The sequence below is a fragment of the Ambystoma mexicanum genome, chromosome 3p (genome assembly GCF_040938575.1).
Source record: "Ambystoma mexicanum isolate Mex_15411 chromosome 3p, UKY_AmexF1_1, whole genome shotgun sequence".
Lineage (NCBI taxonomy): Eukaryota > Metazoa > Chordata > Amphibia > Caudata > Ambystomatidae > Ambystoma > Ambystoma mexicanum.
The window spans coordinates 384,158,768-384,230,856 of NC_090925.1; the positions used below are offsets into that span (position 1 = coordinate 384,158,768).

The 72,089-nt window shown below is 46.0% G+C and overlaps 1 protein-coding gene across 1 annotated transcript; it reads left to right on the top strand.

Annotated features, from left to right (window-relative positions):
- Positions 1-6,790: 6,790 nt before the first annotated feature.
- On the top strand, positions 6,791-25,870 carry PRELID3B (PRELI domain containing 3B). Its single transcript, XM_069651051.1, has 6 exons — positions 6,791-6,945; positions 10,360-10,528; positions 12,794-12,883; positions 19,980-20,050; positions 20,745-20,847; positions 22,378-25,870. The coding sequence occupies exons 1-6, from the start codon at positions 6,914-6,916 to the stop codon at positions 22,495-22,497; spliced, it is 585 nt and encodes a 194-aa protein (XP_069507152.1). The 5' UTR covers positions 6,791-6,913; the 3' UTR covers positions 22,498-25,870.
- The last annotated feature ends 46,219 nt before the right edge of the window (positions 25,871-72,089 follow it).

The following is a 72,089-nucleotide window of genomic DNA, read 5'->3' on the forward strand; positions in this document are numbered from 1 at the left end:
GGTAAGACAATATCCACTAGTGAGGGAGGCAGGGGAGGGTATTAGAAAGACAATACAGGCCCTGCTGGACTAGGGGATCATTGTACCATCTATGTCCCCATGTGATACAGCAATATACCCTGTCAAAGAATCAACAGGGGGCAACTGGAGAATGATCAGGACTTGCGGCCCCTAAATGATGTGGTTCAGAAAGAATTTAATTTCCAGTTCTGAATCCTGCGACAATTTTATGTAGCATCCCCAAAGAAGCCACCTATTTTACTGTAGTAGACTTAAAAATGCATTTTTCTTGATTCCACTCCATTCGGAGTCGACGTATCTCACGGCATTTACACAGGGCCAGATGCGGTTCTAACACACTAGATTACCTCAGGGATATTGCGAGAGCATGAGCATATTCAGGTGCCTAGCACGACTATCCAGTATGTGGACAATCTTCTAGTGTGTAGCGACAATGAACAGCAATGTCGAAGGGACTCCATTGCACTCCTACAGTTGCTGGCCTGTAAGGGTTACAAAGTTGACATGGCCAAATTACAATATTGCCAATAGGAAGTGCTCTATTTGGGGCAGTTCATATTAGCGAACGGTAAAAGAATACATCCAGACAGGGCAGTGTCAGTATGCGCCACCCCCAGACTCACCTCAGTTAATTAAATGCAGAAGTCCCTGGGCCTATGTAATTACAGTAGGGCCTGGATTCTAGATTACACGGCATACACAAGGACACTTTTACAGGCTCTTAGGTGAGCACAAAAGACAAAGGACCATAAATTACAGTGGACGTCAGAAATGATCAAACTGTTTTATTACGACTTAAAAGAAGTAATTAGTTTGGCACCCATACTGGCCACCCCAGATTATACGCAGGAATTCTATTTGTTTTCACATTCGAATGCCAGCTCATGACAGCGGTGTTGACACAGAAAAGCACAATGGGCCATAAGCCCTTGGACTACTATAGTGGTATGTTGGAGACAGTGATGCAAGGGCAGTTTGCGTGCGAACAAGCTTTAGCAGCAGCTGCTTTTGCAATAGAGAAAAGTTGCACAATTGTAATTGGGTGTTCAGTCATGTTGTATGTGGAACATTCTTTGTTTGCCATTCTAGAAAGGTCAAAATATACCCTGACTACGCAAAGGTCATTGGCATACAAGATCATAATTTCTAAACCACATATTCATGTGCTTAGGTGTAAAACAGTGAACCCTACCACATTTTTGTCAGACATGCCTACTACAGACGGCGCTCGAATGTGCCACATACAAGGGGGTGGAGGACGACATTCCCAAAGCAAGGGAATGTGCATTGACAGAGGGTGAGATACTTTTCGTTGAAGGGTCTTCCATAATTGATCACATGGTTGGGCAAAGATGGGCAGGGGCAGCGGTGGTACAACTTGAAGAAGGGGAGTACAAGACGGTGGTCATGAAAAGGCTGCCTATGCATTATTCTGCACAGGCGGTGGAACTCGTGGCGTTCATCGAAGCACTGAGAGCATCTCCAGGGTGCCATGTCACAATATATTCTGACTCGGCGTACGTCACAACAACTGTGCATGACGGTCTATCCCGCTGGAAGAGGAGGGGATTTCGGAGGGTGGATAGATCCCCAGTGAGGAATGCAGCACGGTTATACTGATAGAAGCGTTATCACAGCCATCTGTTGTGGCGGTCGCTAAGTGCGCCGCCCACACTAACAGGACCGACAAAATATTAATGGGGAATGGAGCCGCTGATGCTGCAGCCAAAATGGCAGCGTATCTGCCAAATGAAGTACCTGCTTAGTATGTTGTGACTGCCCCACCCGCAAGCGAGCATCCAGCACCTATACAGCATTGCCCATCTCCCAGATTATCAAACTAGAAGGAAGGGCACCTGAAAGGGAGAAAGAGTTGTGGTCACGGAAAGGTTGTAAAAAATCTCTGACAGATCTGTTATGCAGACAGGAGAGCTCTGGGAAGACAGTTATGCCCCAGGAACTACTAGCTTTAGCTTTTGAACAATTACACTACCTGTCATATCCCACAGAAGGAGATGGTCATTGTGGCGCCGTTGGTCCCAATCACGGCTGGCGGCCATTGTTTCTCCCAAGATGGCGGCGTCATCCGATTGCAGTATTCCATCCTTGCAAGGGATGCTTGCAACTATGGCTCCACCCCCTCAGCAAGGATCCGGTTATCTTGCGGCAGGCACAACGCTCGAGTGCGTTGCTACTCTCCCCAGTCAGCGCTTCGTAAGTTCGCCCCTAGGCTTATACTCTTACTAAATTTCTCATTGCACCTTGCTAATACCTTCCACTGTTTCTGTCTTCTAGAAGCTTTCTTGTCGTACTCCAAGGGCAGAGATTCCGCCTCCTAACCTCTGTTTTCGAGTGCCAGACCGGCTCGAAACAGATCCTTTTCATTTCACCTGTAACCGCTTCCAATCGCACCGGTCTGAACACTTCGTATACATTGACTCGATTCAGCCTCTTCACTCATTTCCCGACAGTGTAATTCAGAAGGCTTTTTCTTTGCATCACAATCCGAATCTGCTGTCAGGTACCCTTCTCTCCTTCTCATTTGTTCCTATGGCATTTCAGAAAGGTCAGCCTGTTCTAAATTCAGGTCTTTCATGTTTCCCTTACATATCATATTAGATTCCCGAAGTTACATCACGATATCCACGAGTTCTCACTCTATGTGTCTCACAGAAGGAATTCATACACATGCAATCCTGAGACATTATAGGGCACAATCTCCTTTATAATGGGTAACTATTTGGCAACTGATATTCTGCTTCCACTCTGTCCTTCAGTGCAAACTTACCATTCTCTAATCTTTACTTTCGTTATTTTCTTTGTGGTATTTGCATTCAGTCACCTGGAACTGAGACTCGACCCAACCTGCTTAACAGAGAAGATGTCCAACAGCTGAGGCGGTCAGGGTTTTCTTCCCCAGAGGGTTTCCCTGGGGAGTTCCTTCCTTCCTGGTGCAATTTATCACGGGATAGGAAGAGATTCCCCCGGGGGGGCTTCTCATATTCAACACATTCGAGCTACTGGATCAGGTCAGTGGGTGCATGTTTACAGGGAACCATTAATATTCCTGGAGATTTTAAATGCAAGAACAATAGATTACACTACCCATCTCACAGTTCAAAACAGCACATAGTAGCAGATATACAAGAGGACTGATTTATACCAAATATTCAGGAAAGTATCACAGAAATGGTTGTACATTGCACCATATGTCAAGGTTTTAGTACAGGGATGACACTATAGATGTTATGGGACAACTTGTCCCACCCTACTGGGCCGTTCTGTGAATTACACATAGAATATGCTGATGGGGAGGCACTGTTATACTTTGTCTACGTACTCAGACCATATGGCAGCATGGCGTGTTTAATCTGCCTTGTCTACACAAAAGGTTGAGAGCCAGTGGCGTCACTAGAAATCAGTATTGGCGGGGGGCAAACCAGGGGGCACAAGTACAACAAAGTGGGGTGGGGAGGTGGCACATCAAATAAGTATCAACGGGCCAAACTAGTTTAGGTATACCTATATTTTACCAAGCTAGTTAGAAAAACTTGAAATTAAGCATGTTCAGAGTAAGTTTAATGCACAAAAAGTTTTGCATTAAGTTAATATGCATCCTAAAAAGTCAACTTATGTTCAACAGTTGTAATAGCCAGTCAAAAGAGTCTGTTTAACAGAAGAGATATCACTCACCTCAGTTTCAAATGATAGTCAAGGACAGTCTGTTCAACAGATGAAATGTCACATAAAGACGCTGAGTACAGGGGGAAAGGAGGCAACTGCCACCTTGGTTCTTTATCAACGATTGCAGGAATATCACTTTGCCCCTGTAGAATTGTTTTCAGTTTCTGGTTGTACATCCCAGTCTCAGCTGGTGATTTTTTTTAATTGGAAGGGCGTAAATATTTCCCTCAAATATGCCAGTGCGATGGAGTGTAACGAGGCAGCCCGTATCAAGAGGTTTTAGGGGCCTCCACCCCCTCAGAACTTTTTTTAAATAATGGCTTAAAATTATGCATTTTACAGCACACTTATTTGAAAAATTGGGTAAAATGCCAAACAACTTTTGCAAATTTTTTTGTAGGGAAACTCAGGAAATAAAATCCAATAGATGCAAGTCACCAACAGTGCAGAGGAGCATTTCTCCAACACATATTCATGATGCCGTTGCCCACAATATATGCCATTAAAAAAACATTTTCACGTTGGCTGTGCTCAATAATGTCCATGCTGGCTGCACCAATAACTGCCAGTATTTCAATATAAGCACATATTCATGTTTGTTTTGTGCATAATGCAAGTAATGATGATAAGAAAACATGTCCACGCTTGTTCTGCAAAAATATAGCAGTATACCCATGTAAGAATAAACTCCAGTTGGCTTTACCATTAAAAATACCATGGCTGCATCAAAATGCCAATCTAGCCATGTAAACACTTGTAATGATTGCTTTATCAAAGATGTCCAACATAAAATGTCATGCCAGAATAAGAAATGGCTAGACTGGGTGCATTAAAATGCCAGTTTAGCTACGTAATAACACTTATCATGCTTGCTTTCTCATAGGTGCCCAGTAAAAAATTACATGCCTGCCCTTTGAGCCCCCCAGCACCTCACACACAGACAAAATGGATGTGTGCCAGAGAGTCACTGGGGCAGGAGGCCAAGGGGCAGGCATGGTATTGTTTACTAGGCATCTATCATAGAAGTCCAGAAAACAAATGCCATGCTTGCCCCTGCCCCAACCCCCACCTCCAGCGCCTCAGACGGGGTGATGATTTCGACAGGTGATATGGGGAGGTTGTGCAACAACCCCCCTCCCACCAAAATCAGCTTCACGGCCCAGTACAAACACACTCACACACACATTCACACACAACCTTCACCATAGCTCTCAACTCACACGCTTTTGGCAGGTGTCACCCATCTTGCAAGCAACTGAATCACACACCAAGTATCATAAGCCCATTCACTTCAATGGCCTCTCACATGCCAAAAAGAAAATCAGGTGTTTTCACCCGCCTTGGTGGCACAAAAGGTTGGGAGCTATGCCTTCACACCGAGCATACACTTGCTCATTCACACGCACACCAATCATAATATGCTCACTCACTACACACAAAACAAGCATACACATTTTAAATTAATGTACCTTCTGCCCCTGTCCCGTTTCCTTTCAGCGCGAACAGGAACCAAAGAGCGCTTCCTGGTTCGTGCACGTAAGAGTCAGAGCTCTAATGACGAAGTGCACTGCTCCATTTATATTCGGGAGGAGGTGCAGGAGCGCCTCCATCGCACACACAAACATGTAGTTTCTCAGCCAGCATCCCCAATGCACCATGCAAGTTTGGGGAAGAAAAACATCCCTGGCTTTGCATGGCTCATTGGATATGTGAGGCTGAGGAACATAACTATCTAACGGATACCATGTTTCCCTTTGACAGTTCAAGCCAGCCGAGGAGCATTCCCTCAGCTGCAAAAGGCAGCTGAGTGAGTGCTCAGTGTTTACACTGTGCTGGCTCCTCCATTATGGACAAGGGTGCCCATGGGTCGGCGCCCCCTCGTCCATTATGGAGAAGCCGCAACTGGTACACCATCAATGAATGTATGCGCAGGGTCAGTGTGGCTGGAGATGAAATAATGTTGCCTTTTAAGTCATGTACACAAACTGCACTGTTGGGACTGCAGTGATAATTAACACATTAAGGGATCCATAGACATGCCCTATAGTAGGATGCCAGGGTAGCTCAGCAGGTTGAGTGACTGTTAAGATGTCATATGTTTCAAACTGGCTGTAAATCTGATGACTTTTTGAAATTCCTTATAAAAAACAAGTGCTATAAAATGTGTTCAGCCAGATGGTGGGTTGGGCTGGTTGCTTGGTTATGTTCAAGGTGAGGGAATGTCTGCCCCCTTATTGAAAATCAAAAGTTGGCACCCATGAACCCACGGTATAGGTTGTCAGCGTAATAGAAGCATGTCTTTCTGATTAAACAGTTTGACAAGCATATTTCTGCTTTAGAAATATATTCTGTGATAAAGCACAAAGGAAGGGGCACAGAAATCACAGGGCACTTGTGTGGCAGCCAACAAAAAATAAGCACATTTTAAAGACTAGTGAATGTAAGTTTAAGAAGCATGTTTAAGTTTAAGAAGCATGTTTGAGTTTTTCTAGACAAGCATAAGCTGCACATTTGTAACAAAAAATAGTGTGCCCTGCATATAGGTAGCTTGCTTTTAACAGTGATGGACCCCACCCCAGTGATATTCATGGCCCATTGGTTCCCGTGGTGTCCCCCTTTCAGACAAGAAGAACGAACACAGGCTAAGCAAATAAGACCAGCAGAATGGCAGCTTGGAAAAGGAGCACCTTTACGGCCCCTGGAAAGAGTCCTTGCCAGAAGGGTGGCAGGCCACCAGTTAGGGGCTGGGGGGAGCAGCCAGTATGGGGCAATTGGCCCACCCCCTTTCTCCCCGCTAGGGACGCCTATGTGAGTTATACCTACGCCAATGCATTGACTTCATATTTCAAAGTGATAGATTATTAAATGGGAAGCCCGTGACTGGAAACAGTGTGACTCGGGGGGGAGGAAGCATGTGGTAAATCGATCCATGCCCACCAGGGGTAAAGTAGGCCCTCACACTGTCCTCATCCGGCTCAAGGACACAGTTAAGTCTGTTCCAGCGGCAATTCCTAGCCCTGTGAGTACGTCTATGCATCTTTAAGGGGCTGGAACGCGCGCTGACGCACGGCCGGCGCAGCGACGTCACCAGAACATTCCATTCTGTCTCCGGGTGACGCTTGCTGCCGGTCTTTCGCTTCTTGACGGTCGAGTCTGCGGTGACATCGAGGCAGCAGTAGCAACAGCAACGACACACAGTCTCTACACTATGAAGATCTGGGCGTCCGAGCACATCTTCGAGTGAGTGGTAGTAGGTGGGGTGGGAGGCTGGCGAGGGGATTTAACGTTTTCGTTGGGCGCCTCGCTTCACTCATCCAGCTCAACATGGCCGCCGCTCTCATGCCACAAGGGCAAAGGCGAATCTGTGGGCTGCTAGCTTCCCAGCACAGTAGAACAGGGACGAACAACAGTTACCCCCCTAACCCCCCAGTCAATGCCTCGCGGTCAGTAGATCGGGGGCGGGCAGGTGGCCAGTGCTCCCATTACATTATAGACTTTTGGAGGCAACCGGTGCATCCCTCGTCGTCAAGGTTCTGGTTATTTTTCAGCGCAGATCGTTGGTCTCCTGTCGCGTGTCCAACTACCTCGCGCCTACAACTGCCTGCCACTAATGCAAATTGATGGTGGAAACATAAACGTACCCTCTTCGTGGTGCAAAATCACTCCACTGCAACATGAGATAGAATTGGAAGCATCTAGTTGTGGAGCAGGAAAGTTGTATAAGATCCGATGTCTTCTGGCATTTAAGCTATTGCCCACTCCCCAAGTTTTTTTTTAAACTGCTGCACATTTTTAGCTGCCACCTATGACATAACATGCTTGCTCTAGACATATCATTCTTTTAGTGATGATCGGTAACTCCTAATTCCTAGTACTTAAGGTGCCGGAGCCCCACCATTACAACAGGCGGGTATGAGTGTTTTCTGGTCGTTCTCATGCACACTTGCATTTCAGTGGCCCACACGCCGCGTATGCTGCATGTGTCACAATGTTAAAAGAAAAAAATACTTGGCTTTTTGAGATACAGATGCGGGATTGTGGAGGTGAAGTGGGCTCTACTAGTTTGTAGTGTGATGAGATTGTGTGAACGACCTCCTACAAAGGCGTACCTGTGTCTTCAATGGGCAGGCACGTAAGAACAGGAGGTAAAGTAACATGGATTGGGGCGCTAACCTTTTGGCTTTTCTTTTGTAGTTGGGCCAATGTGCGTTTTTATTCATACACTGCATGTATCGTAATGAACAATGTGATGGCGGATTTGTGCCGTTCCCTTCCATATTGTTGTACAGAAAAGTGCATGTGTAGTGGATGATTGGTCATTCTAGCCCCCGCCACAAACAGATTGCAGGGTTTTCAGCATTAGATATTTGGGAGTGTAGGTCTTGGTGTTGCTTATGCGTGCAGACCAGTGCCTACCATTCTAATGAATGGGACGCCAATGGGGGTCTCCTTGCTTTGAGTGGTGGTCTGTTCTGTGTGAGGTTGTCGTGGTACATGTGTCTGAATGCAATCTCCTGGTTCCAGTGGGCTTCATTAAAACGTTATTCTCTGATGTGACGCTAGGTGGAGCAGTCCATGTTCCTCTCCTGTTCTGCCTTATCCTGCGCTCTGCCCCCACACTAGCGTGGCCTTTCAGATCTGATTAGTGACATTGGACGGACTGCTTATAAAGGCGACATGTCATATTAATGCAATGGTCGTACTCGTGATCGGCATTCTCCAGGAGCGCCTGTATTTACTTTCGTATACATTGTTTGTAAAGAAACCAACCCTTACAGGGGCTACCATCCCTTTCCTCTTCTCCACCTACATCAAAATCCGAGTGTTAGAAGGGAATTTAATGTCTCCCGATTTGAAATCGAGTCGCACCCCTCCCACCAAATGCCTAGGGCAATGCTACTACCCTTGCATGTTTCTATAAAGGGCCGTTGTAGAACACCCGTCGGTAGGCGGGTGCAACTGCAAGTCCCTCGCTTTCTTCTTGCTGACTGATTTGTATCCATCAGTGGTCGTTGGATACCAAGGCTTGAGCTTCATTAGCCCCCAGGTGACTAGGAAGGCAGACTGACATTATCAGTGAAAGCCTGCGTTCTATAGTCCAGCAGATACTGCTGCTGCCGTCGTCCCCGCTCTGGCTACCATGGAAGAGGGCCCCGAACCCCGCTTTCCTATTCCATTATGGTGGGGTATTTTTCTCGTCGTGAACGGGGCGCCGCGATGTAACTCCCTCTTTGTCTGGACTTGTGTAACCACGCAGAAGGTGACCTTGCAGCATCGAGTCTTTCCGGTTTGCCAACGTGCCGCTAGCCATTGCCCCATGAGCGAAGTTTGAAAAAGCCTTTTTGGTAATATTCCACTAATACCCAGGGGTATAAAAATAAATGTAGGCATTTATTAAAAATGGAGAACCTGAAAAGCACAACCCGGTTTTAACTGCTAATCAGGCTCGGGCTGGCCAATAGGGCAATGCCCGAACCAAAAACGCTAAACTTTGTTTTTTTTGTTTTGGGGTCCATGCGGGCCAGTTTAAGTTACTTCACTGTGTGGCTAGTAGTTTTGACCAGTGTTGGTGAGTACACATTCCTTATTTGTATAACATTTTATCAACCTCCTTCTTGGGTACTACTCAAACAATTTGTCACCAAAGTAATGCATTCTCATGTGCAACTGTGGGCCACTTTTTCGTTCACGAGCCACTTTATGCCTCAGTCCGACCCTGCTGCTGATTGATGTTTCGTGGTCTTGCACCACATGGCCCCACGGTCACAAACCCATAAATACAATATACTGGTTTGTCTCGCTCACATTAAATGGTCATGCGTGTAGATACGCCTGCTTTTCCCCACATCGCTGCTGTAATTGATACTGTTAGTCTCGATAGCTTGAATGTGTTTCTAAGAATGCAACATTTTAAAATACGCAACTTCTGTCTACCCTCCCCCGTTCGCGGCACTTATAATTACAGAGTATTGTGCATGCGAGGGGTTGCCTACAACGCGGGTTTAATTGGTTTGGCGGGGGCGCGGGTTCGCTTGGTAATCGGCCATGTTTCACGCCATCCCTTTAGTGTTCCTTCCGCTGTTTACCGTTGCTTTGATGCCATTGCCGTCAAAAGGGCATCACCCAGATGAAGTATGATGTGATTGTGCAAAAGTGTGAGATGTGTATGTAGTACTCATTGACGCACCGAGTGAATAGTCGGTTAGCTAAATGCTTCTTTTAAATTGTCTATATAATGTTGGGAAAACCTGCGCTAGTGGATTTTATTCTGGGAATTTAAAGCCGACCATTGCCCAATTCTATGAGGCAACTCTGCCTTTTCTTAGTAAAATGGATTAATGTAAGGAAACGTTGGAACGAACATCTATTAGTAAAAGGGGGATTAATAAAGAGGACGTGTCACACCTGGATCCTTTCAAAAAGTTGTGTATGCTGTTTGAGCACTAAGAAGACAAGCCAATGGGATGAACGCACACTTTATCGCATTTGTAACCTGCAGGTTACGGGTGTGAATTAGTGGTTCCCCCTTGAGCCTCGAGACATGCGCCAGTCAGTGGGTGCTATGTAGTAGTTTGTTCAATTGAGAAGGTTTATGAAGTAATGGTAAAAACAGTTTGTCTGGTTATTGCTAACGTTTGTTTGGTCATCTCACAGCCACCCATGGGAGACGGTTACCACAGCAGCCATGCAAAAATATCCCAACCCTATGAATACAAGTGTGGTGGGAGTTGATGTACTCGAGCGGAAAGTGGACTCCACAGGAAAGCTGCACAGTGATCGGCTGCTCAGCACAGAGTGGGGCATGCCCTCTGTGGTGAAGACGGTAAGCACATTTAGGATTGGCTGCTTTTTGCCGAAAGAGCCTTCTTGTTTCAGTTAATTCAAAGTACAGTTTAGGAAAAACGCGAAATTAGTAAGTTGTGTGACGAAATGTCTTTGTTATTAAATTAATCCCAACTTTAAAACACTGCGACACTTGATATAACCTGCTACTTCACCCTTCTCCTGACCATGTGCCCGTGCCCTAATCGGCTGTGTATTCTGGCATTTGAGGAGGGGGCAGTTACCACTCATTGTCCTTTGTGACAATCCTTTCTTTCCCCATCCATAGAAAGACACATTTAATGTATTACATAAACATCACACATTGTTTTGTTTTGCTGTACTGCTGCAAGTGGATACATTGGTGCAATATGGGTTACTTTCTATTCTTAAAATAAATATTCATTATTATGGCCCTCTTTAGAGTGGACATTTGGCACATGACATTTGCCATTTGGTGATTTACTTTATATGATATGGCATTTATAACACGCCTCTACAGTGTTTCAAGGCGTGTATATTGGTTTTTAGTTCCATTTTTGTCCAAAAACATGAAGCAGAACCATGTTGGGGCACAATTTGTTGTGGCGAAAGCTTGTTACTTGCTTCTGACTCGCAAGTCTGTCCAGTGCCTCTCTTACTACTTGTTTGTATTTATAAAGTGCACTAGCTGCCCACAGGCATATAGGCGCTGTTACATGAGATTGTCTTAGTTACACGAAAATGTCTTAGTTACATTGGGATACCTGGCTCTTGATTACAGAGAGCATGATATAATTCCAGTGAAAGGTACAGAAAGTCAGACTGGAGAATGCAGCATTTATAGGACAATGGTAGAACGGTGATTGGTTAGATGAACACTTCCTGAAGGCTAAATGAGATTCAACATTTCTAACCTGGGGGGACGGGTGGGGGTCGTAAGGCTTTCCAATGTGTTGGTTTTAAAACTGGGACACTAGAACCTCCTGCACTCTCCGTTTTAGGAACAGAGCTCCTATTAATATAGGCCACTCTAGTAGGAACCGGCTTAACAACTCTTTGAGCCAGGTATAGAGGTGCCCGGTTGTGAACACATTTGTGTTAGGGCGAGAGCTTTGAAGACTATCCTCTCTTTAATGGGGGAGCCAGTGAACCTGCTTACTAGTTTCCGATGTGTTCCCTTTTGGAGATACCAGTGGCATCCCTCGGGGCATTATTCTGGTCCGTCTGGAGTTTGGTAAGGTTCTTCATGGACATCCCCAAAAAGAGAGCATTGCAATAATCAAGCGTAGATCCAATTATTGCTCTAGCAATGGTAAGACACTTTTGTTCAAAAAGAAAAGGTCTGGGTTCGTTTATCAATTTAGAGTGGTAGGCTGAGGTCGATGCAATGGCATTGACCAGTCTATTCATAGAGAGGTCTGAGTCCAGGTAGACCCCCAGGGTCTTTACAGCTTGTAATGCAGGGATTTGCAAATGGTCAATTGTGAAAGAGCTGTATTGTTTGTCCAGTTTCTTGAGGGTGGCAGGAGATCCAATTAGCAGAAGCTCGGTTTTGTCAATGTTCAGGCATAACCGTTTTTCTGCCATCCATGTTTGTATTGTGGGAGTATATGGACTTGAGGGTAGCCATATCGGCTTCATAGTCACCCGTGAGGTGGATGAGGACCTGTGTATACTCAACAAAACTTGTATGTGATGCCCAAGGCCTCCAGGATGTGGAACAGTGGGTTGGTGAACAGGTTATACAAGGTGGGTGAGATGCAGGATCCTTGTGGGACACCACATTTAATGAAGCTTTGGTGAGCACAGGCTGAGTCGGAAGACTTCCATGACACTTTCCTTTAGAAACGAGGTGATCCAAGCAATGGAGTCACTTGTGTCGTCTATGCCGCCATAGTTTACAATTATTTTCTATGTGCTGGACATGCATAGACAATACGCCTCAAAATAGTACTGCTAAAGAGGCAGCCGACTAATCTGTTTTGCACGTTTTGACATTGATCTGCCTCCACAGACATCCAATGGGTTTGGTAAATTGTATTATTCTATTTATGTGCTGAACTGGTCACCCTTTCACGTATTTGCTACTTGGAATCCGATGGTCTGAATTCCAGTTGCAGTCCTGTATGTTTTCTGTTCAAAAGCCCCATTGTCAGTTAGGTTTCTTTCTGTTTTAAAGTACAAACTGAATATAAATGGTATTAACGTGGATTTGCGTTGGTGGTGGCGCATGATTCAGAACATTTTACTTTCATTTGACCTGTAGTATTTCTTTGCCCCCCAGCTCATTGGTGCTACCAGGACAAAGACCTACATTCAGGAGCATTCCGTCGTTGATCCTGTGGAAAAAACAATGGAGCTCAAATCTTCTAATGTAAGTGTTGTACTTGAGAGACGGGCTGAGTGTCGTGTACTTACTCCTACAGTATGGCAATCAAAACCTTTTCGTGTGGGGGCATTAAAAGCAAATTATACATATTTAAGAGACCGTAAGACAATGAAAGCAGTTAAGCAAGGGCTAATTATTTGGACTTTTAGATATCTTGTATAATTTGCTTTCAATCCCTGCACCCGTCACACATTTACTGTGACTCTGTTTCAGCACACAACTCATACATGAGCCAATTAACACTTTAGGCAACACATTTGAGTAAATGAACCTATACACATCCACACCATTCACTTACATTGTCACTCGCTCGGACTATTATTTTACCACAAAAGTAACTAATAAATTAAGCCCTATGTTGCTTGAGGGGTGCAATTGGTGATAGTTTTTGTATGTGTGCTAGTTTTACTTGTTGATAAACGCACATGCTCCCTTTAATATGGTGAATATTTGCAATTTTACTGGGGAAGAGATGTAATCTAGTAGATCCATTGCTGGTTCTCGTGTAAAGGCTTTTTTTGGTTTAACTAGATTGTTCGACTCTAGAGCACATTTTTTAATTCCCTGCACCTCGCCTAAGATTAGTAATTGTTATGGGGATTTTTAATATTTAAGCTAGCCTCATCCACTGTGTTGGCGATTGAGCTTTTTTTTTTTCTTCTTTCTATGCAGGGATTGTGTGTGCTTCGAACATCAATCGGTTAATTTGCAGGAGCAGAGGGGAGGCCATGTCTCATGGTCTGTACATTCAATATCAAATCTATTAGGCGTAGGACGGAAAGCTTTAATGCCGGTAGATGCTCGGTGTGCTTTGATGGTATGGCGGTCTCCTTGCTATTCTTATTGAACATTTTTCCTTTTTCTCCAGTAGGAATTTTGTGAGTCTTTGTGAGATTTTTTGGGCTGTGTTGTTAATCTGAACTACTTTTAGAATGTTCTGTCCGATTGTCTCTTTCAGTAATGAATTTACAACACCCATTTGGGTTATATCTGCGTGGCACTTAATCCAGGCCCTTCTGCTGTAAGATTTTAGAACGGTCAAACAAGAGAATGGTCTTTTGCACACATTGCTGCAAGGTGGGAGACTGGGGCTGGGCTCCAGATCTATTGGCATTATGCAAGTGCCCTAACTACTGGGGTATACCGGCAACTTCGCACTTGATTGAAGAGTACTATCTTGTTCATTCTATGATCTGTGCACCGCTGGCGTTACTCCCTAGCTTTGTGAGAAATATTGCATATCTAAGGACCGTTGCACTCCCGTTGTGGTGATTTGTAAGCTGCTACACGTTTTCAGCCGGCGCGCTTGCCATGAGTGCTCTGAACATAATGTTTGTTTAGTAGCTGGTCACTTAGACATGTAGGGCTACCATTGCAACATAATGCAGGTGAGTACAGGCTACCCCCACCCTTTGACACAGTTTGGTACTGGTAGTGAGCCACAGTTTGATAAAACGTATTAATTAATCTGTTCTTGTATGGCGGGTAATAGTCACAATCTGGTCAAACACAAGTTTATTCATAGTATAACAAACACTGAATTAAAAAAATCTAACAATAGTTCTGATGTATTCAACTTGTTTTTTCAACCTCAAAGTGTTTAAACAAGTATCAATTTGGTGATCTTAGTACAATTACTGTTGTATAATTCCAATACACTTCTATAAGCCAACACATTTGGTGTTTCCAGGAAGGGGGATATCGGAAGGGAATTGGAGGTGTTTTATTTTTTGGGTTTTTTTTTTTTATTTTTTTAAATGTATAGGCTATCCTCCGTGCTTTCCTCAGGACTGAAAAAGTAAAACGCACTCTGACCAAGCAGGTAGTATCTACATTAAAAGAAAAGGAATAACACGGTGTTGGAATTGGAATGTGGTATACCTGTCTGTGTAGTCTCGATACATAGATGTGGTGCCTTGTAACTGGATATCTAGGATTCATTCATTAGCTACCTGTGGTAGCTGTCTTTTTTTGGGTGGTTTTCCTTGGTTAGACTGTCGTGAATACAGTGCTAATTCTTGTTATAGGCTGGTTGATGCTGCATAGAGGAACAAGAGAGGACAGGAGTTCCTCTTTACTATGTTGCTCGCATAACACAACTAGTGTAGTATTCATTGAAGAAATATGAATACCTGTTTATGCGTTAGCTGAGTAAATCGGTTGGAATGTCGTCGAATGCATCTCAAAATGGAATAAGAGTGCCTATGCGCGATGTTGTGTGGGATGTCGCAGTATGTTCATTAAGCTGGTATTCTGGCTTTTCCAACATGCTTGCATTTGGAGATGCATTAGAAGACATTCCATCTGATCTACTCAGCTACCGTATAAACGGGTATTCACATTTCTTCAATTAATACTGCACTAGTTGTGTTTGTGAGCGACATAGTAACAAGGAACTCCTGTCCTCTCTTGTCTCTCTATGGAGCATCAACCAGCCTATAAGCAAGACTTGGCACTGTATTCACAACAGTCTTGCCAAGAATAAACACCCAAAGATGCACAGAGCTACCACAAGGTAGCCAGTTACAAGGCACCACTAACACCATTTTATTCCTTTTTTTTCTTTTAATGTAGATGCCACCTGCTTGGTCATCAACCAGAAGTCAATATTGGAACCAGAGTGAGTTTTACTTTGTCAGTCCTGAGGAAAGCACAGATGATGGCATAGTTATTAAAAATTGCAATTCCCTTCAGATATCCCCCTTGCTGGAAACACCAAATGTGTCAACTTATTAAGTGTATTGGAATGATACAACACACTAAGTCACAAGTACTAACCTCACCAAATTGATGTTTTTTCAACCTCCAATACATCAGAACTATTGTTATATTGTTAGATTTTGAGTTATCTGTTTGTATTCAATGTTTTTGTTATACTATGAAAACTTTTGTTTTACCAGATTGACTATTACCTGTCATATAAGGATAGATTAATGAATACGTCTGTCAAACTGTGGTTCACTACCAGTACCAAATGGTGGGGTAGCCTGTACTCGCCTGCATTATGTTCCAATAGATTTGTCCTTCATGAGTCTGGTCCCCCAAAAACAAGAGGGCATTTACGCATAGTTTTATCCATCAGGGCTACCATTGCAACCAACCGTTATAAGTGTTCTCGTACCATCTCTTAGACACTTATGTATTCTTATGCTTCATGTGTCACAATTTAATAAAAAAAAAATACACTTGGTGAGATGCACAGATATGCGGGATTGGTGGAAGTGGGTTCTACTTGTTTGGTGTGGATTTCTTTGTACTTTTTTGTATGAGGTAGGTAAAGTATCATTTTGTCACTGTTTTTGATGGCAAGGTTGTGGGAAATCTGGCTGTAGATGTCGCCTATAATGGTCTAAGGCAAGAAGGATCGTGTGTTATGTTCTTTGGCAGTGCCCCCAGGGTGCTGAGCTCTGGAAGCAGCACTGTTCTTCACAGTGAAGAAGGCTTACGCCCTAAATGTATTAAATGTTTTGGTAACCGTGTGTGGATTGTATGAACGACCTCCTACAAAGGCGTACCTGTGTCTTCAATGTGCAGGCACGTAAGAACAGGAGGTAAAGTAACATGGATTGGGACGCTAACCTTTTGGCTTTTCTCTTGTAGTTGGGCCAATGTGCGTTTTTATTCATACACTGCATGCATCGGAATGAACGATGTGATGGCGGACGTGTACCATTCACATCCATACTGTTAAAAAAAAGTGCATGTGTAGTGGGCGAGTGGTAATTCTTGCCCCAATCACATACAATTTGCAGGGTTTTCAGCATGAGATTTGGATGTGTGGCTCCACGTGGTTTGTTGCTTATGCGTTCAGATCAGTGGCTAACATTCTAATGAAAGGGGGATCGTGACACCACTGGGGCCTCCTTATTTTGAGTGGGAGTTCTGTTTTGTGTGATGGGTCGTGGTGCATGTCTGATTGCAAACTCCTGGTTCCAATTGGCTTGTTCTGCTCTGATGTGAAGCAGTCCATGCCCATCAACTCTTCTGCCTTATCCTGCTCTATGCCCTGCTCTATGCCCCCTCATCAGCGCTACACATGGCTTGGTTTTTCTGATCATTAGACACGAATGTAGGACACTTGGTGTCTGCCGCTCAGCTTCTTCTGCCCGGTAACCGTCGCCTTTCAGTTCAGATTAGTGTCTGGAAGGATGGCTTGCAACAGTATGTCATACATTCCTCCAATGGTCGTACTCGCGAGTGGCATTCTCCACAGGCTCCTGCATACACTTCATATGCATGGTTTGCAAAAAATACTAATCTGGTAGATCATTGCTAACTAGATTGTTTGACTGTCCCTCTCCTAGTCTTTAGTTTGGGCTATTCAGCTTGCGACACCTAGCCTGGACTATTGCTGTACAGTACAAATGGAGAGAAATGGCATATGAGGAATGGGGGGGAGGTTTGGTGGTTATTTTCTCAACCTTTGACGGTCATTGGCCAGGCTAATCCCTACTATCATTCCCACCTAGTGCCTAACTCTCCTCGCCCCAAACACCACCTCATGGGAACTCTTTGTGCTGGCTTTAACCAAGCCTTGCCATCAAACTTTGCACTCGAAGTGCCTGCCAGTGTTTTTTCAAAGCAGTCTTATCAGAGTTAATTCATTAATTGGGGTTATAATCCCGCAAGTGGTGTAATAAAAAATGTATTGATCAAGTTACCTTCAACCACTCGATTTTTAAGCACTCTGCTGGCTCTTCAATGAAGTCTGGTAAAAACAAGCATTGGCAAAGCTTGGCTTATGTATAAGTAATTGGGCATTTGCCAGACACTGCTATTAGATGCCTTAGTACTTGCACCATTTGGGACCTGCTACAATCAATGGCCAGTTAATACCACTACTGCCGTGCCTGCTATTCCTTTCCCATGCCTGCAACTGTTGCCATGTTATGAAGTTATATATATTTTTTTTTTAAACGGCGTATCATCTGGACTGTGCGGGAGATTAAGCTGTCTTCATCGCTATGCAATGATGTGTTTGTGTGCTTCAAGCATCAGTAGGTTCATTTCCCCCTACCCTGAATTTCTCAAGCTTCTAATAAACAGACGTGCCTCAGGGTCCCCTGGAGACCTCTCTCCCTCCTGACCGATGAAATTCGGACATCCACCTGCGTCAGCGACTTCGCAAGATCCATATTTAACTGCTCTCGTACCCAGCAGAATTAAAAATATCCTACATCAAGGCCCCTGTCCCTATACGCCCTCAAAGCCCACATTCGACCGCCAACACCCCCCCGCCCATGATGTCCCTGCCAATTAAAGATTGATTTCAACCAATTTACAGCTAAACTAACCCACTGAGCAGCATATTCACAACTATGCCACTTCAGACTTGTACCAGATCCTCGATTCGTGCCTAGTCTCCATCTGGAAGGATCTTAAAGACAATCCGATGCCTGCGTCGCCCTAATCCTATTTCACCTCTCTGCAGTCTTCAACACCATTACACCACCCTCCCGGACAGACTTCGCTATCTCGGCATCAAGGACAGAGCTCTGAAGTGGATATCCTCCTTCATTTCCAACAGATCCCAATAGCACAGCTGCCTCCTTTCTCCTCGACCTGATGACCCTCCTCCCCTGAGTCCCACAGGGGGCCTCTCTTCCCACTGCTCGTTAACCTCTACCTGAGCCACCTTGCCACACTCCCAAGCCCATGGCCTAACCTGCTATAATTACAAAGATGGCACCCAAATAATCTTCAAAATCCCAAAGGACTCTTGCGCCACCTCACATGATCTCGCAACATTCTTCTAAAAAATCGAGCACTGAATAACTGACTGTTAACCAACTTGTACTCAACCCAGGCAAAACTGAGATTGTGCTTTGCGGAAAGACCTCAGTCTTTCCCCAACCAACCCTGTGGCCATCTCGGCCCACCACCTCCAACTCAGTAACAACCTGGGCGGTATTATGGACGCAGGCCTCACCCCCCCCCCCCCCATCGCACCAACTCCGTGACAAAACGCTGCTACTTACATATTCTCATTTTCCGTCGACTATTTCCCTACATGACCTTCCCTCTGAGAGTTTCCGCAAATGTCTATCCTTTCGTGCTTAGACTATGCTAACGCACTACTTGGGAGCCACTAAGAAAAGACTGGTACAAGGATAAGGGGGCTCCTCTTTCTCAGTCCAAGCGCTCTAGCCCTTTAACCATCCACCGCATAGATCACCTCGCTTTTAGAAAGGCTCTCAAAAACCAGGCTCTTCCTTCAGGCTCGACTCAGCCTGACTCGGCCCATCTCCTTGGTGAATTACTTCCCCCTCACCTCCCTTAATGGTAATGCTGGTGCACCTGATGAGTCTACAAAGGGTGGGGTGGGGGACGTATCACTGGCCCAATTAATGCTTCCCAGTCAAGCCTTTAAGATGAGCTCTCCAAGATCTTGTCTGTCTCTGCAATTGAACACCAAGCGCACCTTCACAAAGAAACCTAACCGTATTTGCAAGGGCACCGCCCACTCACCTGGATTTATATCTCCAAAAATAACTCGATGGCACATACCCAAAACATCACCTCCTCAGTAGAATACTGCTGAGGCTCACGCAAAATATGACCTTCAGACTATCCCACACCACTGACAATTGCCACCCATTTGCTCACGTGATCTCTTTGAGTTACTGCTCGGTACCTAGCCACTCTCTACCTACCTGGCTAAAAATCTACAAATGTATTTTAGAAGTCCTTTTCTCCACCTCGTACATCTGACCAATCTTCCGTGGGTCGTCTCTCAGCGCTTCAAGGCCGTACCACTGGCAATGGGCACCATACACGTGCTTTATAACTTAATGCCTGTAGCTGCACAGTGCTTTGAAGGCACAGCTACTACAGTGCTCTTCTGATATAACTTCCCACCCCCATACGCCCCGTATGTTTTTTTTTTTTTTTTTTTTTTTGTGTTGTTGTTGAAATGACGTTTTTTGTTTGGTTTTTATAACACTTGGAGCAAATGGTCTTTTAATAGCTTTCTTTTACTTGTTACCTAAAGAATTCAAAATGGGGTGGTGTGTTGAAACAATTTGGTAAAACACCTGTCCTTATCTGAACTTCTCCAATTTTAGTATTTTATTTTTCACAGATAACATTTACAAATTTGGTGTCTGTAGATGAGAGGTTAATATACAAACCACACTCGCAAGATCCTGGAAAGTAAGTACATTCATTATTTGCTTTATTTGACTTTCTTTAAAATGTTCATCTGGCTTTGAATCCTTTTGCTAGTAGACTGACCATGTCTTGCATTCTTGTTTTAAGGGGTGAGGCCAGTGGATAATAGAATTCATGCAGTTGGCTTGGGAATCGAATTGTCTGCATGTTTTCTTTTCCATCTGCCTGGCTATTTTGTCTCCCTTTACACCTTACACCCATACATTTACTTTCACCTTTTTTATTCCGCTCGCACTCCTTTCTTCCAATTTCATTAATTCTCCTTTGTTTGTAACGTGCTAATTACTGCAGACCAGTCCCTAAGCGCAGTACCAGGATTAGAATCTGTGCTGTCTTGCTTCCAAGACAAACGCTTTGCCCCTCAGCTATCCTTTATGGCCCAACACCATGCTTTGTCTAATCTTTGTTTCCTCGTATGCCCTTGTATTCTTGCTCCTATCTATTTTCGTTCTAATTGTGTGTGTGTGTGTGTGTGTGTGTGTGTGTGTGTGTGGGGTACGGTTCATTGTCTGTGCCCTCCTCGTTTTTAGACCACTTTCTCATAAAAGTATTAATACTACTGTGAGGCTGTATTTGTAGGGGAAAGCAGCATACAAGACTAAATCTGTAAAGCTTTGACCTTGCATCGGCAAAAGCTTGTTTCAAAATTGTGTTTAATTTATTCTCTTCTCATTAGAACGGTTCTGACCCAAGAAGCAATAATCTCTGTGAAGGGGGTCAGCCTCAGCAGCTATCTAGAAGGGTTAATGGCAAACACAATATCTTCAAATGCGCATAAGGTAATGGATTGAGATCTGATGTTCATTTTGTCACCTGCACCAACGTTCTATCTGCTTGCGATTGTGTGAAAGACTCTCTGCATGACATGGCAGCAACAGCTTAGTACAACATTTATAGCAGGAGTGGGGGATTAAGTCCTGGGATTCCGAAGCCACCTCTTCTGATCCTTAACGTTTGTGTAAAGATTAACTGGTACTCTGGTCTGCGTCTGAGACCTTTTTCATGAAGGCACTTGTTGACCATGATTGGGAGTTCAGTTTTCTGCCTAGAACTTTGTGTCGGTGCTGCCAATTGGAAGCAAGATCTTACTGTTAACATCCATACATTTTGTTGGCCCCCGAATTATTAGACTCGTGGAAGTAAAGCAGCAAACCTACATTTAGCAATACTTCTGTTGAACCTATTGTTGCAATTAAAGGATGGCATTAAATAGAATGCATTTCAACCTGATAGCCATTGGACTAAAACGTGTACATTATCTAGATTGTGGTCCTGAATCTTGACTAAGGCCATTTGATGTTGGCTAAACACTTGTTGCTGTGCCGAATATTACCACTAGTGTCAGGCTGGTTGTACCAATGTATGCCAGTGTTACCCTATAACGCGTTGGTATTGCCATCATTCAAAGAATGCAAGATTCACATCAAAATCACTACTTCCCAGGCAAGTACGAGGCACATACTTTTGCTGTCCTGTGCAACATTTTAATAGGATACCCAGAAGAATCTCCACGCTCTGCTAAAAAATGGTCTTGCTGTTTACCCCAACTACAATCGACTAGAGGAGTAACCTTCCCCTGGCCTTTCAGGGACCATTGGACTTTATCCCGCTTTGACGCTCCAAGCAGTGAGGAAACCTTTGTTTCCCTGCAACACTGACCGGCCAAGGGGTCTTTCTGCAACTGTGGTCACTGGGCCTATCCTATCTGTGCTCCACCTATGAATGTATAGGTTTTCGAATGCACTGACGCAACAATGTTGCAAAGCACAAGGGGTGCAATGCATAAGAGGGAAATATGGTGGTGCATCCAAAACAATCGTGGTACTGTACAGAGTTGTGTGCTTTTGGTTTTGATGCCGCAACTGCTTGTTCTCCCACAGCCAGGAACTTGAGGCCTTATTCGTTATATTTTTAGCCAGTTTAAAATAATGGCTTAAGGTGTAAAACTGTTTATTTAGCTATGGCTATCTGTTGTTTTATCGCTTTCCTTTAGACTGAAGCAACCTATATATTTTTAGTGCATGTTCCTGAAAATGTCAGCCCATCTATTCTACGATTGGCCATACTTCTCATGGAGGAATCAAAAGCTTTGGTTGGGTTGTGGTCAGCAGTATTTTTCCATGTAACATTTGGAATTCTAGCCCTGCCTTTTAAGAGTACAACGACAAATGTTTGCTTGCAAGCACGCAAACTTCTGCGTAAACAGTCTTGAGGCAGTAGAACCTTTATATTTAATTGCAGCTGATTTTTGCGTAAGCTCCTTACGAACACATTTTTGTAGCCATAACTTGATTTCCTCTTGTTTGCAGGGCCGTGACGCAATGGAATGGGTTATCAATAAACTGAATTCTGAAATTGAAGACCTGAAAGCTTCGGCGAGGGGCAGCATGCGGGCGTCCATTGCTGCGGCAGCGCTTGTCGACGAATGATGGTCCCAACAGAAGTAGCATGGTGTAGGATCCAGGAGTGTGCAGTCTGCGGCTTCGTTCCATGCCTTTAAGCTATTTATTTATATTTTGCTATTTAAAGGTGCATATCTATATAATGAAAGATTTTAAGAAACGACGCGTGGAAAGAAGCTGCAGTAGTTAAGGGAACAAACGAAGGAACAGTCTGAGCACGCCTGTTCAGTGGACGCAACTGGAATACAAAAACTTTGTAGACTAAGGCAAAGCTCAGTGCACCCTGTGCGGATGACCACTGACTGCATGTGAAAATGCTCTGTCAAGAGTAGTCTGGAATTAAGGAGGATAAATAAAGGCTGCTTTCCAGATTACAATTTTTATTTTCCCAATTGTAGGAAAATAGGGCAATTCACTCAGTCGTTTCAACCGTGAAGCTTTTTTTGGGACCAGACAAATATTTCAATGAGCCCTGTTCCATAAAAACGTTCCTATATTAGTTTTGTTTCTAGACTTATTTGGAAAGGAGGGTATGTTACTTGAATTCTTGAAAGGGGAAGCATGTGCCTGTTCCCTAGTTCTCATTCTCTTATTTTGGGCGGTCTCTTGCTCGTCTTAACGGGTGCCAAAAGACCAGTGTTTAGCACCTTGGTTCCAGTTGATTTGATTTAATATCAATTGACTGGTGTGAATTTCATCTTTTTTTGAGTGGTAACATTTCCAGCAAAGCGTTCAAGCACTTAAACTGGCTACACACTGTCTGATTTTAGAGGAGTTTTGTACTGCCTAGCTTGTTCAAGAGTGCTCATCTTCCTATACCCTACAAGGGAGCTTCTGGAGCATTTCAGGTTGTTGCTCCTCATTGGGGGCGAATCTCAAGTACTTCCGGTCCCATTAAGACAACACACCAGCCTGCATGTGCTCCGTGCCAGCCGTGCTTGGCTAACGTGCAACTGGTACTTCCTTAAAGCACAATGTACTGTAAACGCTATTTATTTGTACAAGACTTTTTTTTTTATGCACTGCAAACATTCTACTTTTGCCAGTAAAACCTAACATGTATTAATAATAAAACAAAAGTGTTATTTATCAGGAAAAGGGTGTTTGAGTATGGTGCCTTAAGCTACATATATCTCTTCAATGGTCTGACAGTTTGCATCGACTTGCCTCTTAATGTTCAGTTTATAGTTTAGGTTCATCGCGTCGGAACTGCATTCCTGCTTGTTGTGGTGGTCTGTGGGCTTAAACGGATGAAGTTTCGTAACTAGCATGGCTTTGTTCTCTAGAAACTGTTTCCTTTTTGATCATGTGTGCTCTCCAAAAAAAGCAGTTTGAACATCGCCAAGGTCCGCGCATAACTGCAAAGGCCTAATTCGCAGTAGCCACATCACTGACGCGGAGAAGCACCCAGTACCTGGAGAAACATCTATATCGAGTGTGCTCAGAGGTCGCCTCAGTTGGTGTTTATTTTTTCATTATTTAATTTAAAAAAAATTGGAATTGGAGGAATTACCCGGCACAACCCGCCTCCAAGGGCATACCTAATTAAGTAGTTGTCTGTGGGATGTTTTCCCCTCTTAAGAATTTGTGGGACGTTCTCCATGGCCCCTTGGTTGATCACTTGTTAGTCAAAGATGGCCTATTCTGGAGGCTTGTACTCTCATGCATTCCGAATGCTGCGTGCAAGTAGGAAGCCTTTCTTCCAGGCAAACGTTTGGAGTGCTCCTGATCAGAGCAGGTAGCACATGATGCACTTTGACACCCTTCCCCTCGATTTGCTATTTAAGTCTATCAATGTAGTTCAATTGACTTTTGCTTCCACCCGGTGTAGTTGAAATTGTCCGTGGATGCGGCAGTTTATCCACTGCTTAAGCAAGACTCGCAGATTGTTTTGGTTTTTTTGTGTGTTTTGAAAAACTGGTTCATATGTGCAATTTTATCAGTTGCGTGTGTGTGATCTCATTTGATGCTGGATTTAAATTGCATGACGTCTGCCAATCCTGGACGCCCCAGTAAACATTTCTGAATGAGCGCCTCAAAGCTGAGGCCCTTGCCTTTTTTGGATTTTTTGGATCATGACTGGCGGCATTTTTAGCCACATGCTGGCCTTTGGGCCCAATAGCTGCTTCTAGACAAAGCTGGAAATGTCCTGCCCAGAAAAACTTCTGTCCTCTAATCTATCTACACTCTATGTACCCTTTTTTTTGGGTACAACAGCGCAAATTCAGGCTTGCCACATGGAAGCCCTCCTTTAAAAAAAGGAATGTTCTCCTTCTATGGCAAAAACCAGATTTCTCTTATTCTCCAAATACCCAAAATGGGTATGTTTTACATATCAAGTTGAGCAGCAGTTTGAACACGTATCTGGTATTGCCAAAGTCAAATGCAAGCAAGAAAAAGGTGATCTTCTGGACTGAGCGAGGGGCTTTTAGGTGGATGGGGGAGGGATTCAGAGCCCTGTGTGTGACCTAAAGCATTCTTTGAGGAGGTTCACATTTTGAACGATTACTAATTTTCAGAATTACCCAATTGAGCCAAAACTCCATTCGCTTGGTAATTGGGTGATGGGCTTCTTGAAGCATCTGTTTTTGGGAGCCTGTGTGGGGTCAGTACTCTTTGCACAACAAGGCGTGAAGTGACTTCCAGGCAGCTTCGGGAAGTATCTCCTTTTTAAGCTCCTGCGCAATTCGGTACTGCAGTTTAAAAGCAATTATGAAATGTCCCCAATTTGCGTTTGGATGCAATGTTTGTGAAGCGAAAAAGCACGTGAAGAGTTACGTACATAGTTGAACGCTGTTAGAAACGTTTTTGAAGCACTTGACTTGAAGTTTACATTGTTTTAAAAAGAAAATGTATGAAGCAAATGCCTTTGGCACGTGCTATGGCGTATCAAACCGAGAACAGAATTGTATTAGTAATCCTGCTTTTACCCCATTTGCACTCCACGCACCAACTGTGTTGTCGCTTAGGGTGTAAATGAGCATTCTTTTTTTAAAAGATGTTTGGGTTTACTCTTCCAATCTCAATATTTGTACCTAGTTAAAAAGGAAACTGTTATTTGAAGTGGGTATAATTTGGTGCATTGTTTGCCGTCAATTCGATGCTTTTAAATATGCACTGGAGACGGCAGACTTGTTTTTTCTTTAGTGTCAACCTGGCACACTACAGAATGTATTAAAGCAGAAACATCGGGCGTGTTTACCAAATTGTTTAAGGACACGTGTTTTGTAATTGAAAGTATGAAACTTTTGTAGTACACTTGTTGCTAAATGTATGTTAGTGTTCTAACCAGATGTAACAATTACAAGCGAAATGAGTAGTAAATGTTGAAGCCTAGAAACACATTTGTGTGTGTCTCCTGTTTTGCAAAATAATGTGATAAAGCTGTTGTGTAATTCTATGACTAATGTCTCGGGTCTTGTGTGATTTTTGTCCGTCCTAGTCGTGATTGGTCTCCCCTGTGCGTTCACACATAGGAATGTTCAGTTCTGCCATCTGTTTACTGAAAGATGTGTCCCTTTTTAAGACTCTTCCCTTCTGGGTACACACCTCACTCTCCCAGTCCTTCATTTAAAATCTTTTTTTTGTTGTAACAAATGTTATTTGATTTTCAAACAAGCAATCAAAACATACAATATCTTCAACTTAATAAACCTGACTCATCAAAATTCAAACAAACCAAAACCTATTTCCCCACTCTCCCCCAGTTGAACAATCCACCATAAAGACTAAACCCACATTCTTGGAAGAAAGAGAAGAGATAAGTGGGGGGCCTAAACCCCATAATTTATAATGCACAATAATCTATCAATTACAGCAAATATATAAAAACAAACAAATTGAAAATATACTTATTTTCTAACTTCGTCTCTTGAAATAAAATCATTCCAGGTCCAGATTTAAAAAGCCCCCACCCACCCCACATTTTCTGAAAAGCGCTCCCTTTTTCTGCATTAACAGTTTTTCAATGTTGCATAGTGAAAACATTTCTTCCAACCATGAGGCCAATGTCGGAAATCCAGTCTACTTTCAGTATCGCAATAGTAGTTTCTTTGCCTTTTTTTAAACTTTCTTTGGCTTTGTAGCACACCGCATACCACACATGACTTGGATTCAGTAGCGCTAAATGGTTAAAGGGTGATCGGCTAGGGAAATGGGTAAAGTTATTTTGTAATCACATTTGGGGCTTCTTTCTAGGTGCTAGCGACATTAAAATGAATACCATATTTATAGGAATGCTGCTACCAAATGCAATGCTCTTTGAAGGTGTTTGTGGGTTTCTGCTTTCAACAACGTATTGAATTAGTGTTTAGTGTAGGCACGGTAACTTATTCCACCTTCTGATGGATAGAATTTCCAAATTGGTTTATTTGTTGTATGTATTGAAGACAATATGATGCTGTTGATCTTAACCTGTAGGTAATGGGACCTTCTGTCGGAAAGGTGTGATGAGCAGCATCTTTGGATAAGCAGACTTTGTTGGTATTAATGTCCTTTTTAATGGGGATCCAGCAAAGTCGTTTCAAGGCTGGGTAGACGTGCGCCTGCTTCTCTAAACCAAAAATGAATGTTTAGCTGCTCTGCTCAAGACGAGTTACAATTGAGTGCTTCTTTGACTACCAAAAACACACTAGTACACACGTGCACAGGACCACCTACCTCCACGCCTCTAAGTGGATACATCCAGCATGCATTATCTATAGCAACCTCTATGAAAATCAACCACTGCCGAGTGCTCCATACACCAGGGATGAAACCATCTCTATCCTACAGCACATCTCTCAGCTAGTACTACATATAGTTAGTTCTATTCTTCCAGTTGGAACCTAGTTGCGGGGTTGTGTCTGTTGGGTGCATGTGAATATAGCTTCTTGCCAGGCCCAGCACAGGGCATCAAGGACATCAAACGAGTTTCACCCTGGCGGGTTTCGTCAGATTTTACAAACAAGATTCGCAAAGACCTATTTATCTTATTTCAGTGTCCCTCTTTGGTGGTAATGACCTAGTTCAGCCCCATAGATTTTAAAAATGGGCGATGCAGCCCACCATGTTGGAACGTGTTAATGCTGGTGGTGGAGACATTATAATCTATGGCTTAAATTGTGCAAGCTTGTACTTGTATCAATACTGTCCATATATTTACATCTAATAGTGACACATGCTTATGGCTCCTGTCAATCTCTATAATGGTATATACTTTTAATAGAATTTTGTTTGACACATTTTGGATTAATGGCCTTATGGGTTAAGGGGAAGAATTTAACATAGTGCAAAGTGCCTAGCTTCGGTTAAGAATGCTTCATAATATAGTGCTTTGTGCAAATGATTTAAGGCATTAAGCAGCAATTGGAAATGCTCCAAGGTGAAGTGCTTAGTGCAATAGTTTGAAAGATTAACTCTGAAGCATTTGACATTTTAGGGTAATTGTGGAAGTTCCATAATAAAGTGCTTTATTGACTTTGACATTGCCATGTTTCAATCAAGCTGCATTCACTATAGCACTCGACCTCTGGGATCAGGCTGCTGAAATGCATCGTCCTGGTGCTGAATTGAACTACGTATCAGTGGTTATAGATCTATAATAAGGTGCTTAAGCTTTTAATGCTGAATAGTTGAAAACAGTAACATTAAAACTGGCATTTGATTTCTGGGTTCAGGCTGTTGATTAATTACTAAGTATCCTGCGAAGTCTGAGCAGAGGTCCATGGTATTCATAGTGCAAGACTTTCAATAACGTGCTCGATTGATCAACCTGACGGTTGTAGCACAAAGTGCATTGTGCTGAACATTAATTTTACTAAAGCCTGCAAATTCCCATGTGATAGAATATTCTTATTTGAAATCCCATACTGAATTATAATGGTACTAAAAAGCCATACAAATACATTTGAATCAAACCGTTATTGGTTATGATTTTAATTCTGCTAAAATCAATTGTTACTTGAGAGGGTAAAACAGTCACATAAAATAATCCAATCCATGCAAAACATTAATTTGTATCTAAACATGTATATAACAATACATTTCGATGAATTTAAAATCTACCTGTTAAATCACTAGTGCATATATATATATTTCTGAGGCTTGTGGAATCTGCTTAGATCACATGCTGTGCATAGGCCGACATCTAGTGGAAGCTGCGGAGTATTACAGTTTGTTTTTCGAAAGTCGAAAATGGGCGTCGACACAGGGCGTGCCAGTAATACTATCCCTAGTGTGACGTCCACTGTACCCATGATCCCTCACGCGTCTAGGATCCCCAGATTGTTTTTTTCCGCCATTCTGGTCGGAAGCACTTCATCGGAGTTCCCTGGCTTTGCCATATTTGCACTCAAAACTAATTCTAATTTGCCCCGTTTTGTCACCCTTACGTCGATCAGCATCTCGACGCCGAACCGGGGAGGAGATCTACGTCGAAACCCGACGGATTGGGCCTTGAGGCTTCCGCCTCGGCTCGGGCCTGGGCCGCTGGCCTCGGCCCTACAAGTAGGGAGAGTGGGGGGTGGTACACTCCCACACTCGGTTATAGACACCTTCTTACCTACACACACTTGCCCGCTGCCCACAAGCGCGTATGGAGGGTACGCCCTTTCAGTTTTGCCCCAAGTGTAATAAGAAATACCCTTGGGTAGACTGTAGTAGGTTTAAGACTAAAACTCTTAAGGACCGCTCCACCAAGCGTTGGGCCCACCACGCCAAGCTAGCAGCTATGGAGGCGGAGGGTACCTTCAGCGACGGCAGCGACGCCGAACTTTCGGACGGCGAGGGCACCAAGGCGTCGAAAGACAGCCTAACGCACGTCCCCGGCCTCGGAAGGTCGTCCGTCCCGGCGACTATGGGGAAGTCCCCCGGCGACAAAAGCGTTACACATACACACGCTAAACACAAAAAATCCACCCGAGATTCGACGTCGTCGAAACCTCGGAAAAAGGCACAGAAGGAGCGGTCCGAAAGGACGTCCTCTGGGCGGTCGAGGTCGCCGCACGACGTCAGGCAAGCCTCCACACTTGCACATAGTGCCTCGCCCATTAACATCACGGAAGATCACTCGTCCGGAGACGAACACGACTTCCATCCCCAGCCTGCACCCCAGGGAAAGGGTACATCACTTGGTAGTAAGGAGGGCCCAGTTTCGAAGCCTAGTTCGAAACACAGGGATTCCACCTCCGATCCTCGACGCCAGGCGTCGAAAGATAAGGGAAATGGTAAACACACTTCCACCCACGGGGAAGGGGGTAAGCAGCAAAGGAAACAACCCTTGCAATCCCCCACAACAAGAGAACTGACTTCCCAGTCCAAGTCTTCTCAGGGACAGTCCATAGAAAGTTCCAGCAAGGTCACCCCAAGCTCCAAACTCTGGTCATGCAAGGACATTGACAGAGTAATGTCAAGAATGTCTTCCTTAGCAAATTTCTTCGAAAGACACCCTGACCAACTCCTAGCTTTAAACCCTCAGGAATCTTCTCCCTCAGGTTCAAGGGACCCTATCCCTTCAAATAAAAGGCCCCGGGTCGAGACACCATTAAAGGCTTCAGACCCCTTCGAGGTCCAACCCTATTCTTGCCTTTTCCCTACAGGCCAAGGAGACTCTTCCCTTATAGAGGGTCAGGATTTTGAGACACCAGAAGATCTCGCAGTGTCAGATTATTACGGGGAGGACGCAGACGAGGATGAGCCAGAAAATAGCCCAGATATTTTCAGAATGGACTCACCAGTCGAAAGGGAAGCCCCAGTGTCTGATTCCCCAATAGATAATCAGCCCCTCCTGAATGAACTGCTCTCTCGGGCAGCTAACCACTTCCACATAGACACACAAGGTGTCCAAGAAGAGAGGGACTTCGCGGAGGAACTAATAGGGGAAAGGAAGACAGTAGCCCAGACCATTCCCATCCTGAAATCTATTCAACGCAGAATAGCACCATCCCTTATCAACCCAAACCTGACAAGACCGGTAAACCCGAGAGTAGAGAAGCTGTTTAAAGCAGCCCAGTCGGACCCTCTATATATTAGAGGCCAACTTAAGCCAGACTCTCTAGTCGTAACTAACACCCGCAAGAGAGCTGGAACCCCATTATCTTCCTCGGAGGCTCCCCCCAACAAGGAAAGTAAGAAACTCTATGGTTTTGGTAGAAAAGTAGCTTCCACGGCAGCCTACCAAACCAGAATCGCGAATTCCACCACACTGTTGGCCAGCTACAACTGCCATCAGTGGGAAGAAGTGGCAGCACTAATAGATTCCGCTCCCGAACCCCTTAAGAGCCAGCTATCTCGCATTTGTGCAGAGGGAAGAAACGTCTCAGGCTGCATTTTAAAAGCAACTTTGGACGCCGCAGACAATGCGGGTAGGATTATAGCAGAGGGGACTGTCATCAAAAGACATGCTTGGTTGAGGCAGTCGGGATTCAGAGCAGAAACACAAGCTGCACTCTTAGACAAACCAGTGGAAAGTGATCTCCTGTTTGGAAAGGCAGTCGAGGACGCTCTAAAAAACGCTAAGGAGGAATTCGACACCCTCAAATCCCTTGGCCAGTTAACTACAAAACCACCTAACCAAAGAGGGAACGGCAATTTTCGTCGCCCCCGCGGCCAAAATTCCAATAGAGGAAATAGCTATTCCCACACCCAGTGTACACAGTGGAACACCAACTCACAACAGTCTACCCAGGGGTATGGTAGGGCTAGTAGAAGAGGACGTGGTAGAGGCAGAGGTAGCCCCAGTAAAGGAGGCGGCACGCCTCCACCAAAGCAGTGACGCTCATTTCAGGGTCCCTTCCCATGCAACCCCAGTAGGGGGACGAATATCCAGCTTCACCCAGGCATGGGAAGGGATAACATCCGACAGATGGGTGCTGTCAACGGTATCCAAGGGGTACTGTATAGAACTACTGCAACGTCCCCGAAACCATCCTCCAAGACAAAAAGTCCACTCTTTAGAACATCAGAAGATCCTCCTCGAGGAGATCTACAATCTGCTCCTAAAGGACGCGATAGAACTCGTCCCAGGACACCAGGTAAACAAGGGTATCTATTCAACTTACTTCCTTGTGCCAAAGAAAGATTTAACAATGCGCCCAGTATTGGACTTACGGCCTGCCAACAAGTATGTCAAGCCCCAAAGATTCCGTATGACCACGCTACAAGAGGTAATCCCACTCCTAAAAAAGGGGGATTACATGGCAACCTTGGATATGAAAGATGCCTATTTTCATATTTCCATGCTCCCGGCGCACAGAAAATACTTGCGCTTCAAGGTGGACAGTCGCCACTACCAATTCAAGGTACTGCCCTTCGGGATAGCTTCAGCACCAAGGGTATTCACCAAGGTACTGGCGGTGGCAGCTGCACACCTACGCAGGGAGGCAATCCCAGTGTACCCTTATCTGGACGACTGGCTCATAACGGGGGAAACCCCAGGAATCTGCAGGTCAAACATTCAGAGGACTATCGACCTCCTCCACGAATTAGGCTTCTCAACGAGAAAAAGTCAAGTCTGGTGCCAAGCACCTCAAAACAGTTTCTAGGAGCTATCCTAGATACTCAGAAAGAATTGACCTTCCCTTCGGAAGAAAGAATTCGGAATATACGTCTGCAAATTCCGCATTATCAGTCAGGTCAACAGATAACAGTACGCAAAGCTATGCGGTTACTGGGCATGATGGCGTCATGCATTTACCTGGTCCCCCACGCGCGTCTGCGCATGCGTCCCATGCAGGAATGGTTGGCGAAACAGTGGTCTCAGGCAAGTGGTCAGTGGGACGATCTAGTGGTCGTTTCGCCAACACTCGTACAGAGCCTACACTGGTGGACAAGAGAGAATCTCGCAAAGGGGAAACCCTTTTACGATCCCGAAGTACAGGCAGTGGTGACTACAGATGCATGCCTGACTGGGTGGGGAGCTCACCATCTCCACCACACAGCTCAGGGTCTCTGGTCTCACTCAGTAGCCAAGAACCACATCAATCTGCTAGAGCTTCTGGCAGTATTCCGAGCGCTGCAGGCGTTCGAGCCCCATCTACTGAACTTGTCGGTGCAGATCAGGACGGACAGCACGACAGCCATGTTCTATCTGAACAAGCAAGGAGGGACTCGTTTGCCAAATCTGTCCAAGCTTGCCCAGAAAATATGGATATGGGCACTCGGACGGAACATCTTCCTGTCATCGCAACATGTTCCAGGGGAGCTCAATTCCCTAGCGGATGCTCTAAGCAGAGACTCCCTCCCAGAAGAACACGAATGGGTCCTTCACAGAGACGTAGTAGAAGATCTCTTCTCTCAGTGGGGTTTCCCCACTATAGACATATTCGCCACAAGCGAAAACAAACAATGCCCAGGATTTGCATCCAGGTTCCCCCAAACGGACTCCCAGGGGAATGCCCTGTGGATGAACTGGTCAGGGATGTTTGCGTACGCTTTTCCACCAACTCCTCATCAGGAAGGTGGTGTACAAGATGAACAAGGAATCCATGACGCTCATCCTAGTTGCTCCCATGTGGGCGAGACAACCATGGTTTCCACACCTACGCAGGATGGCGGTGTGCGAGCCCATCAGACTCCCAGCCTGGTACAACCTTCTGTCCCAGCAACAAGGTCAAACAGTGCATCAGGAACCCAACTCTATGAACCTAGCAGCATGGCTCCTGAAGTCATAGAGTTTGGACATCTCAAATTACCACAGAGGTGTATGGACATTCTAAAAGAGTCCAGGAAACCAAATACAAGACACTGTTACTTTGACAAGTGGAAAAGATTCGTTATCTGGTGCCAGAATAAACAAATCAACCCGGTTGATTGCACTCCTTCCAACGTTGTAACATAACTGCTCCACCTGCTGGATGCAGGGTTGGTTTTTAACTCTCTGAAAGTACACCTGGCAGCCCTCTCGGCTTACACCACATCCCATAACAGGGTCTTGTGGTGGAAAGTACCAGTGGTTAAAGCCTTCATGGAAGGAGTAAAGAGACTTCACCCTCCTATTTCGAACCCACCGCCAGGATGGGACCTCAACGTGGTGCTAGCTAAGCTCATGGGCCCCCCCTTCGAACCCCATGCATAAAAGTAGTCTCAAACACCTGACTTATAAAACGGCCTTCTTAGTAGCCATTACCTCCATAAGAAGGGTCAGTGAAATTCAGGCTCTGTCAGTGCAAGATCCTTTCTTTACTATCCACAAGGACAAACTGGTTTTACGCACACACCCTAGGTTCTCACCAAAATTCATATCCAAGTTCCATGTAAACCAGTCCATCGAGCTTCCGGCTTTCTTCCAAAACCCACAAAGCTCGGCTGAGGTGAAACTACACACCCTAGATGTGCGTAGGGCGGTCTTATACTATATAAATAAAACCAGACCGCTAAGGAAAACAGATCAACTGTTTGTCTCCATAGCTACAGGCAGAGAGGGGGATCGCGTCTCTAAGGGCGCTATCTCTAAGTGGATTATCAACTGTATACAGCTGTGTTACTCTCTTTCTGGAAAGACTCTGCCTTTTACGCCAAGGGCCCACTCTACTAGAGGCATTGGGGCCACTCTGGCTTTCATTGCAAATGTTCCCCTCGACACCATTTGCAAAGCAGCTACTTGGAGCTCTATTCACACTTTTACTCAGCATTACTGCATTGACACTCATTCCAAGACAGATACACAAGTGGGACAAGCGGTTCTAAGACACCTGTTTGCTCATGACCCTTCTCACATCCCACCTCCTTCTGGTACTGCTCGCTAATCTATGCACAGCATGTGATCTAAGCAGATTCCACAAGCCTCAGAAGGGATACATTACTCACCGTAATCGTATTTCTGATGCTTGTATCTGCTTAGATTCACATGCGACCCACCCTTCCTCCCCTCCGAGAGAAGGCGCATGGTTGCTTGTAGTCCTACCTTTCTGTCTATCTGCTTGGACTATCTGTACTCACGCTACTCCTCATGCTACCTCATGTCAGGAAAAACACAATCTGGGGATCCTAGACGCGTGAGGGATCATGGGTACAGTGGACGTCACACTAGGGATAGTATTACTGGCACACCCTGTGTCGACGCCCATTTTCGACTTTCGAAAAACAAACTGTAATACTCCGCAGCTTCCACTAGATGTCGGCCTATGCACAGCATGTGAATCTAAGCAGATACAAGCATCAGAAATACGATTACGGTGAGTAATGTATCCCATATATATATATATATCACCAAATACTAAGACAGCATGACCCTACCCTTATGGTAGAGGTATACAATCAAACCCTCCCAGCTGCCATTGACAAAGTAGCACCACTGAGTATGCGAAAACGCTAAACTCCTAACCTCCCTAAACTTTTAGTACGCCCCAACCTCAAAATAATGCACAGCACCAACAGAACTGCTGAGACCAATTGGAAAAATACCCGACTGAACCGAACAAATCTTTTCAGTGGCTTCCAAAAACTATAAGGCTATCCTCCAGTGCCACGTACGAGAGAATTGCCAAAGCTAAATCATGCAACAAGGAACTCTTCTCCATTCTAGGAGAACTCTAAATTGCCAGTACCACTGCAAGAATCATGTCTTAAAGATGCCGCCTAGTGCACAGACCTTCAAAAAGCTCTCCTTGACAAATCTCCCTTCTGCAGTCCAAAATCAAATAATAAAAAAAAAACTTTACACCGTCCCAATCCCAGCAGATTGCTAGCTACACACCCAGAGAAATCGCTCCAGTCTCAACAGAGTCCTGCAAATGATCACAAGCCTCAAGTTCAAGCTTTCCAGGTGCCAAGGTGACATCTGCCCGGTCTCATCAGACTGCCCTACCAAACTCACCCTGTTCATCACAAGCCTAATGCATACCTCAGTCAAAAGGAGCACTGTCCCAACTAACCTCAAACATGCGTGGGTCCTACCATTACTGAAGAAACCCACCATAGACCCTAACATCCTGACAAACTACAGACCCATAACTACATTGCCATTCCTCCTTTAAAATATTGGACAGAGCAGCTTCTCTGCAGCTCCAAAACCAACCACCTCCTTGGCCTACTCCAATCTGGCTTCTGTCCAGGACAAGGTACTGAATCGGCCTTCCTGGACCTAAAAATACAAATGGCAGAGCTACAAGATAACAGCAATCTAACACTCCTTCTCCTGCTAGACTTATCAGCAGCCTTTGATTTAGCCACCACAACATACTATGCAAACACCTCTTCCCCAGCGGCCCATTTTTCAACCAAAGCATACACTGGATACAGTTCTTCCTAACCAACAGAACACTATAAAGGTCTTCTCACCAACTTCAGCAGCACTGCCTGTGCAACCACCCAAGCCCCCCCCCCCTTCCCGCGGAGTACCACAAGGCTCCTGTGTCTCCCCTACAAGTTTTCACCTAACCTCTATTTGGGTGTACCCTACACTAACTATGCAGACACCCAAATCCTCATACCCATCACAGGCTCTTGAGACACTAAATCATTAAAGGAAATCTACCAAACCATCCAGGCTTGGATGGCCCAGCACGGCCTGTGCCTAAATGATGAAAAAAACTGAATTACTACTAGAAATACTACTGTCTAAACAAACTATGTGACTCCTAGACCTTCGCTATCAATGGCATCTCCAGCAATGTCTCAAAGGAAGTAAAAACCTTGGGTATTTACCTTGACTCAGCTCCCAACTTACCCAGACAAGTCAATGCCACGGCATCGGCGGCAGTTACACCCCTAAGCGCCTCAATGCCTGCAGACCCTTCCTGTCATCCAACAGCTGTTTTACGCTGGCTGGAGCCCTCATCTTATCCAGATTAGACTACTGCAATGCCCTCTAAGCAGGCACCAACAGCCGCAATATCAAAATACTTCAGGTAATTCAAAATAATGCGCTAAAGAGCAGCCCTGAACATTACCAAAAATATACACATCAAGATGACAATACTACTGGTTACCGGTCCATGATCCTATTGTAATCAAACCCCTCTCCTTGGCTCACACATGTCTATCCAAAGAATTTGCCAAGAACCAATCCAACAGACCCGAACGTTCAACTTACTCCTGTTTAATCGCATAATTCGATTCAAACTACAGAAAGCTGGGGGCAGTAGATTCCCAGTGGTAGCTGCCAAACACTGGAACGCTCTGCCATCCTCATTAAGATCGGAATCTTACTTTTCGTCCTTCCGCAAAAGTTTGAAAACTCTGCTCTTCACACATTCTAGTCATTCTTGATCACAGTAACTCTTAACTGTTTTCATGACTCTGAACAGAAAACTGTAACCCATCATGCATGATGTATTGCTTTACTGCCAAGAACCAGTGCCCAGATGCCTTAGGGTGCGCTTTACAAGTGTCAAAATAAGTTATGGTGTGTTTTAAAAAAAAAAAAAGAGCCCAAATAACCTTGTTGGTGTTTTATTACCACACCCCAACTACAAGGCTGTCGAGACTATACTGCACCGATGATCCTAACCAGTCTGAAACCAGGTCTGTAGTTGTCTGGCAGCCTTGAGAATGTTTGTCTTGGGTTGATACAGCTATGTACATAGTAGCACTGCCCTTTAAGATGGTGGCCATTTCCTGGAGCAAAAGGCTTGCATTTGGGCTAAACTTCCTACCCACAATGCCTGTACTTCAGTGACTACTTGGTGGCATTGTGGTATGTGTGACTGGGCTCAAATACTTATATTAGACTTTTTGTCCATCCCCCACCCAGCTGACCCTTTTTCCATGCTCAATAGTTTTGCACCGCCCCAGAGCAGGCTGTGTGAATTTTGGGCTGTCATAAGTTAGTATTCAGCTGGACTTTGCTTGGTGCTGCTCTTGTCCTGATCCTATCTGGTCCTCCTTGCTGGCTTCTTCCTTTAGCGGCCTGATCCCTAAGCTCTGAGTTAATGGACCATGGCACAGTTTCCCCTCTTCGCATTCTACATAAATACTCAGTCGGAGTATAAGAATGCCATGAAGAATGTAAAAGGTACACATTTGCTTAGCAAGTGAATGCTGCTTTTGCCTTGCCTTTCTTCCTGAATCACTGTCCTGTTTTTCCTTTTCCCAATTCTTACTAATGCAGGCCTTTTGGACCTCTTCACCCCACCAGTCTTCACCTAATGATTCCAAATAAACCATACTTTGACCCCCCGCCCCATCTATAATCATGGACACTTACCAGTCCACTCAATGTCCTACCATCTAGTAGAAGCGAACCCAGCCCTGTCCCTCCAATGGTGGAAGGGTGTGAATCCTAGGGTGAGTAAAAGAAGGCAGCCTCCACTAGGTTCTTCCCTCCTGGTACCTCTTTGTACACAAATGTAAGGGATGTAGCCTGTTCACCTGTAAACCTCTGAACCTTAGAGGCTCCCTATCCTCTGTAACCAGTATACTATGTACCTCTATCAGTTTTGTACTAGGTTCTCCTGTAACGCACAAACCACAGACAGGCTTTCATTCATGTGTAACCAAGCAAGCTTCCTTGTAACAGTGCCACGATGCCCAAAGGCTGCTTTGTGCGCTTTATGAATGTGAAAAAATAAAGATGGGCAGCCAGTAATTGCAGCATTATCTCCAGCCCAGCACTTGCCCATTAAGTAATAACAAGGTGAATGTTGATTTGACCCAAATGAACACAGGACCTCTGATACTGCAAAAAAAGTAGTTGCCTGGTGGACACACACCTGGAGGCCATCATCCATCGTCACTTTCAGCCAACTACGGGTGGTAAATGGAGAGACTTCCTTCATGCTGCCCCAGTCCCTAAAGGTTCTAAAAAAGATTTTTGGACCTCCTAAAAGCAGTTTTGTCAAGGTATATTAGAAGCACCTCCCTCCTGAAGAAATGAGCCATAGCACTACTCGGCTGTGAGATCCTCTGGAAGGGAGAGACTGGTGGGAGGAGACTACCTTCGGTCTAAAGGCAGTGTGGCAGAGAAGGTTGATCGCCCTCTGGGAAATAAGCAAAGGGAACTGAGCCCACGCCCAAGTCCAATTAGCAGTCCTGCTGTGATGAATCAACTCCCGGGGCACCAGTGATCAGGGATGAATATCGGTTTCCAAACCAGCAATCAGCCCCACACCTCTAGTACACCAAAGGCAGTGTGGCAGAGAAGGTTGATAGCCCTCTGGGAAATAAGCAAAGGGAACTGTGACCACCCCCCAAGTCCAATTAGCAGTCCTGCTGTGATTAATCAACTTCCGGGGCACCAGTGATCCAGGGATGAATATCGGTTTCTAAACCATCAATCAGCCCCATACCTCTAGTACAACAGAAGGTATCCGAAAAGATTGGAATACAAGTCAATTATAAACCACCTTGTCCAATTTTGGTAACGGGGATGGAACGGCAGGCCTATCTCTGCAAGGTTGTCGATCGTTGGTTAGTTGCAACACAGTGAAAATACAATTACCGAATGATAATAGGGACTGTGCAGTCAAGGTTGTATTAAATTATCAACTTTATAGTTATTACAACAGACAGTTCTAGCACACTACAAATACAACCCACACTGTAAAGGAACAAAGAGGACCGACTGTTTCACGAAAGAAAGGGAAGAACTCTGGATACTGACAGGAGGGTAGTTCGTATAGTAATCGGTTTTACGGTTCAAGGTTATTTGGTTTCAGCACAAAGGAGCAAAGGGTCATAACAGTCTCTAGGGGCCTTTGGAGAAGGACCAGTGGGGGAAGAACTGCACTGTACCTGGTGCTTAAGAAGATCTTGATGCTCAACAGCATTGATGCGGTTCCAGGGCGCTTTGCAGCTCCTGAGACAGAGTTTGAAGCAGGAGACAGCTGCGGGTATCAGGCAGCAGGCATTTCGGCAAGCAAGGCTGACTGACTGCAGGCTGGCCTACACGGCGGCTTAGGGCCAAGAATTGTTCTCTGTGATGGTTGGCAGAGCAGGACCGCTGTTCGCTCTGGTGACTGCAGCGCAACAGTCAGCGGTGCAGCCGGTTGCGGTTCCAGGACTCAACTGTCTCAAATGTCCTTAAAAGATGGATGCTGGTTGATGCTTGTGTGGCACTCCTAGCTTCTTCGCAGGGCTTGTCGTCCTTTCAAAGCGGACGGCCCAAAGCTTAGGAGAGCGTTTGCAGGCAACAGCCTTGCCCTTCATTCACTTCCCACCTAGGAAGCTTGCTGGCAGAACCTAGCAGGGCATGCTGTGTGCTGGCTGGGTATCTGTTCTGGAGCTGCTGGACGAGTCCTCTGAGTCCGGTATTTCCCTCTGTTCTCTGGGAGATGTTTAGAGGAGGGATCTAGCTTCCCTCTTGCAACACCCTGGCCTTCTTCATTGGCAGAAGATATAAGGTACTGTACCTTCAGTCTGGGTCCAAATAAGACCTCCTCACTCCTTTTGAAGTCTTCGGATGATCTGCCAAGTGATGGGTTCAACCCTCTCTTAAAGCCAAATTGACCCCAGTGATTGGCGCAGGCTAAGTCTACCTTAATGAACCAAGCCTGGGTCGCCATCAACAATCGACTGTTATGCATGAGGTCAGGCCCAGAGTGCTCTGCATCAGGAGAGGTAAGGGGTGACAACATATACCTAAGTCCCACCCATCTTCCTGTTGTAGATGTCTCTTTGGTTAACTGAGCCCTCTTTGACTCTTGATCAAAGCGCAGATCTCCCTTGAAGTTTGTGATGGGAGCAGACTTCCTCTCTCCCCTATATCACATCCTTCGTCCCTCTGAAAGGTGTCCTCTCTGCAGGGACACCTGTGGTAACTAATGGACCCAGACATGCCATTCACTGCCTTTCATACATAGTGGTGGGAACTAGCTTCAAGTTGACACATTGCATACCAAAGGGTTGTTCGCCCCACCTTCCTGTTGTCTGTTCAGCAACTAAGCCTCTTCTCCAGGCTTGCCTTAATTATTCCTCATTAGTATGCACTGCCACCAGCCAAACTGCCACAATAGGAAGGCAGATCCATGGACCCTTGGATATTTTAATTGTGCTGCCCATGGTTGGAGGAAGGTGTGCCTTCCCCCTTTTTTGAGATGCTTTGATCTACCCTTGGCTGCCACTTTCCAGCTGAACATGACATGGGAAGAAGGCACCTGTAGGCTGTGTCTTCCCGTAGTACACATGACTATGCATTTCGTGCAGTCAGCAGAGAAAATGTGTGCATAATGGCCGGACACATTTTCGGAGGTTGATCTTCCATCATTAATTTTCATTATCAAAAAAGCCCAGGCGACCAAGATGGCTGTTTTCAAAGTGAGGAACTTGATGTCTATGGAGGATAGGGGCTCAAAGTGAAGAACCTGAAGAGAAATACCACGGGGGAAGCTCCTAAGCCAGAGAGAGCCATAGTTTATGATCTGGCCACCAAAAAGCTTTTCATAAAGGAGTTGAGGGGTTTGTGTAACTGCTTCTGCTGCCTTGGTTCACCCCTCAAACCAAGGGTCCCTGAATGCCTTGATATCTCCCCATTGAGCATGAAGGAAAGAGTGGCCAAGACCCAACAAGCAACCATCCTGAAGAAACTGTAAATTCGGGAATCCCATAATCTAAAGGTAAGACCTGGTGCCTGACTCACCATGGCACAAACTACTTTTAGTGGCCTCATAAGAGTGGGTAGTTGAACTCTTGGGTTAAGCTTGCTAGGAAAGAGACTCCTACCATTGCAATCCCTATTGTAGAAGTCCCCTCCTGCTCAAATGCTAGGCTATCCAGTGCGAATTCTTGCTCAGCTGACAAACCTTGGTTTAGAGAACTTGTGTAGATACCTCAGTGAATCCGGGATGGAGCTCAGGCTAAGTTCATCAGATGGAGGAACCATGTCCTCCTGAGCCATAGGGGAGTGACCAGGATCGCCTTGAACTGTTGTATATTCTCCTGAATGTCCCGGGGGCTACAGGAAAGACAAAGACCAAATCCTCTGCCCAAGGAGTGGGACAGAGTACTTCTGCCTCCCACCTCCCCTCCTTGGTCTGAGAACAAAGGTGGGGCAGATCAGCACTCTACCTTTAGACCAACGCATCTATGCCCGCGCTGAGTGGTGGCAAAGCCCTGTTGGGACAGTCTCTGTTCCATACATGTTGTGTGACTGATTTAATCTATCCACCAGAATTTTCGCGACACCCTCCTCCCCCCACCAGGTGGATTGAACTAAAGGAGATAAGTTTGGCTTTACTTCACCCTGACCTATCCTCCTTCCAAGCAATCTGTTTCAGTTGTGAATCTCCCTTAAGTTGTGGTCTCTAACTGAACTAACCTCTTTTCAGTGTGTAGGATTGGTCCTATAATCTGTAGTCTCTGTGTCTGTCAACTGGGAGTTCATGGCATTTATCAGTAGTCCTTGAGGCAGTAGTAAGTTGCAGATGCAGTCAATGTTTCTAACCACCACCACCACCTCTTTAGAAAGAACTCTGCATCGACAAGTTGTTGAATTAGGGAGTAAGCCTACACCATCTCGTGAAGCAAACCCATCAAATGAGCCAGGGCTTTTGAAAAACCTGAGCAGCTGATCTCAAACTGAAGGAGAGGACTACAAAGTAAGTGTTTGGAGCCCACTGCGAAATTAAGGCACCTGTGTGGACAGGGTCCACTGGAATAAGGAGGTATGCATTAATTTTGTATAGGAGAGCCAGTCAGTCCCCTTTAAAGGTGAGGGATCTTTCTCGCAAGTCTTTGATTTAAATGCAATCTTCTAGCTGAAGCAATAACTCCATCTAGGCTGATGAAAAGCTTGAAGTCCCTCAAGCTCTTGTGAATGAAAAAACATGTTAACAACACCCCCTTTTCATTTGGCAGAACCCCCTAAAAGGCACTCTTCCAAAGAAGGGCCCTTGGCTCCTGAGAAGTTCTTTTAACCTACTTTTGGAAATGTAGTGACACAAGGGCCTCTGCGGTGGGGGTCTCTGGTCCCTTATCGATTAACCTCCCTGATAATGGAGAACCCATGAATATGAAAATTAAAGCGGCCATGTGACAGCCTGGCCACAACTAGAAGTGTCCCGGCTCAATTGGGATTGCAGGGGTGCAGTCCAGCTTGGCTTGAGCGGGTGCCCTGTGGATGCCCTTGAAAATTGGACATTGCCATTCAGATGGTCAGTAGCTGGATCTGCTGGACAGATCTGGATGTTACGCTCACCTGGCTCCCACAGAGGTGTTGATCTGGACTGGACTGCTGCGGTCTCCACCAATGTGACGTGTAGGGCAGAGATGACGGACTAGACTGTCCCACCTAGCTTCGTTTGCTTGGCCCGTAGGAATATTCTTCTGCAAGTGGAGGAAGGGAATTAACCACCCGTGGAGTCGAGCGTAAATCCCCCCACCCTGCTGTTCTCCCCACTGATCACCTTGGATGTTCCCTCTTATAGTCTCACCTGATGATTTGTAAAGATGAGCTCTCCATCCTGCATTGAGTGCAGGGGCGCGTAAATAACCAGTTGCTTCACTGGCTCGAAGGAATTGGTGAGTTCCAGGACAATATTGACTCCGATATTCCCGGCAAGACGCCGTAAGTATGTAGTTCATAAGAGTTCAAATGCCTGACTTTCACTCTTGTCCGATTCCTTGCAGGTTGCAGCTTGACCCTACTGAAGAGTTCCTCATGGCAACCGGTAATGTTCTGGTAAGGATTTGTATTATCCAACACAGTTCGATAAAATAATGTCCATATGTAACCTGTTGCTTTCTCCCTTATTCAGGCGCTGAGACAAAGTAGGAAGTCTCGGGGGGAATAATGCCTCCGGCGGTAAAATCAGGTAAGTCTTTTGTGGTGAGGAGGGTTCCCCTTGTTAGTCCCTTGTTTCACCTTGCTGTCCTTTTGTTTCCCCTTAGGGGCCGGGGTTCGGCTAGGATGCAGTGGAAGCTGCGCCGACCCGTGAAGAAGAATAGTACCCCCGGTGGTAAAATCAGGTAAGTCTATGGGGGGTATTCCTCTGTATTCCCTTGGCTCACCTTGCTGTTCTTGTCTTCTCCTTAGGTGCCGGAGTGCGGCGGTAACATGCAGGAGGATGCGGTGAAATGTGAAGATGCTGCGAAGGCCGGTGAGTTCAGCGCGGCGCTGCAGCAGGCGAGGCGACGCGCATAAAATAACTTCTTTCTTCCAGCTCGAAGGCGCGATGGATCAGGAATTCAGGTAAGGATCAAAGGTATTGCTCTTGTTCTAACCTTTTCTCCTTCTTTCTCCCTTTTTCTAGGAGCTCCAAACTCGAGGCGGGCGTGGCAGATGACTGGATGCAGACTTGCAGGCACAGTGAGTGTTACGCTGCTGGATGCAGAATAACGCGAAGCGTGTGCTGCTCTTCGGGTGTGGTTTAAATAGCCTCCAAAGTAGTCCCAGGTAAGTATTCCTCCCCAGCCCCACCCGAGTAAAAGAATAGTCCCTTCCAAGCCTCGTTTGGCTTGGAGCTCTTGCAGCATGGTCTGCATCAGGTAAGTTTGCAGCATGGTCTGCATCAGGTAAGTTTTAATCTATGAGCCTGGCGCCATAGTAAGGCTTTCCCTGGTAAGAATCATCAATTTATCAGATGCTCTAGGTTGGTCTGGCTTGCTATTTTTAGCAGGAGGGTTGGAACACTCATAAGATGAGGAGGCCACCAACTGCTTTGTTCTACTTTTTCACCGTCTTGCACTGGTTGAAAACGCTGACCTAAAGTGTTTTAGCTCCTCTGCAACCTGCATCCTAGCAGTGCTGAAATGTGTGAGGGCTACAGGCTCCCTGAAGCATATAATTCCATGTTCACCTGTGTCTCTAAGGTAAAGCAGGCTTTCCTTCCCAACCACCCCATGCAAAACAGAGGAGAGGAAGGTTGGCCTTTTCATAACCTGATCTCCATATTCACCCACTTCCGTGGGCCAAGGTCTCATAGATCTCCTTCCTCTGCTGCAGAACTGAGCGAGGAATGGTATGCGAACAAGAAGGTGTGGTAATCGACTTGCACTCCTATGTGGTTTGTTTTAGAATTCTACAAAATTTCGGAAAACTGAGAAATAGACTTCAGGTGCAGAGGAGATAATAATCCTGGCATATGGGTTGTGACATATGACAAAAAACAATCAAGTTCCCAATTGTGGGAACTCCTGTCCCCTGCACAATATTTGTTGGCTCAAAGTGAGTCCTAAAGATTTTGAAAAATACTACTATTGTATCTAAATTCTTACCTGAAAATACATTAATTTGTAAAGCATTAATTACACAGTTCATGTATATTTGAGATTCATTTGCAAGTCCGAAAAATAGACCCAATCAAATTTCCTGGTCAAGTTTAGCTGTTTTAATGGTGGCCCAACACCTTTCGTGAACAATCACTTCTTCAGGGGCATCAAAGAACAATTTTCAACACTTTCTATGTAGAAAAAATATTCAAATAATATACATTAGTGCACGTGGTAATGACAATTCTCACAGCATCAGTTCAAAAGACAACAAATCAAGGCATTTTTAGGTATATCAAATGCCTGTTCCTTAGCATATAACAACTTGTTTAAACCTTATTGTTTCAAAAATAGGTTTAGTATAATCAACAGAACATCGATGGAGTGTGGGTAAAGTTGTGAACACAAGCGTGTTCTCAGATGTTGAGTATCTATTATGCTTTGAAAGGGACTATGAACCGAACGGCCTGTTGGTGAGAATAATGCATCAAATGAAGAGCAAAATGTAAAAATAGAACTTACCAAAAAGTCTATCTATTGCGCTCCATCAACAATGGAGATAAAGTAGGAGGATGAATGTCCATCCTTAATGTTAATTCAAAATTACTTTGGTCAGCCCAATTGCTGATAACTGAATGGGGGGATTTCCTAAAATACAAGAAATAAGCGAGGATAAAGGATTGGAAAGGTCTAATTAAGCTGAAGAAAGAAAAGTGGGGAAATGGACTTACCCAAAAGAGGGGTGTAATCAAAACAATCATGGCAAGAAGCCTCTCTCTTCAGCTTCCAACATCCGGGTAATCAAAGACAACAGTAGTTCCATCCCTGGCTGTAAAAGAGGCAGGTTGTATTCCTTAAAAGCGATAGGTCCTCCTGTTGGAGGAAAAACACTATCAGGAATCATGGAGGTTTTAAAAGATTTCTAAAGCCAGAGTAGAATCTGGAATTTACTTACTTCACTAACTGGAGATAGTTGAAATCCGGCACCGTCATCCACAGGAACCACTTCCTGTTCAATTATGATGCTAGAAAGAATATGGCCGCCTTAAGTAGTAATGGAGTGACATCATTGCGTTGAGTTGCGTGTGACATCACAGTGTAAACACTGTGACGTCATCATGTGCGAAATGGCGTGAAATTCAAAGCGCATTCAAAATAAACACGGTTGTCAAGCTACTTTATTTATGGCTGTTCCAAATAGGATGGGTAAGATTCCTTGACAATATTAAATGACTAGCGTGATGAAGAGAGCTAAATAGCAAAGAGAAATCCAACAAGAAGGGACACTACGTAGTATCTACTACCTAGAATGATCTCAAAGAAGGCTAACTATTCAAACAAAGGGTTTTTAAATGTCTGAAAGATTTTAACAGTTGTGATGTCTTAAACAAATAGATACATACTTTTTATAAGGTGTGAGTAAAACTGACTCAGGAAGAGTTCACATTCTCTGCCCGGAATCACTGTAGTGCCTGAGGAGGGGGGACTGATTGACTAGCTGAACTTGACACCTGGCCCTGAACACACAATAGCGAAAAAGGGAAGTCTCTGGAGCCTGCAGAGGCTGCAGCGCTACGGGCTCTGGACAACCAGTTCACTCAGTTTAAATTGTTTTGGGGAGAATACACAGTGGATATTTTTCTCACTTATTGACTCTGGTTCTTTAGACTGACAGTCTATAGTCTGTGTCAGTGTTAGTAATTGAACTGGAAGGAGCTTCTTTTTTCCTGTAACATCTCTGCATAGCTGTGACTGGTGAGCCAATAACGAGGGAAAGCGACGAGGGGGGGGGGCGTGGGCAGTCAAACTATAGATGCTCCTTTAGCAAGTCGGGCGCACCCCTCTCTCTCTCCTTGTTCCAGCGAAGCGGGTGTGAGCAGCTCACCGGCAGCTACTATGTGCTGGTAAGATTCCAGATGGTCCTCAGGGCCTCCAAGTTTTTGGTTTTCTTGGCGCCTCCAGCGTGTTGCTTTACCCCCTTCTCGCCCTGCAGCCACTTCCTGGTCCCCGCTCCCTCCTGCCTCCCTGCCCGCCCACCCCCACCTCTGATTGGTGCATTCTGTAAGTCCTCCTGGACTACCCGCACGGCTGCTCTCCCGCTCGCTTCCTTGTTCCGGAGAAGCGGGTTTGAGCAGCTCGCCGGCAGCTACTACGTGCTGGTAAGATTCCAGCTGGTCCTCGGGGCCTCCAGAGAGTTTTTGTGTTTTTGGTTTTCTTGGCACCTCGAGTGTGTTGCTTCACCCTCCCACTGCAGCCACTTCCTGGTCCCCACTCCCTCCGCCCCCACCCTCTGATTGGTACATTCTGTGAGTCCTCCTGGACTACTTGTACGGCTGCTCTCCCGCTCGCTTCCTTGTTCCAGCGAAGCGGGTGTGAGCAGCTCGCCGGCAACTACTGCGTGCTGGTAAGATTCCAGGGCCCCTAAGGCAAAGGGCGGCTCCCACGGTTGTGGCTCTTGTGTCTGCAGGTGTCCGCAGGGAACGCCAGTTGCCAGTCTCCCTGGCCATTCCCACTAGCCTCCCTACCTACCCCCCGACAGACTCTTAAATACGGCTGTGCTGTAATACACCCCTGTGGTGCTTTAATACACACTGTTTCTGTATTTAAAATGTTGTGCTGTGTAAACTAGGCCTTTTTTCTCCCCTTTCAGGATTCTCAAACTTAGGTGGCCTCTCCACAGGTTGCTGTAATATGCACTGTTTCTGTATTTAAAATTGTGCGCTGTGTAAACTAGGCCTTTTTTCTCCCCTTTCAGGATTCTCAAACGTAGGTGGGCTCTCCTCAGGTTGCTGTAATACACACTGTTTCTGTATTTAAAATTTTGCGCTGTGTAAACTAGGCCTTTTTTCTCCCCTTTCAGGATTCTCAAACTTAGGTGGCCTCTCCACGGGTTGCTGTAATACGTACTGTTTCTGTATTTAAAATTTTGCGCTGTGTAAACTAGGCCTTTTTTCTCCACTTTCAGGATTCTCAAACTTAGGTGGCCTCTCCACAGGTTCTAAAGTTGAGCATTTCTGAGCTCTTTAACCCTGAGAGTCTGTCCTGTTCCGCAACCTGTTTGTCGCTCGCTATCTTGTCTGCCTACTCTCGCCAGTGTCTCCCCCTCTCCCATCTACTCTGTGGTGCTCTCTGTCTCGCCTATCTATTCTAAAAGCTTCTCTATCGACTATCCTGCTCTCCTCACTAAATCTGGTAGGAAGAAGTTTAAAAAGGACATCCTGGTCTCCAACCCAGGCCTCCCTATCGTTACCACCTACACCAGTGCCTCCTCCAAGGAAACTCTCACTGACATCCTCTTTGTCGTGCCTTCACCTCACTTATGGACCCTTCATATGGTCTCTGTGCTCTCTCCTTTCTCCTCTTCTCCCATTAATGGTGACACCCGTTGGGACGTCGTCTTGGCCTCCTTCCACTCCTCTAAGGTCATCATTAATGTTTACTCTAATGGGACTGTCTTGGTCCAAGGCCTTCAGGCCAACCTTCACCTCTTTGATAGATGCTTCCCGCGCCTCATCAACTTCCTTTCTTCTCCTGCTGTCCCCCCTCCCCTTTCCTTGGCTACCTTGCCCTCCCCCTCCCTCTCCGCCCCCTCTCGGGCTCCTTCTAAACCTCCGCAGGGCGTACCTCTGATCTGTACCCCTCCCCGGAAGTCCTTCAAGGATGGCAACCTTCTCCACATTGCCACTCTTCACTCTAGCTCTGCTGACAAACATTCCTCTGATATCCGCCGCCTTCTTGAAGAACTTGACCTTGATGTCCTCCGTCTCACCGAGACATGGTTCACGGCCAGCTCTGTCACCAGCTTTGACACCATCCTACCTGACGGCTACAAGATCCTCTCTGCACCCAGGCCAAACAGATCTGGTGGGGGTGTAGCCCTTATCTTCCCTGAGTGGATGCCTGCCTCTGACACCCCTACACAGACTTACTCCTCTTTTGAATGCCTCGTCTGCCGGCTCTCTCTCTCCCCAAGCCATTCCCTTACGGTGGCCACTATCTATTGGCCACCTGGTCAGATTTCTTCCTTCCTCTCCGAGTGGGCTGACCTCTCCTCCTCACTCCTGGCCTCAACCACAACTCCTCCTTCTTGGAGACTTCAACACCCACCTGGTTGCCTCCTGTCCCCCCTCTGGACTCTTTCGTGACCTCTGCGACTCACTCACCATTCTCCCCTCTGGCCCGACTCATTCTGCAGGGCACACTCTCAATGTTCTGATCTCGTCTGACCTTGCCCGCTCTGTCCATCTCTCCACTCCTCTCTCCTGGAGTGATCACTTTCTCCTATCCTCCCACCTCACCCTCCCTACCCCCCAGGCCAAGCCACCTCCATCACTGCCACCCACCTTCTCGGTCTTCCGACCCATGAAGCGCGTGTCAGTTGAGGCTTTTGCCACCACCTTCTCACCCCCTCCTCTCCCTTTGGCTGATTCTCACCCTGACACAGACCTCACCTTGCTCCACTCTTCTATATCTGATACTCTTGATATACTTGCCCCTGTCATGGGAATCCGCCTGAAGCCCAAAGCCAAGTGTAACTCCTGGTATGACTCAGATCTCGTCACCCTAAAACGCAAGTGCAGGGTGGCCGAGAGGAAATGGCGTGCTTCATGTTCATCCTCTGACAAACTGGCCTGCTGCAAAGGCAATACCGGCTCTCTGTCCTCACCAAGAAGAGAGCTCCTATCCAAGCCTACATCTTTCCAGCATCTAACAACTCGGCTGAACTCTTTAAAATCTGCAAGGAACTAGCCAATCCTGTTGCAATCTCTACCTCTCCTGTACCTTCCCAGGCCCTCTGCATGGCACTGGCTTCTCACTTCATTTAAAAAACTCAGGATATCATGTCATCACTCTGCTCCTATCGCCTCCCTCCCTCCATCCCCTGCTCTTCCTCTGGCCCTTCTGCAGCCACCCCCCACGCCCCTTCTCTGCCTTTCCCCCTTTCTCTGCTGATAATGTTTGACAAGTCCGATCTATGAAAGCCTCGTCAAAACAGGTTCACCCCTGTTCCTCCAAAACTATCAAGGACCACATTGACTCCCTGGCTCCTGCCCTGGCTGATTCCTGCAATCACTCCTTCGCCACTGGAGTCTTCACATCCACCTTGAAGCACTCCCTTGTGCACCCCCTTCTTAAGAAACCCTCTCCCGACCCCTCCTGCCTGGCTAACTATCGCCCAATCTCCATCACTCCCTTCCCGGGCAAGCTCCTGGAGAAACTGGCCATCTCCCAGCTTAATCTCCACACTGAATCTGTTGGTTATCTTCATGACCATCAGTCTGGCTTCAGAGCTGCCTGAAGCACGGAAACTGCTCTCCTGAACATCCGTGAAGACCTGCTCTCCAACCTTGACTCCAACACCCCATGTGTCCTCATCTTGATTGATCTCTCTTCTGCCTTCGATACTGTCAACCATGCCATCCTGCTCCAACGTCTCCGTGATAACCTGGGTATCACTGGTCAGGCTATGGCCTGGCTGACCTCTTTCCTCTCCGACCGACCCTCCCAGGTCCAACTTGGGTCCTTCCTCTCCGATATCTTTTTCTCTACCTGCGGTGTCCCCCAGGGATCTAACCTCTCTCCCTGGCTGTTCAACCAATACTTGGCACTCTTAGCCCACCGCATCGCTGCTCTCTGCCCCAATTTCCAGTGCTAGGTGGATTATACCCAGCTCATTTTCAGGCTACCCTCGGCCTCCTCCTCTCCTTAGCTCATCTCTGACTGTCTGTCTGCTATCCAGGAGTGGTGTGCCGCCAATGACCTCTGCCTTAATGCCAGTAAGACTCATTGGCACACCCACTCCCTCCTTCCCTGCAGCTCTCTGGTCGGCCTCTCTTGGCCCTCTTCCTGTTCCCACCTGCAAGGTTAAAAACCTTGGTGTCATCTTCGACTCCACACTCTCCTTCTCTCCTCACAACTCTGGCGTCTCTAAGAAGTCATACTATCAGCTACACCTCCTCAGAGGTATTCTTCCTTTCCTCTCCTTCCCCCAGAAGCTCACCGTCTCCAGAGCCCTGGATCTCTCTAGACTGGACTATTTTAACAGCCTCAACTCTCTGCCCTCTGCAACTTATCCAGAACAGGACTGCAAGACTTGTCCTTGGCCTCAAGCCCAGGGATCGTATCTCTCCAGGACTGAAATCTCTGCACTGGCTCCCAGTGGCTGCGAGGATTAAGTTCAAAACCCTCTGCATTGTCCACAAGACCTTCTGGGGACGCAATACCTTCAACTTTCACTTCCCAAATATCTTCCTTCTCGAGCTCTTCGCTCATCCACCTCCAACTCCCTCAGGGTCAGTCGCTTCTCCAAGCAACGAGTTGGTGGTAGATCTCTCTCTTCGGCAGGGGCCTCCCTTAGGAACAGCCTTCCTGCCTCCCTGAAACTTTAAAACCTTCCTCTTTGCTTCTGCTTTCTCTCCCCCTCTTCCTTGCTGAATTCCTGGTTGAAACAGCACTGGTTACCTGGCTACCCTTTCTGATCTCGGGCCCAGGCCCTGCCAATTGCACACCTGCACTGCCTCCCTGGCAACCTCCGCACCTGGGACTGTTGTTCTGTTTCCCCTCAGTCGTCCTACCAGCACTTTTATCGGCTCTTACCTTGCACTTGCCACCATCTGGCCGTTCGATTATCTTATTTATTCTACTATCCCATGTACTGCACTTACCCCTCTCCCTTCCCCCCATGCACTTTTCCCTTTCCCCCTTCCCATGCACTTGCGCGATCTGAATGACACCTGGCCTAGTAAGATCGTTGACTGTCTTCCCTCTGTTCCCCCTCCCTTGCCTCGTTGTGCCTCGAAACACTTGTGTATAGGCGCGTTATAAATGCCATATCATATCAATGGACCCATAATTCATTTGCACTAGTGGACTCTGTGCTTAATGTTATTTTGAGTGCTTTTAAGTGTTTTCAAAGCATGGACGATCCGGTTTGTTTTTTAAGTGTTCCCTCTTATACTAGTTATACTGTGTTTATATTGTTTGCTTACTGTATTTACTTCTCCTTAATATGGTGAAAAGGAAAGCTCAGAGTGCTATATTGGGGGAGGAGGGAGGCAGAGCAAAATCTCCAGACTCTTTATGCCAATTAACAAGGTAATCTCCTGATTACTGAAATAAGACTTCTTATATGACATCGATGGCCCAGTAGGTTCAAAAGTTACAACTTTGCCAGATCATGGAATACTGCAAGCTGTAGGAAGGAGTGATGGGAAAGTACCCTCGGGTTCTGCCTCCAATTCTGTGGTCACTGAAACTGACAATTTAATTTCCTTTTGTGTTAAAGTCCCAGTGAAAGGGAGAGTAATAGGGGGCTCCCGGTCAGATTACAAAAGAGGACCACTTGGCACCATTTGAAGTGGCTCTAATCTCCGATCAAGAAGGGGGCAGAAGCGTTGTCCTCCAGGTAAACCATAATGCTTAGGAAGTAGGAGTGTTGATGCCTAACATCGTGAAGATCCATCCTCCCTTCTCCAAATCGCCCATTGTAGATCCAGAGGCAGACAAGGGCAATGTTGGTGCAGTTGACGGCACCCACTTACTCCCGATTTGGCCATATTCTGGCAGTGATGGAGAAAGGGAACCCAACTCTGCTGCTAAAAGTGTTGAAACCCCTTTGTTAAAGTTATCCAACTATTTTGAACGTCTTGCTACTCTTAGTGATGCCCCTGTAGTCTTCACTGGTGATAGTTGTGTAGCATCTCCTTGGAAGCTAGTGACCCGCACAAAATGTTATAAGGCTTGTGGGGTGTCCCTTACAGTAAATAACAAATTGGGTGCTCAAAATAAGGGCATGGACTCCTATCCCTGTGAAGTGTGCGGCCAGACGAGCCTTACTGACCTGGGCATTAGTAGCATTGACTTGGAGTGCAGTAGGGCAACTAGCATGTTAGAGAACAGCATTTCTACCCTAAAGGAGGTCATTGTTAATGCCATGGATAACCATTTGAGGGGCCTAATGGGAGAACAAAAAGGAACTTAAGGGGCTGATTGTTTCATTGACCAAAAGTAATAGTCAATCCAACGAGTCTGCTCCCGACAAATAGTAAACCCACTGAGTGGTTAATTGTCCCCTGTGCTTCCATGTCCATTTGTGGGAGGGAGTGGAAACCTTATTGGCGCTCATAAGAACATCTTATCGAGCCCCTTGATCGGGTCCAAATCTAATTAAAGTGGGGGTGCCTGTTGGGCTCCCTAGTCATCCTTGCCACAATGGGCCACACAGGGTGGGGATGGAAACAAGACACCTTTTCTGTGATGGTTAAAGTGCCTAAACTTGTCCTAGGAGTTGGTAGGTCTTCTTTCCATTGACTTCAGAATTTACCCCCAGAGGAGGCCACTATTGGCCTAAGACCTGGTGATTTCTTGAAGACCTTATTGGTCGCCCCTGATCAATCACATACTGGAAACAGTAGGACAGTTGTTAATCATTTTCCTGATCCTCCCTTCCCTCCTGTTGGCAGTCTTATTAAACCCACCCTTTCAGATGTTGATCTGGATGAAGTAGACTGACTGGCTACTAGAATCTTGTAGACCAGTAGGGGCTATAAACTACTTGTGGAATGTGGCTGTGGTAAATCGATTGATGGCGGATTCCGACTGGTGTGCCTTCATTAGAGAGCAGCATATTATTGCTGTACAGGAAACTTGGACCTGTGAGCCTATCAAGGCTATCAGTCCTTTTGTATTGCGGCCTCCAAGGGGAACCAAGGCAGACACAGTGGTGGGTTGTTGGTCTGGGTTGAAGTTACTCTTGGCTGGAAAGCAGAGGCTGTGAATTCTGATTCTTCGGACTTTGAATCTTTGCGGATCTGGATGGGTAAGGAGGTGTGATGTGTCTTTACAATCTGACCCTCCCAAGAAATGATGACGCTCTCATGCCTCCAGGATGTAATTGACGGCACAAGCCTTCCTTTGTTGTGCTCTAACTATATTCTTGTGGTAGGCAATTTTGATTTACAGTTAGAACCGCATAATGACCTTATAGGACTTTGGGATGACCAGGGACATTTCATTGCTTAACGTCACCTCTCCCCATCGTGTTCATTGCCTTGCTTTGGAGTTTGTGTATTTTATTTAAATTGAATTTAAGGGCCTGTAATGGCCACTTTGCCAATGACCAACTTGCCAAGAAGACTTTCTGTGGCTTAAATGGGAGCTCCTTCATTGATTATATACTAATTTCTCGGAAAGATTGGGTCAGGATTGGTGAGAGACCAGAAAGCGATCACTATCCTTTGTAATTCATGGAAATAACCAAGGGGCGGACGGACCCACTGAGCCTTCAATGATCAGCCTTTTGAATTAACTGGCCATGCTTGCAAAGGGGTCAGATTGGTCAACTTGTTGAAACAGGAGCCCACACCGGCTATCTATGCTTCTATCTTGAATAGCATCACTGTCATTTGTAGCACAAATTGTAGAGGTAAAACTATACTGGAAGAATTTGTGTAACTCAATAAGAATCTAGTTCCTACTTATCGCAATCCCTATGCGTGAAGTAAAGAAACATTCCTTGTCTGGGTCAAACTGGTACAATTAAGCTTGCCATAGCGCTAAAAGCGGCGTTGTCTTGTGTAAATAGCTCATTGGGGTTGGATAAAATTGTCTTGTGGTCATTAAGATTAAAATACAACGAGTTAATTGAGAGGAAAAAAGAGAATGTGCCTCTGAGAGTGGGCTAAGTTGCACAGGGCTTTACAATCGAGATATGCCTGTTCTTTTTCGAAATTGGTTTCGGACAGGGATTTGAATGGGGATACGGCCATGCAATGTAGTACTGGTGAGATTGAATGGCAAAGCCACTTTTCGAATCTTTATAAATATGTCCTCCCTTCACTTAGTTCTGTTGTCTATAGATCGTCAACTCCTGCTACCTTGTCACTTTTGTTGGCGCCATGGTGGCCACCCTTATCTCATTGAAAGATTGTAAGGCGGCTGGCCTCGATTTGATTCCTATAAACCTCTCTGAAGACGAGGTAGCAATACGGGCCCCAGTACTGTGTAGGTTGCTTTAATGCTATTTTGCGCAGTTGCAAAATCTCGGACTTGTGCCGCAAGGTGACAATTTGTGCCTATATACAAAAAGGGTGGACAAGACCTCCCAGTGAATTATCGCCCTTTTTCTCTTCAAGGTGGTGTTGGTAAGCTTTTTGGAAAATGTATCCTCAAACATTTACAGGAGTGGGCTGATCGTGAAGAAGTGATTAGTTATCTTCAGGCTGGATTTAGGGCCAACAGGGGTACAATAGAGCACTGTTTGATTATTTTTCTGATTAGTGCAAAATATACTATGCTAAAAGAATTTACCTATATGTGGTTATCTTGGACCTAAAAACTGCACTCGATTCAGTCTCAAGAGAAGTACTATGGCAGATTTTGCTAGACCACAGTGCCCCTCCCGATCTGGTGTCTATTTTAAATTCAATATACTCTGCCAACAAAGCTAATGTTAGATATGGGCTGGGGGTGGGGGAGGAGCGAGCAGACTAAGGATTTTGGGGTCAATGTTGGTGTTGGGCAGAGATGTGTCCCGGCACCCCTCCTACTCAATGTTTATGTACAGGAAATTATAGATGCATTGATGAGTGGGTGCCAGGACTGTCCTAGGATGGCTTCAGATAAATATCCTGCCCTTTCTATGCGGATTACGCTGTCCTCTTGGCTACTACCCCGCAGGGCTTGAGACGTGCTTTGTCCATATTTAATCTCAAATGTTCTCAGTTGCACTTGGCTTAGAATATCGCCAAGTGTAAAGTGATGGTGTTTAAACCCCCATGCGCTAAAGTGAGGTAATTAAGATTGAATGTGTGTGAGTCTACTATAGAACAAGTCACCCACTTTGACTACCTTGGAGTGAGCTTCGAGGACTCTGGTAGCTGCGGGGCACAGGTAGCCAAATCAGTGTTATCATTAAGCAAGTATTGTGGCAGTATTTAGTAATTCTTAGTTAAACACGGTAGAGGTGCAATTTCTCCTGCCCTGTGCCTATTCTATAAACAAGCCATACCAGTGCGCACATATGTTTTTGAATTGTGGGAACATATTAACACTTCCAAGTTGAGCATTTGTGAAAACAAATTTTTAAATAAATTGCTGCTCCTGCCTGTGTCTGCCCCTTCGGTCCTGGTCCATCTGGAAGTTGATAATAAACGAGTAGTGGCACATATTTTACTTAAACAGGTATTATATTGGGCCAGAGTTTGGAATGGGCGAGGCCTAGAAAAATATACGAATGCATTGTCCCCTGTCATGAGTTTAGAAGGGGGTGGAGGCGAGAGCCATAACTGTTTACTACATGTAAAGAATGGCCTCTCCCAATTGGATAGGAGTGAAATGTGGAACAACCCTCAGGAACATCTGGTTCGGGATTTAAATACTCTAAAAAGTAACGCAAAAATAAGAAAGTATAAGAACTTGATAGTTGACACTACAAAGCTGAAGTTTGGCTTAGAATACCTTGAACTTAGGGTGGAATTAGGGTTCAAAGCCTATTTGGATACTATTCGATCACCATATGAGAAATCCTTATATAGTTAAGGCTTGGCTTTTTGCCAGTAGCTTCTTACAGCATGACTTAGTGGGGGTCACAAACCGATCTGTGCCCAATTTATGGATCTTTCATTGAAAATAAACTGCATTTCCCACTGCTTAAGATGCCTATATTTTTAGACCCATTCTTAATAATGTAGGCATTCGTCATTTAATTCCTGCCATGACGTTCTTAGGGCAGTGTTTGTCCCCCCGTGTCTTTGGAACCGCTCGCTAAAATTTGCAGTTGATCCATCGACAAGCTGCTTAACTGTGTGTTAGTACAATACAAGATATACTGGCTAGGGGGGGTAAAACTTTGAGGTTACTATGTGGTCTGCAATGTCCGTCTGGTACAATAAAGAGGGCTCTAAATGGTTTAAACGAATGGGTCACAAAAAGGCACATGCCGCAATAGTCATAAGTCTTAGTTTAGGGGTAGAAGACTGGTTATCTAAACATTATTAAATCCCTGCTAATCTGCCTTGACGCCATGAGGGGTGGAGGAGAATCGAAACACCTTTGCGGTGTAGTCCTGCATTGCATGGGGAGACAGGATCTCCTGAAGCAGCTTTTTACATAAAGACTTTTTACACATGGTCATTATATTCTGATTATGGTCGTCCAAAACAGGTCATCATTTCTACTGAGTACTCTCATTGTTATAAAACCCATAATAATAATTTGTGTGTACACAGATTATTTTCTATACTAAATTAACAGTTAATTGTCAGATTCTTTACATGCCGGCCCTAATGCTTATTATTACTATGGTAAAGTTGTACTAATTATGGCATTGGCCTACTAAATGGCATCTACATGATGTACTGCATGTATTTACATTGAATTCGAAACGAGGTAGCCTTGTACTGGCACATACAGTGTTACGTTCTGTTATGCATTTTGGTTATTACGATCTATTTCTATTAAACTTCATAATACATGTTAATCCATGTCACATTATATGGCTAGAATCTAATGTTATTGTTATGATTATACAAATGTTATACACCGAACTGATAGGCTTATTATCCTACTGCAGTTCTTTCATTATTCTGCATGCAATGGAAACAATTCATAAGCAACCTATTCTGATTGCGCGCAGAAAGACACTTCGATTTTCTCATATTATGGTGCGAACAAACAACGCATACTCGAGGATCCTTCCTGGTTGCTTGAACATGTTCAAAGGATATGGGGGTGGTCTTCTTTATGGCATGGGTCTGCACGAAGGTGGCAGGTTTATAGAGATGAATGGCTTTCTGCTGCCAGGCCTTGAGCTGGGCCGCGGCAGGGTCAATGAGGTAAGACGGAAGACAGAAGATACAGTGCAAAGTTTGTAGCATTTGCGAGGCTAGTCTCCCATGAGAACCGGACGGCTGCAGAGATGACAGAGAGGAGGAGGCTGGGGGAGTAGCTTGTTCGCTGTGCGCACCTTGCGGGGAGAGCTGCAGGCCTGTGTTCTAATTTCCATGGCTATCCTGCCATTATGATTAAACAAAATGGAGCCAGTGGCACCCAAAATGTAGTCTGGTTCAACACTAGTTTAGGCTATCAGGGGGGTCACAGTTCCTAGGGTTATTCCCGTGCGAGTGCACCGGGGCCCGGGCCCTGAACCCAAAGCAGTCACATCAGGGCCTATCCAGGAAGTGTGTTGTCTAAGAATGGAGGAGGGGGCTCCAAGACCCCCTCCTCCCACACACAATGTAGGTCCATTGACAGGCTGCTGAAGCCTTAAAGCAGACATAGGGCCTCATTACAACCTTGGTGCTAAGTGCATCAACTTTGCCACCATGGTGTAAACTCTGTTTACACCATGGTGGATGGCGGATTTACCGCCCCATTCCAAGGTGAGTGGGGCGGTAAATCCCCATTTCCCATTTACCCTTCCCCATTCCCATTTTTGCCCCATAGGGCATAATGGGAGTGGGGAAGGCGCTAATTACGCCGCCGTAAATTACGGCGGCGTAATTAGCACCATGGCAGGTTAGCGCCATGGATTTTAACGCCTGCTAGAAGCAGGCGTTAAAATCAGAATCAGGCGTTAAGGGTTAACGGTGGCGTTAACCCTTAACGCCTGAGTTGTAATGAGCCCATATTCTGCAGTAACTAAGGGGTTCATGGTCAAGTTATGGAAGTCACCTAATTATCCCCACATTTGCTACCCTGTCCAAGTCCTTACTCACGAAGGTCCTTAATTTTGTAGCCGCTCGCCCCAACCCCCAACACCTTCCACCACAGTAATCGATCCAATCCTCGATTTAACAACCACCCCACCACAGTAATTCCAAAGGATCAAATCCTCGATTTAATGACCACCCCACCACAGTCATTCCAAATGATCCATTCCTTGATTTAAGGACCACCCCATTTCTCTCTAGACACTTACCAATCCACTCAAGTTTTCTTTCTGTTGTCTGGCCAGGTGGTTCCAGAGACACTTGCTGGGCTTGTTCTCCTGTTGTGCTGCAGAGGTGCCCCTCATGCTGGGCTGAGGAGCGTGCAGTTGGGATATCCAACCCGGCAGGAGGCTATTCGATGTCAGGAAGATGCTCCTATGCAATAAGAACATCCTCCAGGTTGGGGTATATTTTTCCCCCGGAAGAGCCAGCAGAAGGTTGGGGTGTATTTTTCCCCCAGAAGAGCCGGCACAGGAAACTAGTGCGGTCACTGTCTTCTGTGATACTAGGCTCTCATATCCCCTGGGTCTGCGGGTAGGTAGGGGAGTCCGGCAAACGCCTCATTTCGGGGCCACGTAGGGTGATATCTGACCGCTTCAGCCCACACATTTTTGGTGTGTTGTATAACATAACAAGCTCAACAGTAAGGCCATTGGGCGAACATAAATACATTAGACCGATTATAGAGTAAGCCAGTGTGCCATCCACTGTTACCCACAGAGCCCACCTTGATAAAGTCCCTACTGTTCTTAAAATCACACCATGTAAAGCAGTCCACTGCTTCTTACCTAGGTTTGCACTTTTGAAAAACCTATGCAGGGCAGAGGCCAACTCCTACATAAAGTATGTAATACCATGATTTGTTGAAAGTGAGTGTCCATGCCATCGCTGGTGAAGAGGAGCAGCTGAATAACTCTGCAGGAAGTCCCATCCCCCTGCTACCTGTATGCTGGCAGCCTGAAATTGTGCCATTGACACCAGCAGTTATGACTGTTCCGCTGCAAATCTTCGAGACTAGGTATCCACTAAGAAAACCCAATCAGATGTATTCCCGAAGAGATGACAATCTTGTGGAGGAAGTTCCTGAAGAAATATGAAAAGAGCAAGCAAAGGAGTTTAGTTGTGTAGAATCTCCTTGGAAGTTAGTGACCCGCACAAAATGTTGTAAGGCTCCTGGGGTGTCCCTTACAGGAAATAACAAATTGGGTGCTCAAAATAAGGGCATGGACTCCTATCCCTGTGAAGTGTGCGGCCAGACGAGCCTTACTGACCTGGGCATTAGTAGCATTGACTTGGAGTGCAGTAGGGCAACTAGCATGTTAGAGAACAGCATTTCTACCCTAAAGGAGGTCATTGTTAATGCCATGGATAACCATTTGAGGGGCCTAATGGGAGAACAAAAAGGAACTTAAGGGGCTGATTGTTTCATTGACCAAAAGTAATAGTCAATCCAACGAGTCTGCTCCCGACAAATAGTAAACCCACTGAGCGGTTAATTGTCCCCTGTGCTTCCATGTCCATTTGTGGGAGGGAGTGGAAACCTTATTGGCGCTCATAAGAACATCTTATCGAGCCCCTTGATCGGGTCCAAATCTAATTAAAGTGGGGGTGCCTGTTGGATTCCCTAGTCATCCTTGCCACAATGGGCCAAACAGGGTGGGGATGGAAACAAGACACCTTTTCTGTGATGGTTAAAGTGCCTAAACTTGTCCTAGGAGTTGGTAGGTCTTCTTTCCATTGACTTCAGAATTTACCCCCCGAGGAGGCCACTATTGGCCTAAGACCTGGTGATTTCTTGAAGACCTTATTGGTCGCCTCTGATCAATCACATACTGGAAACAGTAGGAAAGTTGTTAATCATTTTCCTGGTCCTCCCTTCCCTCCTGTTAGCAGTCTTATTAAATCCACCCTTTCAGATGTTGATCTGGATGAGGTAGACTGACTGGCTACTAGAATCTTGGAGACCAGTAGGGGCTATAAACTACTTGTGGAATGTGGCTGTGGTAAATCGATTGATGGCCGATTCCGACTGGTGTGCCTTCATTAGAGAGCAGCATATTATTGCTGTACAGGAAACTTGGGCCTGTGAGCCTATCAAGGCTATCAGTCCTTTTGTATTGCGGCCTCCAAGGGGAACCAAGGTAGACACAGTGGTGAGTTGTTGGTCTGGGTTGAAGTTACTCTTGGCTGGAAAGCAGAGGCTGTGAATTCTTATTCTTCGGACTTGCAATCTTTGTGGATCTGGATGGGTAAGGACGGTGTGATGTGTCTCGGAACTGCTCGCTAAATTCACAGGGCATGGCTACAGAGATATATTGCCTTGAAGGATGGAATTATTAATTTGGTCAATGATGTATAAGTGTCCAAGGCTGCGAGCATTCATTCTCCTTGGCCCTCATTGACCCTAACATTTTTAGTTGCTCACTAAGTGTCCATCATCCATTGTATTAATTATTGTTCTTAAAATTTGTACTGCTTGTGTTTTACATCCAATTCTAGTGTTGCTAAGCCTTCTAAATGTACTTTTCCTTTAAATGTTACTAAATTGATGTTTTTGTATGAAAGGCTTTCTGATCATGTGTATCCGGTGGTTTTATATATATTCATTGTTCTTATTGTGAAATCTGTATTTTTGTATTTGAAGGTTAAAAAAACGAATATAAGAATAAGTAAATATCCTGCCAGGTGTGTCAAAATGAGACATGTTTGCTGTGGATAATTGAAAGTGAGAAGTCCCCAAAAATGTACTTAATTCTCCCAATAAGAGTCAAACAGGACACATCCCAGGCGGGAATGAGACCAAAACCAAGTGCTTGTGATATGAAAAAGTGCTTATCTAAAATAGAGCAAGCAGAATCTACTCTGCTCACGCCGAGAGCGCTCTGCAGAAACCATGTTACAAATCATTGTTATACAGCTTTTGCGTCATCGAGGAGAGGGGAGGCCTAAGGGGCACATGAACAGTTGGGATTGGTCACTAGGGACAGGCACCTATAGGTGCTATAGGGTTGGTGTGCTGTGGATGGAGCAGAATCACGTGGTGCTGTGATGATGCTTCTCAGGTCAATCTGTCAGTTGGGCTCATCGGGTTGGCATACGGTGTCGGAAACTGTTGTAGTGTTACATATTCAATAAACACTTGACATTTGCCCTTGTGGCCATACATTCCAATTCATCCAATACTATAATCTGTCTCGTCCGGCATTTTCTGAGACCTGTGAACCTGGCATCAAAGGGAAGACATTTCTCAAATGCAGGTTAATTATCATTGGGCATAGGTCATAATGCATCTATTAAACACAGCATTTGATCCATCGACAAGCTGCTTAACTGTGTGTTAGTACAATACAAGATATACTGGCTAGGGGGGGTAAAACTTTGAGGTTACTATGTGGTCTGCAATGTCCATCTGGTACAATAAAGAGGGCTCTAAATGATTTAAACGAATGGGTCACAAAAAGGCACATGCCGCAATAGTCATAAATCTTAGTGTAGGGGTAAAAGACTGGTTATCTAAACATTATTAAATCCCTGCTAATCTGCCTTGACACCATGAGGGGTGGAGGAGAATCGAAACACCTTTGCGGCGTAGTCCTGCATTGCATGGGGAGACAGGATCTCCTGAAGCAGCTTTTTACATAAAGGCTTTTTACACATGGTCATTATATTCTGATTATGGTCGTCCAAAACAGGTCATCATTTCTACTGAGTACTCTCATTGTTATAAAACCCATAATAATAATTTGTGTGTACACAGATTATTTTCTATACTAAATTAACAGTTAATTGTCAGATTCTTTACATGCCGGCCCTAATGCTTATTATTACTATGGTAAAGTTGTACTAATTATGGCATTGGCCTACTAAATGGCATCTACATGATGTACTGCATGTATTTACATTGAACTCGAAACGAGGTAGCCTTGTACTGGCACATACAGTGTTACGTTCTGTTATGCATTTTGGTTATTACGATCTATTTCTATTAAACTTCATAATATATGTTAATCCATGTCACATTATATGGCTAGAGTCTAATGTTATTGTTATGATTATACAAATGTTATACACCGAACTGATAGGCTTATTATCCTACTGCAGTTCTTTCATTATTCTGCATGCAATGGAAACAATTCATAAGCAACCTATTCTGATTGCGCGCAGAAAGACACTTTGATTTTCTCATATTATGGCACGAACAAACAACACATACTCGAGGATCCTTCCTGGCTGCTTGAACATGTTCAAAGGATATGGGGGTGGTCTTTGTTAAGACGGATTTCTGAACTCTGTCCTGGTGGCGCAGAAGTTCAGAAGGCCAACCTAATTACTTGGAACAGGGTAACCTCTGGACGAGCCAGACCAATCAAGGTAGCGATCGCGGTCAAGACTAGGTCTCAAGAGGGGTGAGGGTGACTGAAAGCCCGCAATGAGCACACAAAGCAAGAGCGCTTACAAACTACTCCAAACAGTTGTTATATCAAAAAATATATACACATTTATTTTAAGGCCTTTAAAATAATGACCGTAGCGAGAAAATCACAATATCACAATATTAAGCCAACACATACCATATCAACACAATATATATACAAATACGACAGTTCCAAGCATTAGAGGCACGAAATGTGTAGTCCACCTGCAAGGGAAGGAAAACAGGCAGTGCGATAATGCTTTAGACTCAGTTCGCCTTCAGAGGCACCTAACTAGATGGAAGTCCGAGCCCTGCGAAGAGTGGAGCCTTGTGCTCAAAGTACCTGCACACGCTGGTGCCAACGGGCAAAAGGAGAAGCTCTTCGGAGGAAGTCAGGCAGTTCGGGTTAGTGCACAACAGAAGAAGAACAGGTTCCGCGACTCAAGCGCAGCCTCCACAGCGAGCAGAAGCAGAGCGCGAGTACGGACAAAAGGGTGCTGTTTTTACACAGCGGGGAAAAGCAATGGGCTACTGCAGGAGGGCGACCAGATCCTAGCTATACTACTCACCGGTCCCCGATGCAAGCAGACCCAGGCTTCTCCACGTTAGTTTCAGCAGCTGGCAGGTTCAGAAGAGTCGGGAAATGCCTCGTCGTCATGTAGAGCAAAAAGACGTCCCAATCAAAGAAACCTGCACAGTTTGTTGCCGCAGCAGGACAACGGAGCGGCCGTGTGTATCTGAGCCAAATGTACACTCCTCCCTTCAGACTTGGGAACGCCAAGTGTACGAAGCGTGGGAGAGTGACAAGGACTCGAAATACAACACAACCTGGCGGCGGTTACAGAGCAGGACTCCCTTGTAAGCTGGTCAGTCAACTGGATGGCCCAGAGACACTTCCGAAGGCTTACTTGGCAGGAGAGGATGAAGTCGTCGGGAATAGCTGTTCCTGCTATTCCAAAGGTCGAAGCACCAGTACAGGCCTTCTGGTTCGATCAAAGGAGGAAAGGGTTTCACAGGACGACAGCAGTGCAAAGGAGGATTCCTTCAGCGGGTCACCAGCGATTCCTCGGTCCAGCCTCTTGGTTGCAGGATACTTGGCTCCTGTATTCCTTCGTTCGTGAGAACTCAGGAGATCGACATGGTAGTGGTGTTTCCAGCCCCCTCTTATCCATGGTTCCCTTCGCGCCAAAACGGAGGGGAGCCAATGGGAGATCTGCTCATCAACACACAGCCCATACGTGGACCAATCACGGACCACGGTGGTCCCAGGCATTCACACCACCCTAGACTCTCTGGCACCCAGGATGTGTATTGGGACCAGACATCCCAGCCCACACCCTGAGGCACACAAACGACATGTAGAAGCCCACGAAAGCAACCACGTTTCGCGGGAAAGTACATGCCCAAATAAGGAAGGCCCCGGGTCGCTCGACCTGGGGAAGGTGAAGGGAGCAAGACGGTCAGTGGACAGGACAAAGGAGCCTCGTGGTCTGGCCATTTTGGGAGCCAGGCCACCATTTTGGGTTCAGTGCGAAAAACGCGCTCAGAACGCCAAAAGGAGCTCAAAATACACAAAACGATCGCTGCCACCATTCCAGTCCCTGAATGACTTGCACCGATCAAAATACCATCCTAAAAGAGTATCTAGGGCCTGTAGAAGGCTAGAGACCCAAGAGAGCTGTAACTTAGCTTACAGTGCCCTCTTGTGTCATGTTGCACTAAAGCCGCAACATGATAAAAGAAACTACGGGAAACAGCGTTCCCCGGTACTGACTGTCTCAAGGGCATGTCAGTTTCCCCGTAAGAAAAGGAGCGAAAGCCCAGAGGAGTGCGGCAGAAGGCTGCACTTCTCTGGCAAAGTCAAGAACAAGGTGAAAAACAACAGCAAAAAGTTTAGGGGTTGACACATGGAAGGAAAATTACTTACAATTACGAAATCTTTCCTAACACTCGCCCCTCCCAGACTATGGACAGGGGGAACTAATCCACCCCTGGATGAGTCTCTTGTTCAGTTCGGTTAAACATTCTGGACAACCCATCAGCGTTGCTATGTTGGACACCTGGCCTATGCTCAATAGTGAAGTCGAAGCCTTGTAGACTTATGGACCACCTAAGCAACTTTGGATTCTCCCCCTTCATGTTCATTAGCCACTTTAACGGCTTATGGTCAGTTTGCACAGTGAAGTGGGTCCCATAGAGGTAGGGCCTCAGCTTCCTTAGGGCCCACACAACAGAGAAACATTCTTTCTCTACCGTGGACCATCTGAGCTCTCTGTCCTTAAGCTGGCGACTAATAAAACCGATAGGGTGTTCCTTACCCTTCTCATCTACTTGTGATAGTACAGCTCCTATCCCAGTATCAGAGGCGTCCGTCTGCACGATAAAAGGTCTTTGATAATCCGGGGCCCTAAGGACAGGGGCCTGGCACAAGGAGTCTTTTAAGCCATTGAAGGCCTTCTCACACTCGTCGGTCCAAGTTACCTTCTTGGGTTTCTTCGGAGTTGTGAGGGCAGTCAGAGGAGCAGCTATGGTGCCATAGTCTGCCACAAAATTGCGGTAATACCCCGTGAGTCCTAAGAAGGCTCTCACTTGGGTTTGCGTAGTGGGGGTAGGCCAGTCTTGTACTGCTTGTACTTTACTGGGGAGAGGCTGTATCCTCCCTCCACCTACTTCATGTCCAAGGTAAACCATTGAGCCTTGTCCAATCTGGCATTTACTAGCCTTTATGGTCAAGTGGGCTTTCTGAAGAGCCTGGAGCACAATCCCGAGGTGTTTCACATGGTCTTCCCAGGTGGCACTGAAAACTGCTATATCGTCCAGATATGCAAGACAGAATTCGTCCAACCCATTCAACACATGATTCACAAGCCTCTGGAAAGTGGCAGGTGCATTCTTCAACCCGAACGGCATTACCCGGAATTGGTAAAGGCCGTCTGGAGTAGAAAATGCTGTTTTCTCCTTGGCATGTTCTGCTAAAGCTATTTGCCAATAGCCAGCAGTGAGGTCAAACGTGCTGAGGTACTTGGAGGCACCCAAAGTATCCACCAGCTCATCCGTTCGAGGCAAGGGGTGTGCATCTGTCTTGGTGACAGCATTCAGAGCCCTGTAATCCACGCAGAACCTCAATTCAGAAGTGCCTGCCTTTGGAACCAGCACCACAGGGCTGGACCAAGGACTACTAGAGGGTTCAATCACCCCAAGATCTAACATCTTGTTGACCTCGGTCTTAATATAAGACCGTACTTTGTCTGAGATCCTGTATCCCCTACTTTTGGTAGGTACACTGTCTCCTGTGTCAATGTTATGTTTGCACCAAGGTGTCAAACCAGGCGACTGTGAAAACAGGGGGGAAAACTGCCTAAGCAAACTTTTCACCTCAGCCTGCTGATCAGAAGTCAGGTGAGGGGCCACTCGGACACCCTCAAAGGAGCTATCTGAAGGACCGCTCTGGAACAGGTCGGGGAGAGGTTCAGACTCCTCTTCCTCCAAGTCTGACGCCAGTAGCAGTGCTGCGATTTCGACTCTTGGGACGAAAGCCTTCAGCCTATTCACGTGAAACACTTTTGGAGCCTGTCCAGGCCTTCCAAGGTCCACTAAATAGTTCACCTCACCCAGGGGCTCCACCACTGTGTAAGGGCCTGACCATTCGTCCTGTAAAGCTCGAGGCCTTATGGGATTCATGATCAGGACTTGCTGACCAGGTGTAAAGTTGATGAGGGAAGCTTTCTGGTCATACCAATGTTTCACCAGCGCTTGCCCTGCCTTCAATTTATCACTAGCCAAGCCCATCAGAAGTACCATCCGTTTTCTGAGCCCTAGCACGTAATCAACTACATTGGTAGTAACAGGGGGAGTGGGCATCTCCCATCCCTCCTTGACGATGGCTAAGGGTCCCCGTACGGGATGACCGAACAGAAGTTCGAAGGGGCTGAAGCCAACACCCTCCTGTGGTACCTCTCGGTAGGCAAACAGTAAGCATGGTAAAAGAAGATCCCATTTTCTTCTCTGGGGCTCCTCCAGAGCCCCAATCATGCTCTTTAACGTTCTGTTGAAACGTTCCACCAGACCATTGGTCTGGGGGTGGTATGCAGAAGAGAACTTGTAGGTGACCCCACATTCTTTCCACATAGCCTGCATATACTTCGACATAAAGTTGCTGCCACGATCTGACACAACTTCTTTAGGGAAGCCAACCCTAGTAAATATGCCGAGTAAAGCTTTTGCAACTGACTTGGCAGTTACAGTTTTCAATGGGATGGCCTCAGGATACCTGGTTGCATGGTCGACCAGCACCAGGATAAACCTATTGCCCGAGGATGTTTGCGGGTCAAGGGGACCAACAATGTCGATCCCTACCCTTTCAAATGGTACCCCCACAACTGGGAGCGGTACCAACGGAGCTTGGATTGTCGCGCCAACCTTACCAGACAACTGGCAGGAGGCACAACTCCTGCAGTGACTTTCTACTTGCACCCCCATCTTGGGCCAGTAGAAGTGCATGGATAACCTTTGCTTGGTCCTCTTCATACCAAGGTGACCAGCAAGGGGAACTTCATGCGCCAACTGCAGGAGGAAGGGCCTAACAGCAAGGGGAACCACCAACCTCCTATGGTCTCCTTCTGTAGACTCTGTGGGCTCACTATACAGGAGTCCACCTTCCCAATAAATCCTATGCTTCCCAGGAGGTTCACCCTCAAGCTGGGAGCAGGCCTGTCTCCTTAGGCCTTCCAGAGATGGGCACTCACGTTGGCCTTTACTGAATTCGTCCCTATCAGGACCTCCTTCAACTAACAAGTCTTTTAGTTCAGGATGATCGTTGGGGTCGAATACTTCAGGCATCGCCACCTCCTCGTCAGGCCCGGGCGATTGACCAACTTCCTCCACCGCAGTGGTAGGCGAGCTCGGGGGAATATTCTCTTTCCCTCGTCGTGACTCCTTTCGCCTTGGGTTTCCCCTTTGGCTGGGGCGGCGTATTGGACTTGGCCAATGCTGCCCGTGCTTGAGACCGTGTGTAGGGTCTTTCGGCAGTGTCTCCTACGAGCCCTAAAGCTCTGAGATCATTACCCAACAAGACCTTTCCCGGGACGTTTCTCTGAATGCTCACTGGAATCCTGACTGCTGTACCATTTAAAGTAAGATTTACAGGTATTACTGGAAACATACGGAGGGGGCCGTCAGCCAACTTAGTGGGCATCAGAGTAGCTCTGGCAACTTCCTCTGAGTCTACCAAGGTAGAATCCACTACAGTGCGACTGCACCCACTATCCCTAAGAGCTGGAGTATCCACTCCATTGATCAGCACACTGTCTTTAAAGTAGTGCTTGGTATTATCCGGAATCCTAGCATAAGCCTCTGCGACTTTAGGCTCCCAGGAACCCAGGGACACTAAAACTACCTCAGCCTCTATTCCGCTGGGAAATGAGTCTGAGGAGAAGGATGCTCCTGTAATCTCTTCTTCCTCGTAGGAGGAGAAGGCCAGATTAGCGGAGTGGACCCCCAAAGGTCTAACCTTACACCGGGGATCCCCCTTCACATGGTCAGTTGCTCCACAAGAAAAACCAGCCCCAGTGGGTCTGTTTACGTAGGGAGGCTTATTGTAACCAGAGTTCTGTTTCGGAGGCTGACCTCCACTACCCTGTGAGTTCTCTTGTGTCTTACCCTTGTTTTTCTTTTTGTGGCCCTTATGGGAAGAAGATTTAGCAGATTCCCCACCCTCCATATCTTTGGACTTTTTCCCTTCCTCCTGCTTACCAGGATGAGTTTTGTCCTTATGGGACACTCGATGTGACACCCATAAGTCTGCTGCAATGGCCAGCTTCTTAGGATCTATCTCCTTCGAATCGGCCAAATGCTGCTTAAGCTCCGGGGAAGAAGAAGCAAAAATGTGTTCCAGCATGACAAGATTTATCATGCCTTCGAAGGTAGAAACCTTATAACTTTCGACCCAGCCAGTTAAGTTTTTCAAGGATTCAGCGACATAAGATACCCAAGTACCACCTTCCTTTTTCTTATACTCTCGAAAACGCTTTAAATATTGGGCCGGAGTCTTCCCAAACTTTAAAATGAGAGTTTGCTTTAACATTGCGAAATCAGCTCGCTCAGCCTTCGACAGTTCCATGATGGCACTACAGCCAGAATGGGGCAGTCTACTGAGCAACCACGCAATCTTATCAGCATTGTCAACTTCTTGAACTTCGCATGCATACTCAAACGCATTCAGCCAGTTCATAATGTCATTCCTTTCTTCATACACACTGAGCAGATCTTTCGGAAACCGTGGATGAGAGGAAGCCCCAGACCCATGTCCAGGACCCTTGGACCCATTTGCAACCTGAAGCTTGGCCAGTTCCAACTGGTGATCCCTGTCTTTCTGTTTTTCTGCCTGTTCGATTTTAGTTTGGCTATGCTGAATTCAAGCTCCTGCTGCCTAAACCGCAGCTCTTGCTTCTTGAATTCAAGCATAGCCTCCCCATCAGCACTGGCAGAGGAAACATTAGACATCTTGTCCTCCCTGTCCTCGTGGTCGCGATGGATCAGTGCAGCGGCAGAACCGTCGGTTCTACCAGTGAGAGCAGCCCCACCACCTTCCGCACTGTCCTCAGAAGTTATAGCGTCAAGCTGCGCTTCTTGCCACGCCACGATTCTCTGGATCATTTCCAATTTTGTGCCTTGAGAGGAAACACCTCTCTCCGCACACATCTTTTTCAGCGTTTCTGATTTGGAAGCATTTAAAGTTAACAAGGTATTTGTTTCCATACTGTTTGATAGGACTATGGCCTTTTTAATGTTATACTACAACAATTCACTACGTGTACTGGTTGGAATAACCTGAAATGCCTTAGTTCGAGCGCAACACTGGATACCTTCAGTCGTATCCCACCGCTGTACACCAATTTGTTAAGACGGATTTCTGAACTCTGTCCTGGTGGCGCAGAAGTTCAGAAGGCCAACCTAATTACTTGGAACAGGGTAACCTCTGAACGAGCCAGACCAATCAAAGTAGCGATCGCGGCGGTCAAGACTAGGTCGCAAGAGGGGTGAGGGTGACTGAAAGCCCGCAATGAGCACACAAAGCAAGAGCGCTTACAAACTACTCCAAACAGTTGTTATATCAAAAAATATATACACATTTATTTTAAGGCCTTTAAAATAATGACCGTAGCGAGAAAATCACAATATCACAATATTAAGCCAACACATACCATATCAACACAATATATATACAAATACGACAGTCTCAAGCATTAGAGGCACGAAATGTGTAGTCCACCTGCAAGGGAAGGAAAACAGGCAGTGTGATAATGCTTTAGACTCAGTTCGCCTTCAGAGGCACCTAACTAGATGGAAGTCCGAGCCCTGCGAAGAGTGGAGCCTTGTGCTCAAAGTACCTGCACACGCTGGTGCCAACCGGCAAAAGGAGAAGCTCTTCGGAGGAAGTCAGGCAGTTCGGGTTAGTGCACAACAGAAGAAGAACAGGTTCCGCGACTCAAGCGCAGCCTCCACAGCGAGCAGAAGCAGAGCGCGAGTACGGACAAAATGGTGCTGTTTTTACACAGCGGGGAAAAGCAATGGGCTACTGCAGGAGGGCGACCAGATCCTAGCTATACTACTCACCGGTCCCCGATGCAAGCAGACCCAGGCTTCTCCACGTTAGTTTCAGCAGCTGGCAGGTTCAGAAGAGTCGGGAAATGCCTCGTCGTCGTGTAGAGCAAAAAGACGTCCCAATCAAAGAAACCTGCACAGTTTGTTGCCGCAGCAGGACAACGGAGCGGCCGTGTGTATCTGAGCCAAATGTACACTCCTCCCTTCAGACTTGGGAACGCCAAGTGTACGAAGCGTGGGAGAGTGACAAGGACTCGAAATACAACACAACCTGGCGGCGGTTATAGAGCAGGACTCCCTTGTAAGCTGGTCAGTCAACTGGATGGCCCAGAGACACTTCCGAAGGCTTATTTGGCAGGAGAGGATGAAGTCGCCGGGAATAGCTGTTCCTGCTATTCCAAAGGTCGAAGCACCAGTACAGGCCTTCTGGTTCGATCAAAGGAGGAAAGGGTTTCACAGGACGACAGCAGTGCAAAGGAGGATTCCTTCAGCGGGTCACCAGCGATTCCTCGGTCCAGCCTCTTGGTTGCAGGATACTTGGCTCCTGTATTCCTTCGTTCGTGAGAACTCAGGAGATCGACATGGTAGTGGTGTTTCCAGCCCCCTCTTATCCATGGTTCCCTTCGCGCCAAAACGGAGGGGAGCCAATGGGAGATCTGCTCATCAACACACACACCATACGTGGACCAATCACGGACCACGGTGGTCCCAGGCATTCACACCACCCTAGACTCTCTGGCACCCAGGATGTGTATTGGGACCAGACATCCCAGCCCACACCCTGGAGGCACACAAACGACATGTAGAAGCCCGCAAAAGCAACCACGTTTCGCGGGAAAGTACATACCCAAATAAGGAAGGCCCCGGGTCGTTCGACCTGGAGAAGGTGAAGGGAGCAAGACGGTCAGTGGACAGGACAAAGGAGCCTCGTGGTCTGGCCATTTTGGGAGCCAGGCCACCATTTTGGGTTCAGTGCGAAAAACGCGCTCAGAACGCCAAAAGGAGCTCAAAATACACAAAACGATCGCTGCCACCATTCCAGTCCCTGAATGACTTGCACCGATCAAAATACCATCCTAAAAGAGTATCTAGGGCCTGTAGAAGGCTAGAGACCCAAGAGAGCTGTAACTTAGCTTACAGTGCCCTCTTGTGTCATGTTGCACTAAAGCCGCAACATGATAAAAGAAACTACGGGAAACAGCGTTCCCCGGTACTGACTGTCTTAAGGGCATGTCAGTTTCCCCGTAAGAAAAGGAGCGAAAGCCCAGAGGAGTGCGGCAGAAGGCTGCACTTCTCTGGCAAAGTCAAGAACAAGGTGAAAAACAACAGCAACAAGTTTAGGGGTTGACACATGGAAGGAAAATTACTTACAATTACGAAATCTTTCCTAACAGTCTTCTTTATGGCCTGGGTCTGCACGAAGGGGGCAGGTTTATAGAGATGAATGGCTTTCTGCTGCCAGGCCTTGAGCTGGGCCGCGACAGGGTCAATGAGGTAAGACGGAAGACAGAAGATACAGTGCAAAGTTTGTAGCATTTGCGCGGCTAGTCTCCCATGGGAACCAGACGGCTGCAGAGATGACAGAGAGGAGGAGGCTGGGGGGAGTAGCTTGTTCGCTGTGCGCACCTTGCGGGGAGAGCTGCAGGCCTGTGTTCTAATTTCCATGGCTGACCTACCATTATGATAAAACAAAATGGAGCCGGTGGCACCCAAAATGTAGTCTGGTTCAACACTAGTTTAGGCTATCAGGGGGTCACAGTTCCTAGGGGTATTCCCGTGCGAGTGCTCCGGGGCCGGGGCCCTGAACCCAAAGCAGTCAAATCAGGGCCTAT

Excerpts from the sequence above, each read along its gene's own strand:
- PRELID3B (XM_069651051.1), top strand. The coding sequence starts at position 6,914 with ATGAAGATCTGGGCGTCCGAGCACATCTTCGA. Across the intron at positions 20,051-20,744 it reads CACTCGCAAGATCCTGGAAA|AACGGTTCTGACCCAAGAAG; the intron begins GTAAGTACATTC and ends TCTTCTCATTAG. Across the intron at positions 20,848-22,377 it reads TATCTTCAAATGCGCATAAG|GGCCGTGACGCAATGGAATG; the intron begins GTAATGGATTGA and ends TCTTGTTTGCAG.